The sequence below is a fragment of the Benincasa hispida genome, chromosome 5, assembly GCF_027475165.1.
Source record: "Benincasa hispida cultivar pf3 chromosome 5, pf3_genome.v1.1, whole genome shotgun sequence".
Taxonomy (NCBI): Eukaryota; Viridiplantae; Streptophyta; class Magnoliopsida; order Cucurbitales; family Cucurbitaceae; genus Benincasa; species Benincasa hispida.
In genome coordinates, this window is record NC_143482.1 from 61762976 (window position 1) to 61835064 (window position 72089).

The window sequence follows — 72089 nt, forward strand, 5'->3', positions numbered from 1 at the left end:
TTTGACTGTGAACGGTCAGTGGATGACCATCACGTGGCGCCGCCTAACTCGCTATCACATTACGCTTTTAATAAATACACCATCATTAGGTTGACGTCAGGTTTAAAACACATACCCACATCACTTCTATATAAACCCATTCCTCCTTTCATCTTCTCACGCTCTTAAGAACCCTGAACCCTGTGATTTTTGGTAAACTTTCTAGTAACCTTCAAGCTCCCTACCGACCCATTATTTCAACCTCCATTTTCTTTCCAGAATTTCGCTAATGGCCCACTAACCCAACCCCTCTTCATCTAACCCTGCAACTGTATCTTCATCTTTGTATGAAGTAGTAATTCCATTTGTCTGAATCAACCCCATCGAGATACCATTCGTTGTTGCACCTTTGTACGCACCACCACCAATGATAGGAGCCAAATTTTCGTTTAACCTTACCTTTCTTGTGTCGATCACTGAAACTCGCTAGAGTCGACACTATCACAATCTCATCGTCGTAAGAAAGAGTGCAGCATAACCATCATGCACCAGCAAAATGGAAGGTGCTAGCAAAGCAAGAAGACGAGATGAGTGCAAGGTTTATGGGGAAATTTTGGAAATTTTTTGAAGTCGTTTGAATCCTTTGATGATGAAAGAGTGATAAACTAGCCTAGCAAGACGGCGGCTGGAAATGGCCCTGAAATGTTGGCTTTTGATGCGCCAAGCCCAGTAAGTGTCAAGAAAAGGCCCTTAGAAAAATGTTCACCATGTTCGAACAAAAGAAGGTGATCAAGAGAATAAGAGGAGGCATTGAAGAAAGGACTGTGCCGCCATCCATAGTGTTCCCAGGTTAAGGTACTCAGCCTTATCTCTATACTATTGACCGTTTTGACTTTTACTCGAACTTGATCTATTTTTATGTCTCCACATAAAGTTCAAGTATTCATGCTATAGTCAAGGGTTATTAGTTTATTGGATTTAGGATAAAAAAAAGTGCAATTAACACATTCAATAACATCTTTATTGAATAAACCTCAATAACAACTTTATTGTAAAATATAATATGTTTAATGTTTACGAACCACGAGTTTTAGGATATACAATCCAATAGTGGAGACATGTGAGCGGGGGTATTCTTGAAGGAGTCAATTTTTCGCAGAAGCGTGTGAAAGCCTTGCATTTAGACATTCGAATTTTATGGAAACAAAAACAGTAAAATGAAACATGCATTTGTAGGATAAACATTAAAACAAAACTATAAACATGCTAGAAAAGAGGAAGAAGAGAAGAAATCAAAACTCACCTTTGTTGATTATTCTAGCTTTCCTCTTCCACCATTATCAACGACCTCAAACTTCTCCAATGGAGAAGGACACCACCAACAAAGTTACCTTGCTATTCTCTAGGATTCCAAAGAACTGGGAAGAGTGGTCTTCAAGAACTTTTGGGGAGGAAAAGGGTACAAAATTTTTAGAGAGAAGTTAGAGAGAGGTGGAAGCTAGGTTTTGTGTAATAAAAAACCCTTGCCCTAAATGGGCTATAAGGATATATTATACCCTTCTCCAAGAATTTCCCTTTATACCCTTGGTGCTATTAATTAAATAATTGTTATTTAATTAATTGGTACATTAATTAAATAACTATATAATAATCCTATTTAATATACATTTAATTAATTATCATAAATACCATATATTTATACTAAAACTCCAATCTCCGTTATTTCTTAATCAATTAATTCACCATTAATTAATCACTTAAATAATTATATTAAATCATATTTACTATGGAGTTAATTAACATATAAATATCACATATCATCTCTTTATGAATTAATTAATATGAATCTAACATTTGAATCTTTTTCAAATATATCTCTCTTACATAATTTAGATTTTAGATTATATCTATAATTAACCATTATATATTAATCTCATTAATATAAAATTTCTCATTTGATTTGAAAAATTTAAATCATTCCTCATTACTATCCTTTGGTGAGCTAACAAGGGAGTCTTATGGACCTACAGATTAGAAGCTCCAATGACATGAGATTAACCGATTAAACTTATTTAATTCAATTAATTGATATTCATTAACTACCGATCACTTCATTAAAGACCCATAAGTGCACTTTTCGCACTGTAAATATATTTATGTGTCCATAGATATAACCAATCAATAGAGCAATGGCCCTTCATAAATGCTCATAACTACAGTCGAGTCAAAATACCGTTTTATTCCTACAGTTATATCTAACTCCTTAAGTATCACTGATTCCTCTAATGAACAAACAATTTATAGCCCAACTATAAACTAACACCTCTCGGGCCAGTGACAGGTTGAGGCCTTATTGTTCAAGACCCAAAACCAGCTATTGAGAGAGCAATTTATCTACTTTCCTAAGGAATAGGAATGAGTGAATTCCATCTTGTATAGCTGTGTTCCCAACTCTCTAATCAAACAAATCCCTAAAATGGTAGGCTTATTGAGTCGGCTATCATGGCCACTCTCACCCATACAGATCAAAGGATTGTCGTCATAAACAAGAGCTCACAACTCATGCAGGATTAAGGTCAAGTCTTCTATGGTCATCCTAGTGAAATATTATTTTCTTCGAGTAACGGTTTTATAAAGAGAGGCTAATTATTTCGTAGTCTGGTCTATGTATAAACTCCTTTATACAGGATACCTCCACTCACATATCTTTACATGAACAATATGGTTCATATTGTTTGTAACACTTACATCTCATGTAACAATTACAAAGTGGATCGTATCCGTAGTGTTACTAGGATAAGACACCCAACCTTCATCCATTTACTGCGGACCTTTTAGGTTATTACTTGAACGTGAACCACCTGTATGTCAACCACATACTGTTCAATTGACATCATATAACCTTGGGCCTTAGTTTATTGGATTGAATTAACGTTGTCTAAATGTCAGATAAAATACCTCTAATTTTATTAGATATTGTGTTAACAAAACTAAAAACCACGAGATACACTAAATTTAGGACATCAATCTCAACAATTCTATACAAAGAGTTTGTATAAGATCGGACCACAAAATGAATAGTCTCTCTATATAACACCATTACTAGAAGAGACTTACATATCACTAGGATGACCATAGGTGACTTGATCTTAATCCTGAGTGAGTTGTGAACTCTTGTTTATGAGGGTAATCATTTGATCTATATGGGTGAGAGTTGTTATATTAGCCGACTCAATAAGCCTACCATTTTGGAGATTTATCCGAATAAGGAGCTGGGCACACAACTGCACAAGATGGAATTCACTCATTCCCGAACTTAGAGAAAATAGACAAATTGTTCCCTCAATAGCTGACTTCGGGTTTTGAAGAATGAGGCATCAACATCTCATTGACTCGAGAGGTGTTAGTTTATAGTTGGACTATCAATTGTTTTTTCATTAGAGGAATCAATGGTACTTAAGGAGTTAGATGTAACTACATGGGTAAAATAGTAATTTGACCCGTTGTAATTATGAGCTATTTGTGAACAGGGTTAACTCACTGTTGATTAGTTATATCCATGGACACAGAAATATATCTACAGTGCAAAGAGTGTAGCTATGTCTTTAGTGGAGTGACCGGTAGTTGTTAGCCAAAATAAATCGCTATTGCCTACAATTTCTAACTAAGAAAATGATGTGTGTTCACCCAGTCTAAAACTATACTAAAAGGGCAGTACAAGTAGTACTATAGGGTTGAGTCTACTGGGAAATTATGAACTAGCAAGGCCAATTGAAGAATTTCATACATGAAGGAGGGGGAAGGGGAGGGGGGTGTTTGTTGTGAAAAAAAAAATTAAAAATAGCATGAAAAATATGTAAAATTTTAGACAAAAACAAAGCTCAAAATTGGGTTGAATTTATTGATAAAAAGGCTCTTGGGAATAGTTCATTAGATCCTATTCTATCATTGGATACGAAAAGTAATGCAAACTCTTGAACTCCACAACCTTTTAGTAAAACCTAATAGCCCAATTAGCCAATTCTGAGTCTTAATCCAATTGTCCCTAAACTAGTCTTAAACACTTCCTTCTAAGCGAGATTCATGTTTAATACCAATTCGCATTAAGAATTAGGTTACTTTGTTGTGACACCCTATGAATTGGAAAGCCTAAGTTCATAGCATGATTCAATTAGGTGAAATTAAATTAGAGCAAACAAGTGCAAGTTAAGAAAAAGTCTTAGCTAACACAAGGATTCCTAATTTTCGTAACCTATTCTACAATTATGCAAAGACATCGTGTAAATTTTGCATACAAGAATCTAATAAACTTGATTTATCAGTTCAACTTTATCAAATTCCATTCAAGAAAAACTCAAATTACATCTAAGAGTTTAATATAAATAAATTGACATCTTCAAGAATTAAACTAAATTACTATTACCCAAGATAGAGGGGGCCTTCCATCATCTTCAATCAACACACAATGTTTGAGAAATTGAAAGTAATAATGAAAGGAATTTAGGGATGGAAGAAAGCATGATGAGAAATAGATGAGAAACTCTCAAAATCGCTCCCAATTGCAACTCCAAGTCATCACCCTTTCAATTGGAATTGAAAATTTCTTTCTATAACACGATCACAGCGTCGCAACGCTGCCAAGAGCGTTGTGACGCCTTTGTCGAAGCAGGCCTCAAACATTGGGGGAGAGGTACGACACTGGTGCAACACTGCGTTGCGCATGCGCAGATGCTGCATGTTTGTCGATTCTCGTAGCATTACGATGCGTTGTCCAATGCTGCAATACTGCCCTGTATCTAATACTACTGTTTTATAACATCATGCTGGAGTGTTGCAGAGGCGTTGCAACGCTATGTGCCTATCCCAAAAGAAATGGCTACTGTCTTTCAACATCATGCAAGAGTCGAGGAAGGGTTGCAACGCTGCCTTTAATGGCTAACTCATAATTTTTCTGACTTCTTCCAACATGCATCCAACTCCCAATTTTTCTCCTTTTTGGCCTGTTTTGCTTCTGAATGAATTCTTTGCTCCTCGAGACTGACTTGCCTATAAAATAGACATATTATGCATAAGAAATTCTCAATAATGGCGGAATTAAAGATAGAATATTAGCTCTTTTTTAGAGCTAACAAACACCCCAGCTTAGCTCTTGATTGTCCCTAGCAAGGTTACAATCATGCACTAAACAAGTTACTGTTCACTATATTAAATGATTCCAAACTCATGTCTTAACAGTATTTTGAGTTATGCAAAGAATTACCTAATAAACCAAATTCAAGCACTCATTTGAAACTCATTGTAAAAGATTCTTTTGCAATCAAGACCATGTATAAATGAAATATAAGGCCTTAGAATTTTTAAAATCAAAGAAAGCCCAAAAAAGTTTTATCTAACTCCCATTTCATATTCCATCTGCTCTAGCTCGGTTATCAGCTTGAGAAATACCAATCTTGCAAACAGAGAGCAACACCTAGCCAAGAGAAACACATGGAAGCTGTTAGGATTCAAAAAACTCTAACTACATCAATTTTAGTCGATTGGCATGCATGTTCATGGAAAAATCAGAAATAGGGTTTCAAGAATACAACCTTTGATGAATTCACTTGATTACTCCAAATCTCCTTGAATTTTTTCCTCAATTACTCCAAATCTCCTTGAATTTCTTCCTCAATCTCTAAAGTAGATCACCACAAGAGTTTTCTCTACTAATCTCATGCCTTAAATTGGATTGTGGGGTCCAAATTGAGATAGATTTGAGGTGAAAATTGGAAAGTTGGAGAGAATTTTTTTAGAGAATTTTTCTCAAAAATTCATTTTTACATGTCTTTTTTAATCAAATTAAAACTTTCTATATATAATACAAAATATGCAAGTTGGATTAAACTAAGTAATGACACTTAATTCTCCACTAATAACTTGGATTAGGTGTTGCAAAAAGTGGGAAAATCTCACTTTTATTTTTAAATCAAGATCTTTTTAAATCAATTTTAATAAAATCAAATTAAATATTGAAAAAGAAATTGAATTCTGATTTTGAAATATTCAAATTCAAATTAGTTTAAAATAATTCATTTTAAATAGTTAATTAAACAAATTTAATTTATTTATTTAATAAATAATTTAATATCAATATTAAATTAATAAAACACCCAATCCGAACATGAATCCTTATTCATATAATTAATATTTAAATCTCTTTACATATTTCCAACTCCCAAAAATTTTTTAATTTGTTAATTAGACATTTGATTATATCAAATATAATAATCCAAACCCTAAATTAAATTTGAACATTTCAAATCCACTCAACACGATATTCTAAGGTTTAATCCTTTAACGAGCTTGTAAAGGAACCGTACCTACAGATCATGAGCTCCAACGATCTGAGATAATCAACCGAATTAATCAATATTCGTTAACTATCAAGACACACCACTATAGCTCAGTAGTTGCACTCTCCTCACTGTAGATATATTTCTGTCCACTTGATTTAACCATAATCAGTAAGTCGATCTTTTACAAGTTGTTCATATTTATAGCTAGGTCAAAAATACCGTTTTATCCCTATACTACATCTTGCTCCTTAAGTTTACACTAATCCTCTAATGAAAATTTGGTTTATGGTCCTACTAATAAACTGAGTCCCTCTCAACCATAGAGAGGGTAAGGCCCCTTTATTCAAGACCAGGAGTCAGTACTTAAGGGAACAACCTATCTACTAACCCTAAAACAAGTAGGAGTGAACTTCGTCTTGCAGGACTATGTCCCCAGCTATCTATCCGGTCTTACCCCGAAAATGGGAGACTTATTGAGCGACGATATTTAGTCACTCTCACCCATGCAGATTAAAGGATAAACTCAAATAAACAGGAGTTCATATTTAGCTAAATGACTGAGATCGAGTTACCTTGAAATAGTCAATTTTAACAGTAAATGGTTGTTATAAAGAAAAGGGACTTTCGTGGATTGGTCTTATGCAAACATCTTTTGCATAGGATGCTTCCACTCGCATGTCTCCACATGAATGACCTTGGGATCACATCGTTTGTATCAAGATACAAAGTGGGCCGCATCCATAGTGTCTCCAAGATAAGGTACCTAACTCTATCCATATAGTTATAGACCGTTTTGACTATATAAATGTAATTTATATATTCAATAATAACTTTATTGGAAAAAAAACTCAATTACATCTTTATTGTGGATAGAATATGTTTAAAGTTTACAATCTATGAGTTTTAGGACATATAACCCAACAAATGGTGCCTAAACTCACACACATAAAACTTAGAAGGCATCGATTTTACCTAGAGGGCTAGTTTTCACACTTAATCGTCGATAACCTAACCACTCTTTTCTTGCGGAATTAACTCATTTCGCCTCTATCCATGCGCGCGTGCCCACACACACGCGCTATATATATATATATATATATATATATATATATATATATATATATATATATATATATCAATTGCCTCATTATTTTATTTTTTTTTCAATCACACACTAGGCCCTTTTTTTTTCCCCTCATTGTCTAGCTTTGATCTAAGGCACTAAAGGTTATTCCTAAGCTAAAAGTGAGCTTTTTGAGGTGACAACGAAAATCTGAGAAGGATAATCCATTTGTAAGAGAGATTTTGAAAATTTTTTCAGCCTAGTTTCATTATGCATGGGTTTTCAAGAAAAGATTTTTAGAATGAGCTAAGAATCATGAAAAAAATTCCCTTTTTTGAAGGCATAAAACTCAGTGAGTGTATTATTTACGTTTATTGAAAGGAAATGAAAAATAGAGAAAACAAATCTATGCAATACACATCAAGCATTCAGTCATTCATTCATTCAGATATCCTTATTCTCATTCACAGCAATCAATAATTTAGAACCACAAAACCTGAGCTTAGATGCTCAAGGGTTATTCAGAGATACGCAAAAATTAAAGAATCAATGAGTCTATCATTATCAACAAAAAAGAATTTTGCAATTTAATCTCAATCAATACCAAGTTTTCAGCAATATAAAAAATTGAGCATATATGCAAAAGTTAAATACGCATGCATCCCACCCACCCCCAATTTTAAAAACATATATTGTCCTCAATGTATTGCAAAGCCAAAAATCATGCATAAGAAAAAATAGAGGGAGGAGAACAGATAACTCCCTCAGATTTAGACGCAAGCATAGATTAGAGCATGTAGATCTTCAAACCAATAACAGAAATTTCGTGTAAAAAAAAAAAGAGTAGTTTCAAAAAAATTTCAGATATTGCTTACATATATATATATATCTATATATGAAAGGACAAAAATAAGAAAGGGAAAACAAAGTCGAAAAATAAAGAAAAAGGAAAAGAAAACTGATAAATTTTTTGCTTGGGTGCCTCCAGAAAGCGCAAATTTTTATCGTCATTTGCTCGACATTGGATGAGGATAGGCTCAAGTGTATGAAGGGGAAGTCAAAACCAAGCCCAAGTGTTTGTGACTCGAAAATCAATGTCGTTAATTCAACTCCAGACTGAAACAAAAACAAAATATTTATAATTCACTGAAACTTACTTCTTATACTAACAAATAGCATAAGTGACAAATACGAGGCCAAACCACAGAGAAGCCAGAATTTAATCATCTCTTAAACTAAATTCGACTACGAAAAGCATTAAAAACGGGATTTCGGTTTTGGATAAAATGAAAACATGCAAGGAATTAAAATGCAAGGGACAAATGTAAACTAGGATTGATCTATCTAGTTTCTAGATTCATTCAATGCAATTTCTATCCTCAATTTTCTAACTTAAACATGCAACTGATTCATGTATGCACAACTACTCGCTCGATACGATCTAATTAGCCTCTACAAAGGTGGACAACTAGCAAAAACCTAATCAAGAAAGCATCCTAATTATTAATTAAGGTTGGAAAGGTCATACCCCAACTAATCTACATGTTTTTAATCTTATTGGTTTCGATAGCGTCCTTATAGAATTAAAAACACATGCATTACGATTTAGGATTCAATTGTGTCGATTAATTGTCAGGAAAGCCAGGTTCAATTAACCAATTTTATCTTTGAACCTAGAAATTCACGCATCCTAGGAATAGTCATCAAATGCGCAATTAACTAATGCTACTTAATTGATTTTTAGCTAGATATTCAGGTAAGAACGTGATGTAAATAAAAACCGATTAGCCATGCACGATTATGCGTGAACATTGAACCTCACAAGCATGCTTTTGGAAATTATAATGGGTTCGAAGATGACACAAACTCAGTATGCAATTTATTCAAGAACATAGAATTCTCAAGAAATTAGCAAAGAATTAAAACTCCAAAGATAGATAGAAAGTTGTTACCTCGAACAATCCATAGACAAATCGAAGAGGAAAATCCAATCCATCATTTACAATACAAAAGAAAATAAAAATCCTCATCGGCCTAAAGATACAAAAAAGATAAAGGAAGAGGAAGAACTAGCAACCACTCCTCGGCCTCCATCATATTTTTGCATCCTCCCTTTACCCAATTAAGAATGAACACATTTATACCATAAGTGCAGCATTGCAATGCTATTGTCGATCCAACCCTCAAGCGTTGGCGTAGAGGCGCAATGCTGCGTGCGACGCTTGCTTGTGACTAGCAAGCATGTGTGATTATGCTAGCATTTTGTTAATCATCGCAGCATTGCAACGATGCCCTGTATACAAACCTATTGTCTTACAGTTTGCCTTAGAGCATTGAGTGACGGTTGCAATGCCCCGGTCAGGGGCATTTTGGTCATTTCTCTTCCTTTGAAGTTTGTATGCTAAAATCACCTCCAAATTGCTTCATATTAACCTCGTTTGTCTCCAATTACTCGGTTCTACGTCTTCAATGCTCAATACCTACAAAATAGGATAATTAACATTAAAAATTCATTAATGAGCCTAAATTAAGCTAGGCATTATAACTCTTTTTTAGAGCTATCACCAAGCGAGGAAAGTTCACTTCCCTTTCATTGAAGATTTTGAGACAGTGTTGTTAGGGATATAGTTTGTTTGCGTTAATTAATATGCTTTGATGGTCATGTGATGATCTTGCGATGGTCTGAAGAGTATATGTTAATTGTATATGCAATGATCATGCGTTCCTGTCAAAAGTTTTCTTGCTCTCTCGCCAAGTGTTACGAGTCACAAGTTTCTCGGGATGATTCGAGGTCGAACACGGGGACTTGCAACTAAAAATTATTGTAAAGTAATGTGTTTGAGGCGAAAAATAAAAATAAAAAGAAAGAAGTTGATTAACTATGTGTTACTCCTACTCCTAGCTAAATAGACTGAACAATTGAAGTTTGACTATGAGAATCGATAGAGAGTCTAGTCATCTCGTGGTCCACGTCTTATACAAACTCTTTGTATAGGACATCCTCATTCGCACGTTTCCATATGAATGGTTAGGATCTACCATCTGTAGTGGTTTACAACACTTGCAAACTTCTACAAAGCGGGTCGTATTCGTAGTGTCACCAGGATTAGGTATCCCACCTTAATCCTTATACTACAGACCTATTTAGGTTATCACTTAAGGCATGATCCACTTGTATATCACATATACATGCTTCAGTTCACATAAGATAACCAAAGAGCTTTGTTTATTGGATATAAGTAAATGTCATAATTAAATAACACTTATTTTATTCATTAAACAATGTGTATCTTTACAAAATAACGAGACTCCGGGAGAATTAGGACATCAATCTTAACAATCTCCCACTTGTCCTAATGACTCAGGAGACTAATACATAATACAATATAAAAATGTACAATATACAATAAACTAGGGCATACTCCAGTATCACTCACGAACTTGGTATCAAGGAAGACACCACCACTTGGAACCCTCGGTATTCTCGATGTGAGAATCCATGAGGTGTGGGCTCTGTTTGATTTGGTAGAGGGAAGGAGGAAGACACAATCACATTCCACAACCAAGCAAGTGGGAGAAGTCGGGTGGCTATCGTATAGACAATGCTTGATCGTTTAGGTAGAGATACACGGTCGTTTACTAAAGGGGCGTGATCGTATAGACGATCGTTTAGTAGACGATCGTTTAGTAAACGCTCGGACGCGAAATCGTTTAGAAAGATCTACATGATCGTTTAGCAAATTCTATGTGATCGTTTAGTAAACTGCGCGTGTATACGATCGTTTAGAAACTTTGACTTGTCGTGTATGCTCCCGGTTTGCTATGCGATAGGCAGTATACAACACTCGTGAGCGAATGTCTAATTATTTGCAAAATGAAAGCAATTTTAATTTTATTCTTCAGTTACGAAAACTAAATGCAACCTCCCACTTTCTTTCGGTTACGAAGAAAAAGCCGGCACAATTATCCCATAATTGTTAAACTAAAAAATAAATATAATCTTATTATATTTATAACCTATGGTTTAATATTACATCATATGCAATATGAACCATAGTCCTTTTCTCCTCCACTAGATATAAATTATATTTATATCATTTTCTTCCTATTAATGTATCTCATACATCATATTAACCATATCATATATAATTAACCTGTTTAATTATATCATATATAATCAAAACTCCCTCTTATCAATTTGAACACTTCAAACTGACCCAAAAACTGATTCTCAACTTGAATCCATTGAGCTACCAAGGGGACCTTATGGACCTATGGCTCGAAGCTCCAATGGTACATGAATAGCTCACTAAACTCTTTAGCCATGAGATTCACGATCCATTAACTGTCAGGCATTACATTAAAGACCGACAGTTGCACTCTTCTCACCACAGATATATTTCTGTGTCTATCAAATATAACCAATCAACAGTAAGATAACCCTTCACAGACATTTGTAAATACAGCTGGGCCAATTTACCGTTTTCCCTTGTAGATACATCGAACTCTTTAAGTATCACTAATCCCTCTAATGAACAATACAACATAGCCCTACTATGTGTGGACACCTCTCGGGCCATGAGAAGGTGTGCGACGCCACATCGTTTAAGCCCTAGAATCAGCCTTTAAGGGAGAAATCTATCTATTTACTTTTACTTTGGGGAAGGAGTGAATTCCATCTTGTGTGGTTGAGTTCCTAGTTCCCAAATCAGATGAATACCCAAAGTGGTAGGTTTGAGTCGGCAATCTGGCCACTCACACTCGTGCAAATCAAAGGATCGCCCTCAAAGGTAGAAGTTTCTAACTCACTCAAGATTGAGGTCAGTTATCTATGGTCATCCTAGTGAAGTGAAGTCTCTGTCATGAACGGCGTTATATAACGAGACTATAACACTTCGTAGTCCAGTCTTATACAAACTTCTTTGTATAGGACGCCTCCGCTCACATGTCTCCACATGAATGATTAGGATCAGACCATTTGTAGCAAGTCACAACACTTGTGACTATTTTACAAAGCGAGTCGTATCCGTAGTGTTACCAAGATAAGATTTCCCTCTTTTATTGATATACTACAGACCATTTTGGTTATCACTTAAGACTTGATCCACCTGTATGTCACCACATACATGCTTAAGTTACAAACAACAACCAGTGATCTTAGTTTATTGGTTTATGGTGAAGCAATTAAAACATCCAATGTTTCATAGACAAAAGTGAAGAAAATATCATATATTATTATATCAAAGCATTTTTTCAAAACCGTGTTTACAAACTACAGGACCCAACGAGAGTTTAGGGCATCATCCCCAACAATCTCTTAATTGTCCTAAAGTGAGTAGGGTGTACAAACAACTAGTACAAAACAATAAACTAGGGCACTAAGGCCCAGTACAAAAAAATCTCCCACTTGCCTTAGTCTAGCCGTGGGCGGTCCCATAGACCCATGCTCTGAAGGTGACCCTGAAAAACTATACCCATGAGAGCCTTCGTAAACGAGTCAGCAATGTTGTGCTTTAAAGCGATCTTCGTGACTATCACGTTCCCTCGATACACTATCTCGCGGATGAGATGATACTTCTGCTCTATATGTTTTCCGCACTTGTGACTCCTAGGCTCCCTGGAGTTCACCATAGCATCCCTATTGACACAATAAAGGGTGATGGGCCTAGACATTTCTGGAACAACTTCCAAATCTGTCAGAAACTTCCTGAACCAAACGGTCTCCTTAACAGCTTCACAAGCCGCTACGTACTCGGCCTCCATCGTGGAGTCAACGATGCACCCCTGCTTAGTGCTTCGCCATGCTACTGCTCCTCCGTTAAGAGTAAATATTGACCCTGAAAGAACTTTCTAGAGTCCTTATTAGTTTAAAAGTTAGAATACGTGTATCCAGTAAGGATCAAATCCTTAGCTCCATACACGGCATGTAGTTCCTCGTTCTCCGAAGATACTTGAGAATGTTCTTAACTGCGGTCTAGTGACCCTGGCCTGGGTTAGACTGATACCTACTGACTATTCCCACAGCATAGCAGATGTCTGGTCTAGTACAGAGCATTGCATATATCAAACTGCCAACGACAGATGCATATGGGACCCATCTCATTTGCTCAACCTCTTGAGGTGTCTTAGGACACATTTTCTTAGACAAAGTAACTCCATGCCTGAACGACAGTAGGCCCCTTTTGGAGTTTTCTATCGAGTACTTAAGCAATATCTTATCAATGTACGATGTTTGAGATAGCGCTAGCACTTTGTTCTTACGATCCTAAATGATCTGTATACCAATAACAAACTGAGGCTCATCCAAATCTTTCATTTGGAATTAGGTCGCTAACCAGTTCTTAACTGTAGTCAATAGTCCTACATCATTCTCAATGAGTAGGATATCGTCTACATACAATACTAGAAAAACTACTGAATTGTTGATGATTTTCTTATAGACACAAAGCTCATCAACGTTTTGGTCAAAGTTGTACGACTTGATCGTAGTATCAAACCGAATATTCCAAGATCGAGACGTCTGTTTCAACCCATAAATGGACCTATTCAATTTGCAAACTTTTTGCTCTTGACCTTGGGCAATGAATCCCTCGTATTGCACCATATAAATGGTCTCTTCAAGATCGCCATTCAGAAAGGCAGTATTGACGTCCATTTGCTAAATCTCATAATCACAATAAGCGGCAATGGATAGCAGGATGCAGATCGACTTCAACATGGCTACAGGCGAGAAAGTCTCCTCATAGTCGACTCCCTCCATCGGGTATAACCCTTTGCCACAAGTCGAGCCTTGAAGGTTTGCACCTTCCCATCGGCACCCCGTTTCCTCTTGTAGATCCATTTACAACCTATAGGTCTTACCTCATCAGGCTAATCTACAAGATCCTACACTGAGTCGAAATACATTGACTCCATCTCGAGATCTATGGCTTTGACCACGTTTTGGCATTGGTGTGAAAACGTAAACTATCGCATAAGTCGAGAGCGTATACGATAGTCGCTCAACACCTAAACGATCACATACCTCGCGCCTAAACGATCACACGCTAATTCCTAAACGATCGGATAACTTTCCTAAACGATCGTATAGTGTGTTGTGTTTGCTAAACCATCGTCTACCTTTTCCTTAAATGATCGTTCAGTAAAACCTACATGATCGTGTAGCTTCTTCTAAACAATAAGCATCTAACTATACAATAGCTTTCTATTCTCTCCCACTTGCTTATCGTCTACACGATTAGTTCTTCCTCCCACCTCTACCAAACTCACCAAAGACCACACTTTGGGTTCTCACTCCAAGAATACCAAGGGCTTCTTTCTGGTAGTCTCGTCTCCACTGCTTCATTTGTTTGTGGTTTTTTGTGCTGCTACAGCCAACGCATTTGCTGGGCGTTTATTGATCGAGTAGAGGTCTTCCACTACATTGAGTTCCAAAACTTGAAGAGCGTCTTCAACTGGTATGAGAACTCTTTCCCTTACTTTTTAGTGTTCAAAGTATACCGTTAATTATTTTATATTTGCATAATTGTACATTCGAATGTATATAGTGTATTTCGGTCACGGTGAAATTGGAAAGATCCGACGGCGCTCATGGATGCTCTTTGTTAAGAGATCCTTCACTTACTACATGGACTATGCTCCCTAATATGATCCTCTTCCAGGAAGGTAGCATTCGTAGAAACAAATACTCTGTTTTCTGTCAGATCATAAAAGTAACCCCCTCATGTACTTTGGGGTAGCCTACAAAGAGGAACAACCTCGACTGTGGTTCCAATTTCTTTGGATTTGCCTCAAGCACATGTGTTGGGCAACCTCATATGCGGAAGTGACGTAAACTAGCTTTATGCCTGATCCACAACTCTAGAGGTGTTCTCACAACACTCTTGGAAGGAACACAATTGAGTATATACACTGCAGTCTCCACTACAAAAATCCAAAACGAGTCTGTTAAGGAAATGTAACTCATCATTGATTGAACCATGTCCAACAAGATTCTATTTCTCCTCTCCGCTACACCATTCTACTGAGGTGTACCCGGCACTGAGAGTTGAGAAACGATTCCATATTCTATCAAATAGTTATGGAACTCAGAATCCAAAAACTCTCCACCTCGATTCGATCAATGTGTTTTAATCCGTCTATCCAATGCATTTTCAACTTTAGCCTTGAACTCTCTGAACTTTTCAAAGGATTCATACTTCTATTGCATCAAATAAACATACTCATACCTAAAGTAATCATCAGTAAAGGTGATGAAATACTCATAGCCTCCATTAGCTCGCACATTTGTCTGACCGCAAAGATCATAATGTACTAACTCTAGAGGCTCTTTGGCTTGATAACCTTTTCCAGTAAAATGTTTTTTAGTCATCTTACCCTCAAGGCAAGATTCATATACCGATAAAGAATTTTCCTCTAACTCGTTTAGAAGTCCATTCTTCACCAATCTCTCAATCCTATTGAGATTGATGTGCCTTAATCGAAGGTGCCAAAGTTGGGCATTTTCTTATGGAGAAACTCGTTGACGTTTATTTTGAGTTATGACAATTTTAAACATCTCTATGTTATGGAGGGAACTAGTTGTTAACGATCTTAGCACATACGAGTTATTTTCCAGATTTGCTGTACAGATTTCAACTACATCTTTATGAATAAACACTTTATTCAAATTAAATTCAAGAGTATATTTACACTGTAACAAGCATTTTACAGAAATTAAGTTCCTTTTCAACTCAGAAACTACAAATACATCATGTAAAACAAGAAATTTCTTCTTTTAAGTCAACTGGACTCCTCCCACTGCCACAATTGAGATGACATACCCGGTGCCTACTCGCATCGTCATCTCACCAGCCTCCAGCTGCCACCAGGGTCTAATCCCCTAAAAAGAAGAACAAACATGATTGGTGGCGCCCGAATCAATAATCTAGACAAAATCATCATTCTCCACTAAACAAGTTTCCAAAACTGGTAAATCATATTTACCTTGTTTTGATTAAGACTTGGCCTTAGCCTTGGCCATAGCATTGGTTGCCTTCTTCTCCTTAAGCCAGCAAGAACAATTACTCTTCCAGTGTCCATCTTGGTTGCAGTGGAAACACTTTCCCTGTCAACCGGCATCGGACGCCTCCCCACTGGGCGACAGACTATAGGTTAGCAGGTGCCTTTCCCTTCCCCTTACCACTCTTCTTCTTCTTCCACTTTCCAGTGAAAGGAGTAGAAAGTGCAGACTTCGTTCCTAAGGTCAAACCTCAATGGAACGTCTTTGAAGACGAGGCAATGTTTGCCTCACCTCCCCTCTTCTCTTTACTGAAGTAAGGATTGGAATGTCTGCAACTCGTTGAGGAGAGTTGTAAGGGTACAGTCCACTTTGTTAAGAATCGCATTACTAACAAAGTGCAGAAAGCTATCTGGCAATGAATGCAAGATAATACTAACCTGGCTACCCTCATCGATCCTAGACCCATTCGTCTCCGCCACATTGAAGTGGACCATCATATTAAGCATGTGTTCACGAACAGAGGTGCCTTCCTCCATTTTGGAGTTGAAGATGCATTTCAGAGCCTCGTGCTTGAGCTGTTCAGACGGTTGTCTGAACATCCCTCACAAGGACTCCATGATATCACACGCTGAGACCATGGGCTCATGCTTCTTGGCCAAAACATCGTTAAAACTGGCTAAGATATAGGCTCGGGTCTTCTCATTCGCCCGTGTCCAGCACTCATAAGCTTCCTGAACATTTCGAGCAGCGTTAGAAGGTGAAATAGGAGGACACTCCTTCGTAAGGACGAAACTAAGATCATCAATGATCAAAATTGTTGCGATCGTGTGTTTCCAACTAGCGTAATTCTCGCCAGTCAGTTTGTCGGCGCTAAGTAGAGCTAAAGTGGTAGTGGGCATTTAAAACATTGCTAAAAAAACGAAAAAACTTAATAAGATTATGCTTTAACCACATTATAACAGCAATTTTAGTTTTAGCAAAATAGTTTCCAAGTACCCTAACTGAAAAGACTTCTATTTCACAATGATGCCCCAGCAAGGTAGGACAAACGTTATTGGTGGGTGATCAGATGTCCCTTCATTGGGATGAGACATTCTTAACTATTAGGCAAAACCAACTCTTGGAGCTACACCTAATAGTCACCATTTGTTCGGTCTAGAACTATTAATCCTTAACAATTTCATATTAGTGTAACCTCTCGTTTTCGGCCTCAGAGTCCCGCCCTAATGTGCCCACCGTAGGGAAAAAACAGATTAGGATAAGAGACCAAACGACCTTATCCTATATAGGAGAACAAATAAAGAAATGTGCAAAACTATCATCCTATAGGGGGACACTCCCACGGTGCCTTATGGCAATGCATAGAAACTTTATCTAACCTAACAATAGAGACTGTGGGATATGTTGTCGCGAGTCTCGCTCCCACTTACTATGAACATTCTCTCCATCCACCTTGATATTGACCTACCTAAACAACATCTTTTAGAGGGACACTCCCAGGGTGCCACGAGACCGAGAATAGATCTCACGGTGTGGACAATAAAGGGAGAAATGTGAGAGGTTTAAATGAAGCATCAAATACCCCAACTACCTCCCACTGAATGTTCTACCTAGGGGTTCATTAACTAAGACAATCCGGCTACTGATTTTAATCTAATGTCAGTTTAATCTACTAAAAACAACTTTTGTATTTGAAATTTAACAAGTTCAAGTAGTCACATTAAACTCTTTAATGGACTGTCCTCAAATTTGCATGCATGCATCAAATCTATCTAATTCACCTTTCCAGGTAGGCTCACAGGTAAGGGTGTTCCGTTTCCGTCACCTTAAATATCCGAGCCTAGGCAGAACCTGCCTTAGACAAAATGTCCCTTATAGATAGATTTGCTACACTTTAACCTTTTATTAGTCAATTTAATCCTATTAAATTGATTAAAAGATTAAAGCCTAGGTTGCTAATCATATTAAAACCGTGATCTTAGATCTACCTTTACCAAGTTTTAAAACACTTTTAAAACCATGATTCAAGCCTAAGTTTGCATGCATGTCTTGCTTATAGATTTTAGTTCTAATTTCTTTATAACCTTTAGAAACAACTAAAACCATACACATTACCACACAACTAGGTATTTATAACACTTATAAATTTAACCTATGTGTCATGCTCCATGCATTGTTCATTCATTACTATACATAAATTTTATATACAAGTAATGAACCAAGCAAACATGCTTCAATACAACCTTATTCTATAACACTATAATATAAAGATGATGCATGTCTATGCTTTATGCATTTATAAATATAACTCTTATATTATATGATGCATGAGTATGCTATTATATAATTTAAATCATGCTTCTCTAAATCATAACACTTATAATAAAGAGATGATACATGACCAGCATAATCTAAGGTGGGATTTCTTCTATATGGCATACCATATGACATATAACTAAACATACATCCTATGTACATTCACAAAGATTAAAGGACCGAGATGAACTGCCTCAAAACCAAAAATAACATTCTATCTATTACATTTTCCATTGAGCAAACCAGTTCACAGGCGAACCGGGTCTTGAACAGCTTGAGCGAAGCTCCCATCATTTAGTAAATGTGATCGGGTATACACGATCGTTTAGCTATAATCGAGTACCGATAACTACGCGATGAAGCATAAGGTACCCGGTCGTTTAGTGCACAAGAGTTTAACCCCGCGAGTCTAAACAATCGTTTAGACGACGACGTTATTGTAAAGCATGATCGTCTAGACGTATATCTGAATCATATTCAAATATTCATAGAAAATATATCTGAATCATATTCAAATATTTATTCCTCTAATTAAACAATAATGTATCAAATACATTATGTCCATTATATCATATATAATTGAATTGAATAAATTATATCATATATAATTAAACTCCCTCTTATTAATTTGAACATTTCAAATTAACCCAAAAATTGATTCTCAACTAAATCCATTAAACTACCAATGGAGCCTTATGAACCTGTAGCTTGAAGCTTCAATGGTACGTGAATAACCGATTAAACTCTTTAATCACATTATCTACCATCCGTTAACTGTCGGACACTTCACTAAAGATGGACAACTGAACTCTTCTCACTACAGATATATTTCTGTGTCTATTGGATATAACCAATCAACAGTACGATGGCCTTTTACAAATTGTTCGTAAGTACAGTAGGCCAAATTGCCGTTTTGCCCCTGTAGTTACATCTAATTCCTTAAGTACCACTGATCCCTCTAATGAACAATAGAACATAGTCCCACTATGATTAAACTCCTCTCGAGCTAGAAGAAAGTGTGACGCCACATTGTTCAAGACCTGGAATCAGTCCTTAAAGGAGAAATTTATCTATTTACCCTTGTTTCGGGGAATGAATGAATTCCATTTTGTATAGCTGAGTTCCCAGCTCCCCAATCTGATGGATTCCCAAAATGGTAGGCTTGTTGAGTCGGCGATCTGGCCATTCTCACCCATACAAATCAAAAAACTGCTCTCATAGGGAGGAGTTCACAACTCACTCAGGATTAAAATCATGTTATCTATGGTTATCCTAGTGAAATGAAAGTCGATATTATGAACGACATTATATAACAAGACTAAACATTTCGTGGTCTGTTCTTATACAAACTCCTTTGTATAGAATATCCTCACTCGAATGTCTAATACATGATGGATCAGGATAAGATCCTTTGTAGCACTTTACAACATTTTTAACACCTACAAAGCGGGCCATATTCGTAGTGTCAACAAGATAAGGTACCCAGCCTTATCTATATACTATAGACCATTTAGGTTATCATTTAAACATGATCCACTTGTATGTCTCCACATACATGTTTAAGTTTCAATGATAACCTTGGATGTTAGATTATTGATTTGTGGTTAATGCAACTAAAATATCATATATTTCATAGACAGAAGTGAATAAAATATCATATATTATTAATCATAGAAATGTTTGTTCATACAAGTGTTTACAAACTATAGGACCCTACGAGATTTAGGACATCAACCCCAACAGTAAGTTGATGAATGTTCCCTTAAGTAGTGTCTCCGGGACTTGAACAAAAGGTCGTACCCTCTCACTGGCCCAAGAGGGATTTTTTGTTTAATGATTGGACTATAAACAGGTTGTTCATTAGAAGAGCACTGGTACATAAGGATATAAAGGTAACCTAAGGGTAAAATGGTGACTTGACTCAGTTCGTGTACGAACACTCATGAAGGACTAACTTGTTGTTACTGGTCTATACCCGTGGACACATAAATATATCTAAAGTGAGAAGAGTGTAGTTGTGGGTCTGCAGTGGAGCGTACCCATAGTTAACGAATATTAATTAATTTGGTTAATGAGTTTAGACAATTAATCTCACTTCGTTGGAGCTTCTGAATGTAGGTTCATAAGGTTCCTTTATTAGCTCACTCATGGATATTAATAAGGAATTATTTGAATAATTCAAACCAATTGAGGAAATTGTATATTGATGTGATTAATATATACTTAATTATAGATGTGGTCTATAATACAAATTATGTAAGAGAGATATATTTGAATGAGATTCAAATATTAGATTTATATGAGTTAGATTTTTATAGTGACGTGTACATATAAATATGTGATATTTATATGTTAATTAACTCTATATTAAATATGATTTAATATAGTTACTTAATTGATCGATTAATGGTTAATTAATTGATTAAGAAATGATAGAGAGGTGGAAGTATATAAACATGTGATGTTTATATATTGATTAATTAACTATATATTAAATTAGATTTATTGTGTGGTTATTTAATTAATGTGTCAATTAATTAAATAAGGCATTGTTTAATTAATCGACATCAAGGGTAAAAAGGGAATTACTTGGAGAATGGGTCAACTCTTCTCTTTGTATAATCTTATTAGCCTATTAGGGAAAGAATTGATTTGGTGAAATCAGAAAACCTAGCCTCCACAAAAATTTTCCTTTCTACAATTCTTCTCTACATTCTCTCTACCTCTTCCTCTTCTAAGGGTTGGAGACCACTCATCCAACTCTTGGAATTCCTAGAGAATAACAAGATATTCTTGTAGTAGCATTTATGAACATTGAGGAGACGTTCGTTTGAAGAACAAGAGGAATTTTGAGGAGCTCGAGAGTCTATAACGGTAAGAATTGTTCTTTTCTTTGTTACTCCATAAAACATGCTGAAAAATTTAATGTTTGGTGTTTATCCTATTTAGTTATGTTTAGTTTACTGTTTTTGTTTTATATAAAATGAAAAAACTGAATGGATTTGATGATATAAGCAAAACGAGAGGAATTTTCATTCATGGAATCATAAACATAACCAGTATTTAAAACAAATAAACCATCAGCCAGATATCCCTTACCAACAAAATCACCATTTTTAGTGATGATAACTTTGTCAGCCTCAAACACAATCCTAAGTCCAATTTTGTTCAATAGGCTCCCAGACACCAAGTTCCTTCGCAATGAAGGAACATACAATACATCACTAAGAGACAAAGTTTTTCCAAAAGTAAGTTTTTAGCAAAATACAGGTTCAAAAATAAAGGGAAACAAACAATAAAGTCATCACAAAAAAGGGGTCAATTTAAGGTCGTTGGTGGAAAAATTGAGAAGTCCAAAGTGATCTATTATGTATGTAGAAAACTAGGACACAAATCTTACCAATGCAATCAGAGAAAGGGAAGACCAAACCAAAATCTTGTGCAGTTAAACCAGGTTTACAATTGTTATTATCGTCAGATCTGAAGCTAATTTGTTGTGTTGTCCAAACTAGTGCCTTGAAAGCAAATTTGATATGACCTAGGTGCTTAAAAATAAAACAAAAAAGAAATAAACTATTTTTTTTAGCATGAGCATGATTGCCTGAGCCTACCCAACGCCCGACCAAGCGACAGTGGCGACAACACACGTGTGGAAAAAGGCCTTTACTCCCACTCTCTCTACTTTTGCAAGTCATTAAGAATCTTTCGTATTCATTTCTTCTAGTCACTTCCTAATTCTTAAATGTGGGATAATGGAAAGTGAAAACTCTCCATGTGACTAGACTATCTTCTGGGTCATGCACGCTAATGTATGTGTGAGTCATTCCCAACATTTTCTCGCAAAAATTTCAAATGATTAGTGAACATACAATGGATCATTGATACTGAAGTGATTGAATACTACAGCGAAAACGAGTGATCACTTTGCTTCAATTTTGTTTTAAAATTGCAACACGAAAAAGAAGAAACATACATTAATATGTAGTAAGTTAAGCATAAAATTAGAGGGAAGGAATCCATACCTTTGAAGGCATTCTTCAAATCTTCTTCCCGTCTTAAAAAAAACTATGCAACGCATCTCCCTCGACCAAACTCTAGACAATATTATAAGCGGCCGGTTTGTGAGATCGTATTTTGAAAGGGAGGAAAATTGAATTATGGAGATCTCAGAGAACTCATTTCTCTGTAAAGAACATCGATAGAGTTAAAGAAGGAGATGGGAGAAGATTGGAGAAAATGAAAGAAGTTTTTTTCTTCAATAACCAAATCTCTATATTGAAAAACTTCATCTCCCTTCCTTTATTTGAAAATTTAAGTTGGGAGTTAATGAAAATTAACTTCCCACTTAATTAAAATAAACAGTTTATTTTGATCATTATTATTTACAATAATTAATAATTTAATTAATTAATTAATCTAAAAAAATATTAATTATTTGAATCCTTCTCATATTAATTATTTGAATCATATTCAAATAATAAATCTTCTATTATTATAAATTTTAATCTTAAATCTCATTCAAAATTAACTTTATGTTATAATGTATCTATATACATTATATTGATTGTATCAAATACAATTAATGTTATTCCCTTTAATAATTTGAACACTTCAAATTATTCTAAAACTATTGCTCCTTGTTTACCTATTGAAGCTAGCAAAGGAATCTAATGCTTACATATTAGAAACTCCAATGATACAACGTTAACTAATTAAACTTTTAATTATGTTAATGAACATTCATTAACTATGAGTCACTCTACTAAAGACCCATAACTGCACTCCTCGCACTATATAATATTTCTGCATCCATAGATTCAACCATTACAGTAAGTCGATCCTTCAAGCAGTCTGAAATTACACCTGGGTCAAATTATTGTTTTACTCTTGTAATTACCTCTTATTCCTTAAATACCACATATCCCTCTAATGAACATCTGTTTTATAGTCCTACCACAAACTAAGTCCTTCTTGGGCCAATGAGAGAGTGGATACCCTTTGTTCAAGACCCGAAATTAATACTTAAGAGAACTACTCATCTACTTACCCTAAAGGTGAGAATGAATGATTTCCATCTTATGTAATTATTTTTCTAGTAGCTCTCTACTCGGACAAGTCCCCAAAATGGTTGGCTTATTGAGTCTGTGACTCGAGCTACTCTCGTCAATACAAATCAAAGGATTCTCCTCATAGTCAAGAGTCCATAACTCATTCAGGATTGAGATCGAGTTACATGATTATCCTAGGAAATATTAATCTCTTCAGTCAAGGGTGTTATAAAGAGATTAAATATATTGTGATCCAGTCTTATACAAAATCACTATATAGGATACCTTTACTTGTATGTCTTTATATGAACGATTTAGATAAAATCGTTTGTAACACTTACAACATTTGTAACAATTACAAAGTAGACCATATTCATAGTGATACCAGGTTGTTACTTGAAACATACTCCACATGTATGTCCAATACATACTATTTCAAGTCTCATAAAATAACCTTGGATTTTTTCAACCGTGGATAACTAATTATTGCATTTATAAAATAATCAATTATTGTATCAAATAACTAATTAACTTTGGCTTTAGGGCATAAATCCCAACAGAGACATCATCAACAATAATAATACATTCTAATAAATTACTTTTTTTTTTAATAAATAATTTAGCAATAACATGTCAAAAGTATCTTTTGAATGACTAGATATATCAAAATGGGTCAAACCAAGCATAGCCCTAGCAATACATGTGTATAACCACGAAGTTTGTGGTTCAAATCTTCTTACCCCAAATTATACTAAGAAAAGCTACACCAAAGTGAACTTGTAGTGGAAAGGAAAGCTAAACAATAAGGTGAATAGGGTGGACTATTGAGAAATGTTTAGATATTGAAAAGATGAATAAGATCTCTCAATATTTAGATCTATGAACTAATTCTTTTGTTGTTAATTAATTTTGAGATGAAACCTGATATTTATCTAACATTGTTTCAAAATCTATGAAACCCGAATGGATATTCAGTTTAAAAATATTAAATCCAACCTAATAATGGTAGATTCAAAGAGACAATTGTTTGAGATTTATAATCTTTCATTGGTAGTGACTTTTTAAAAAAATACATATATAATCGTCTTTGTAAAAAACGAATTTGAATTAAATTAAAGAAAAAACATTTGCCTCCATTTTTATTTGTCTATTATATTGCATTTTTAAAAGAAATAATAAATGTAGATATTGCATATAAATTGAAACCACCAAATTTGAAAACTTCCAATTTTTTTTCCTGATGGGAGATATAGGTTGAAATTAATGTGTGTGTATATATATATATTATATATATATAGATATTGCATATAAATTGAAACCACCAAATTTGAAAACTTCCAATTTTTTTTCCTGATGGGAGATATAGGTTGAAATTAATGTGTGTGTATATATATATATATAAATTTACTATTTCAAAATTAATTTTTTTGAAATAAAAAATAAAAAAACAAACAAAAGGAAAAAATATATATGATTAAATTATAAGTTTAGCTTTTAAACTTTCAAGTTTGTATTTATTTAGTCAATGCATTTTCAAAAATATCTAATAGATCTCTAAACTTTCAAGTTTTTGTTTAGTAGATCCCTATACCTTGCAGCTTTCAAATTTATATTCAATATATCATTGAATTTTTATTTTGTGTTTAATAAGTCATTACCTATTTGATACTTTCTAAAATAGACGAAATTATTAGACACAAATTGAAAGTTTAAGACATATTTGATCAAGCTTTTGTTTTTTTGTTTCTTTTTCTTTTTTAGTTTTTGAAAATGTAAGCAATTTTGAACTTTCTTGTTTCGGTAAATTACAGATGTCAGAAAGTAGCTGCATCGTGGAAGAACCACTGTCCTAAAGGCAAATACGACGCAACCTCGATAATAATCGCTAGTGCCAATTGCTCTCTAAGGTTAACACGACTTCTAATTTCAAGCATGCACTCGCTGGAAATGGATTAGAATTAAGGAAAAGAATGCTCAGAACATATGAAGAGAGGATCCGAATAGGATGCAGATTACAGATTGAATTGGAAGCTAGGTTAACCTTGGGGAGCAACCGACACTAGCAATATATTAATATCAATGTCGCACCATATTTGCTTTCAGGACAGTGGTTCTTTCATGACGCAGCTACTTTCTGACATTTGTAATTTACAATCTAAAAGCAAATGTGGGATGACCTTTGGTGCTTAATCATCAGTGTCGATTGTTCCCAAAGGTTAACACAGCTTCCAATTTTAAACTGTTGGGATTGGTGTCCTAATTCTTCCGGAGTCTCGTTGTTTTGTAAAGATATACATTGTTCAATGAATAAAATAAGTGTTATTTAATTATGGCATTTACTCATATCTAATAAACAAAGCTCCTTGATTATCTTATGTGATCTTAAGCATGTATATGTGATATACAAGTGGATCATGTCTTAAATGATAACCTAAATCGGTTTGTAGTATAAGGATTAAGGTGGGATACCTGATCCTGGTGACACTATGGATACGGCCCACTTTGTAGAGGTTTGCAAGTGTTGTAAACTACTACAAATGGTAGATCGTGACTGTTCGTGTGGAGACGTGGAGCAGGGGTGTCCTATACAAAGAGATTGTATAAGACCTAGACCACGAGATGACTAGACTCTGTATATAACGCCGTTGATACTAGAAACTTGCATCTCACCTAAATGACCATAGGTGACACGACCTCAATCCTGAGTGTTTTGTGAACTCCTGCCTTTGAGGGCGGTCCTTTGATTAGTATGGGTGAGAGTGGTCAGATTGTCAACTCAACATGCCTACCTTTTTGGGGACTTGTCTGATATGGGAGCTGGGAACTCAATCCATAAGATGAAATTCACTCATTTCCCGAAGCAGGGATAAGTAGAGAGATTGCTCCCTTAAGGGTTGATTCCGGGGCTTGAACATAATGGCCACAACTTCTCTTTGGAAGAGAAGACTCAATCATAGTAGGACTATGATTTATGTTTATTAGAGGGATCAGTGGTACTTAAGAAGACAAATGTAACTACAGAGGTATAACGGTTATTGGTCCAGCTGTACTTACGAGTGATCTGTGAAGGGTTGTCACACTGTTGATTGGTTAAGATGGACACATAATATATCTATAGTGAGGAGAGTTCAACTATCGGTCTTTAGTGGAGTGTCTGGCAATTAATGGATGGTGGATTCTGTGACTAAAGAGTTTAGTCAGTTATTCACGTACTGTTGGAGCTTCGGATCTACAGGTCCATGAGGTCCTTTTAGTAGCTTGGATTCTATTGAGGATCAGTTCTTGATATTGATCTGAAATGTTCAAATTGACAAGAGGTATTTTGATTATATATGATATAATCGGTATGATATATAAGATACATCTAGTGGAGGATTGATGTACATGAGATTTACATTAAGTACCATGGAATAGAAAAAGAACTATGGTATATATGTTTCATGAGATGAAATATTAAAACTATAGGTTATAAATATAGTATGATAAGTTGGTTATCATTTATATTTATAATAACATTAATTATTGGATAATTAATACTTTTTCTTTTAAATAACCAAAGTAGTGGGTGGTTATTGGATCATGGTAACCGTGAGTTTAAAAGGAAAGTGGTTTCCTATTTTGAAAAAGAAGTTTTTTACAAAAGTTTGAAAAGGAATTTGAGTTTTCTCTTCAGCGAAAAGAAACTCACGAAAGTCATCAAGTAAATACAGATTTACTAAACGACGGTTGGGCGAGCTAAACGATCATGCAGGTGCGAGTTAAACAATTGTGCAATATTTACTAAACGATCACATAGCTTTGCTAGACGATCGTTGGCCCAAGGTAAACGATCGTGTAGAGTCTGTATGCGACAGACAGAGCTAAACGATCGCATAGTTTTTGCTAGACGATCGCATAATTTTATCTAAACAATTGGGCATCGACCTATACGATAGGTCCCTGACTTCTCCCACTTGCCCAGTCGTGTACACAATCGTTGTTTCCTCAGTTCATCTGCCTCATACCAAGTCGGAACAGAGTCCACCCTCTAGATTCTCACACCGAGAATACCAAGGTTGCCTTGTTGGTGGTGTTAGACTCAACTCGACACCGTCGAGGTTTTCTGGAGGTCGTTCGTGGTGCTTTGGAGGAGTCCGTTCGTGTTGCGGAGGAGTTCGTGACCGAGGAGATCGCTGAGGACAAGCGCGAAGTGTTTGTGCGTTGTTGTGGTTGTGTAGATCGAGCGCTCGTGGTTGCTGTTGTTCGATCAGAGTTGCGCATCGGAGTGTGGAGACGCTTTTGCCGATGTTCGTATAGAGTTTGATCTTTATTCTTCTGTATTGTTCATGCTGTAATTTTTCTGTATAATTGTATAACCATTTGTTTTGAAGTCGACTGTAAATATATTGTTGATTCATGATTGTAATTTGGAATAGTCTTGTTTTGCTGCTCATGGAAATCTCGATTCCGATTTCCTTCACAAATGTATACTCACCGAAAAATGGATTGGAATCAAGGAATAGAATGCTCTGAACATATGAAGAGAAGATCTGAATTGGATGCAGATTACAAATTGATCCTATAAATCTTTTGGTCGAGGTTTATCAATAAGATGAATACAAAATGGCTATGGTTGAATTAGAAGAAAAAGGGGCATAAAACAAGTAGAAAACTGTAAAAAAAAAAAAAAAAAAAATCTCATTTAACATTCAAACCGTCTATTTTTTAAAAATAAAATTGGGTTAAAAAATTAAACGGATATGTGGTGAAAAGTTATTTTTCAACCACCACTACACTTTAGAACCATCTCTAGACCTTTGAGGTATTGCTTAATTCTCCAATATGGGACAACTTTCACCCATTTCCTTTTAACATTTGCAATGGACCTAAGTCCAAAAGTCATTTCCAACCATTTTTTTGTTTCTCGTTTTCCAAATATAAAATTCAAATTTATTTAATGTTAGATCAATTAATTGTTAAAAAATTTTAAGATGTTCGGCTTGTCAAACACAAATTTTATGTTTAGCAGATCAATCATACATAAAATTGAAAATTTAGAGATTTATTGAACATTTGTTAAAATTAAATAACCTATCAGAAACTTTTGACGTTTAGAAATCAAATAACATAAACAAAAAAAAAAAAGTCGGAGAAGAAACATATAATTAATAGTATATGATATAGGTATTAGACAATACTTTTTCAAAAGTTATATGTCCAATTGACCTGGTACTTTAAAATTATTTTATAAAATGTGAAAAATCATTAGAATTCTAAAAGAATTTCCCACCCATACGTAAAGTTTGTCCTCACATGAGCACTCCTAATTATTAAATCCCAGCTTTAGTCTATCACATTCATTAAATAGAATTGATGGATCATAATGGTGCTTGGACAAGGGACTTTGGAAATGCATTGTTAATGTTTTGCTGGTTTGAAACATTCATTTTTATTTAAATATTTTTGAAAAATTATTGAAAATACACTTTAAAAATTATTTTAAATGATTAACCAACGTTCCAATTCTTTTTCAAAATAATGTATTTTTTAAATTGAACACTTGAAAATGCATTCCAAACACATCATAATCAATCATTTTATCTTGTTTTTCAATATTTATGGACTACATTAATTTACATTTCATTTTCTTTTCATATCCAACATTAAAGTTGTCAAGGACCATTCAATAACAATTAAATGTGTTAAATTTATAAATTTAATCTTTAAACTTTAATGGCGATTAAATGATTCACAAGGTAATACATAAATTAAGGCAAATAGAACAAATATATTTTGAACTAATTTCTTTAACATTTTCTTATGCAATATGAATTATGAATTGTAACGGACAACTTGATTGAGAGTAATTTCGAAATTATTGAAATTGATTTTATCATTTTTAAAATCATTCCTTAACGTGTTTTTAATGATTCAAAATTGAAATTTGATTGTTCAAAATTCATGATTATGAACATTAAATTACCATTAAATTAATTTTTAAATGATTAAAGGAGTTATTTTAAACAACACATATATATAGCTTTTTCTAAATTCCTCCAAACCTAACCTACAAAATGAAGATTATAGATTTAAAAGTATACAACATATGTAATTAAACAAACATAATAATTTTATTTATTTGAATATGATAAGAGATAGAAATTCACATTTTGGTAGACCATAAATAATTCAGCTTTAGAGTCTAAATTTTTCCCACCCCTTGAAAAACTTTAATTAAATAATAATATCACTTGAATTTGAATTTGAATTTGAAATTGAAAGAAAAAACAATCCTTCCATATCATTTGATTTGATTTTTGCCTCCTAAGGTTTGGCAAAAACTGATTGGTCCACGGTTGCCATTTGAGTGGATATTATTATTTATTCCTAATATTGTCTTTTCTCCGATTAGAATTTAATCTCGTAGTTTATAACTAAAATTTAGATTTTATGATTTAATAAAATGTCTAAAATAGTCTATGAAATTATTTTTAAAAGTTTATTAAACTATAAAGATTAAATATTAACTGTTAAAACTATAGGTATTAAATTTTAACTTTATCCTAATTACAGGGACCAATTTTATAATTCAAGCAATTCCTTATTAGTATTTGATTTTCTAAGTGACTACATAGATCTCAATATTACCCAAAAATTAAATCGAGGTTCGTTCAATTGTAATTTATGGGGGTTTTTTTTTCCATTCTTTGAGTCGAATGTTAAATTTCACATTACCACTGTCGTTATGCTAAAATTACCTTCGAACAAAATTCAAAGTTTGATGATAACTTTGGGTTATAAAGTACAAGTTAGCCCTTCTAAGGTTTGTCCAAAATAATAATAATAATAATACTCTTTTAAGCAATCAAATCTTTACCCTGATCAACGGTCAGATTTTAAGGTCAACTTTCTCTTTTTTTTCCCTAATCTTCCGGATACTTTAACTTATTAAAATCCCCTATTTCTTTTATTTATATTTTCAATCAATTGACTTTCCTCACTTTTTTTTCCTTTTCTTTTCTCATCTTTTGAAAAATTGAGGCAAATCCAAGGAAAAAAGAAATTAAAAAAAAAAAACATAAATTTCACTTCTTCTAAAATGATATTAAATTGTTATTTCAATACCATAAAAACTCTAAAAATATGTTTTTTTCAATAGTATTATCTTCATTATTCTGAATGAGAACGTAATTACAAGTAATATAATTACTTTGAATCTCACGCTACCCTAATACACTTCAAGTTAATAGTTATATATAGATTAGGAATATATTTAGTTGTAGTTCGAGCAATATCCAATATTACCAGGTGGTGATAATTTTGTTTTTTAAGTAATTTTTTTCTAACTTTTTTTTGTGATGAAAAAGTGAAGAGTACAAAGATTAAGTACAGCTTAATCACTAAAAATGTTTAAAGTTAAAAGATGTTTACTAAGTCTCCAAGTTTTATATTTGCATCTATTTAATCTCTAATCACTAAAAATGTATAAGTTGATTTTATGTGTCTGATAGATTTATTTTGCATCCATATTATTTATTTTTTTTAGTTTATGAACACTCAATTAAAATCTCCATCCCAATGTAATATATATATATAAATATATATATATATATATATCTCTTTTGACATTAAATTTTGAAGGAAACAAAGCAGCTATGGTGGAGAAAACAAGTCATCTGTAACTTCAAAGTAATGCACAAATTACAAAAATAAATAAATAAATAATAAAAATAAAAGTCTACAGTTACACAGAGTATTTATATTTATTTGATAAACAAGAACAAGTTCATCTTCATTGATCATTCAAGCCTTAAAATCAAAACAAACTAATAAGATTTGCTTCAAATAATACATCAGAGACATTCACTATATATAAACAACACTGACTTCCTTTTTCAAAAACAAAAAATCAACAGAAATTATACCTCTATCGCTCTCCAACTACCGAGTTCGCCATATCTATACACCTTCGGAACCTCCATCAAATGGACCAGCTCTCACGGAACGAGGACTGGAACTGCACGAGAACGAGCAGCAGCACGATCAACGCAGCTACGCCCCACGGTGAGCTTCCTTCAGCCGGGAGATGATGCGTGCGGCGGCGACGGTCCCAAGGCGAGGAAGAAAAGAAGCTCGGATCGACAGAGGAGAGGACTCGAACGAGAACGATGAGGAGAACCGGTGTAGCGAAGAGAATCCAGTTGATCTGATCCTCGGCGGCTTCAACGGCGGACTCGTAGGAGAGCCACCAGGAAGCGCCGAGGAAGATGGAGACGACGGCGAGGAGGAGGAGGACGGGATACGGCGGAGGATTGAGGGAAAGAGAATCGAGAATTGAATCTGCGGTGGTTCTGTTTCGGTAAGGATTCATTGATTTTGATTTTTGGGGATTTTTTTTTTTCTTTTCAAATGTTGAAGATGGAGAAAAATGGGAAGTTCAGTTCAGTGCATTTATAGCGGGAGGGAGACTGGAGGGAGTGGTCCAGTGTGTGCCGATGTATGGGGAGCCATGTGGTGGTCGGTGATTGGATCAATCTTGACCGTTCATTTTTTTTCTCCTTTTTTAAATTTGGGCTTTATCTTTTTAAATTCATTGCCTGTCTCCTTAGTTCAGTTTTCATTACTTTTAAATTGTAATGTTTATTTAGTCTATAGTTAAAAATATTTTTAATAGGTCATTAAAAATAGGTTAAATTATAAAAAATGCCCATTATGACTTTACATTTTGTGTAAAAAAATGTCTCTAAAATTTCAAAAGTTTAAAAAACATCCTTAAATTTTCAAAAAAGAATTCAAACAATACTCTTATTGTTAATTTTGGATGTAAATCATTAAAGTTTTGTTTAAAAAATATTTTTAAACTTTCAAAAATATTCTTAAACTTTCAAAAGGTTTAAAAAATACTCTTAACTTAATAAAAGTTCAAAACTATTTTCACGGTAAAGATTGAACAAAAATTGTTAATTCTTCGTGACAAAAATGACTTTAAAAATTAAAAAATAAAATACTCATACTGAAAAAATTTGTTTGAAGTTTTCCAAGTTCGAAAAAACCAATTTTAAAATAAATTATATAGATATTCTCATTTTTTTCATATAGATAATCTTTTATTTCTCTTAATTTTCCAATTCTTAGCTTACATCAATGTTCTCAACAACCAAAATAAAACAAGATTTTTAAGTTAAAACATAAAATACCACAAAATTTCACAAAATTCTAAAATCAATCTTCTCTTGAAACATTTGATAAATTGTCGAATAAAAAAAGTATTGAACTATTTTTCGTATATATAGGTACTCTCATATTTCTCTTAATTTTTCAATTATAAGCTTACACCAATTTTCTCGACAATCAAAACATACCCAAAATGATGTGACGTTGAACACCCCCTCATGAAGTGCCTTGGAGAGCAAATTGGAAGGGGTACCTATTCATGCACAAGTATCAAATGGAGAATGATGTGACGCTGCAGGACTACAACGCTTGCCTATAGACTATCTTTATGAATGGCGTGGGGCACAAGTGTCATAACACTTATGCAACGTCGTACCTCCCCTTGCTCGATTCCACTGTTCTACCTCCCATTGCTTGTTAATTACTTAATTTAAGTTCGGATTGCATCCGAAACGTTCCGACGACTTATTTTGCTCGATAACCTATCTAAAAACTAAAATAAATATTAAATTCCTAACGACCAACATGATTTAAGTTGATGCATTTTTTTATTCGGCTATTTATCATTTTTGTATGTTTCAAGAGAATATTTTGATTTTGGAATTTTGTAAAATTTTGTGGTATTTTATGTTCTAACTTAAAATTTTGGTTTTTATTTTGGTTGTTGAAAAAATTAGTACAAGATAAGAATTAGAAATTTAAGAGAAATATGAGAGTAGCTATGTGAAAAAAATGAGGATATCTGTATAATTTATTTTAAAATGGTTCTTTTCAAACCTAAAAAAATTCAAACAAATTGATTAGTAGGAGAATTTTTTAATATATATATATTTAAAATTTTAAAGTTATTTTTGTCACGAGGGATTAACGGTTTTTGTTCAAATACTAGCGGTAGAGCTATTTTTTATATTTTTATTAATGTAGGGATATTTTTGAAATATTTTGAAAGTTGGATATTTTTGAAACAAAACTTTAACGGTTTATATCCAAAACTAGCGGCAAGGGTATCTTTTTGATTTTTTTTTTTTTAAATTTAAGGGTATTTTTGAAACTTTTGAAACTCCAGAAGCATTTTTTACACAAAGTATAAAGTTCAGGGACATTGTTTTATAATTTAACTTAAAAAATACTTAAATTCTCACCTCGTTTTTTTTTTTTTTTTAAATATATATGTGTGCATGAATTGGAACTCTAACTTTGATGTCAAAGTTGAAATAGTAAATGTTATATTTTAGTTGAGCAAGGATAATTTTGGCACTTCAGAATATTTTTTAACTTAATTTTCCGTCATACTAAAAAAAACATAATTTTCTTTTTGTCTTTTCTATGAATTTTTTATTTTCTAAGTTTGTACCGATTCATCATGTCATTTAAATTTATTATTAGTAAATTTTAACATTCACAAATAGGAAGAGAAATTATAATATAATGAACTTAATTAAAAACCTTATTTTTTAAGTTCAGAAATGTTTAAATATTATTTTGATTCTTTTATTCTAAATTTTGGTTCATATATTTTCAAAGTATCTATTTTGATCCATATACTTTTAAAAGTCGTTTAAGTCCTTTCATTTTTATTTTTAATGAATTAAAATAATCACTTTTAAAAATTACAAGAAAATGATCTTTTAAAGTATAATAACTAAAATAATCGAAATTAAAACTATAGGAACAAAAATAAATCAAAGTAGGGTGAAAATGAACCTTTTTAAAAAAAAAAGAGACAAAAAGAATTTCCCCCTTTTTTTTTGTTAATAATATATTTTCCCCTGAATTTAGTAAGTAGACGGAAAATGCACATATCACGTCGAGTATGTTTTGAAGTTAACCATTCCATTATTTATCCCAAAAAAGAAAAAGTCTAACCATTCCAATAAAAAATAAACAATTAACAAAAAATTCAGGCCGTACGCCAAGTGTCTAAGCCCTAATTAAATAGCATATGATAACATTCAAACGACTATTAAAATAAAAATCTCTAGATGTGTTGTTGGCTACTAACAACAATTATATGCTTAAAAAGAAAAAAAAAAAAAAACAAACAAAAACAAAAACACGTTAAGTTAGCTCTATTTGCCAAATATTTGATTTTTTAAAAATCAACTTTATATTCTTTGCTTTGTTATTTAATTTTTTAATCAATATTTTAAAAAACGAAACCATATTTTAAAAACTAATAAAAGAGCTTTTAAAAATTTATTTTGTTATCGAAATTTAGCTATTTCAATTTTTGTTATTTATAAATATGCAAGTCATTGTAAGAAAGTGAGAGGAATTATAATTAATTTTAAAATATCAAAAATTAAAAACAAAGGTCATATTTAGTAACCATTTCATTCTTTATTTTTGTTTCTGTTTTTTTGAAAATTAAGCCTACTTCTCTCAATTTCTTATCATGATTCGTATATTTGTTAAGTAGAATGGTTAAATCCTTAACTAATCCATGAAAAAAAAAAACTTTTTAAAAGCTATTTTTTAGTTTTCCAAATTTTTACTTGTTTTTTAAACTACTAGCAAAAGGTAGATAACAAATGAAGAAATTTAGGGGTAAAAGTAGTGTTTATATGCTTAATTTTTAAAAACAAAAAAAAAAAAACAAAATAAATACTAAATGGGTCGAAATAATTACCGAACAAAATTTTAGACATATTACTTTGAGTGATTACCGAACACAGTTTTGGGACCTATAGATTTAAAAGCTTTGTAATGATGAAACTTTCCTATTTCAACCTTGAGTTTTTTTAGTGGTTTTTCTTACTTTTACCATTCATCAAATTAACGTGAACTTCCTAATTCATTAGAACTGACATCATCACTCATGTATGATGTCAGAATGGATTATATGAACTAAAAATTCTTAATAAAAAGTAACACACGAATAACATTTTTTTTTGTTAGCTTGACAATAGGTAGGGACGAAGATTTTTAGTGCTTGTTTGAATTGACTAGAAAAAAATTTATTTTTTAAAAAAGTCATTTTTATCGAACCTCTTTTGATAAAAAGAGGTATAAGCTTTGAAGTGTTTCAGACACTATTTTAAGTGGTTATTAGACATTCATTTATTTTTTTCAAAATGACTTATTTATAAAATTAAATACTGAAAAAGTTAAACCAAACACACAATTATAATATTTTGTTTAATGAATTATGTTTGTTCCGATATGGAAGTGAAATTCAGAATTTTTATTTGGATAAAACTTATGATTTACCGGTATATATATTATAGGGGAACAAAGAGAAGTATTCAATGAAGATATGATTAAGATTTTAAATTTTAGTGTCGATGTTTTAACTTTACGAAAATGTTGATGAAAATATAGATAAAACATCGATATCGATAGATATTTCTAAAAATATACAGAAATAAAACATTTATGAAAAGAATATTTAAATTAATAAACAGAAACTATGTTTAAATAATTAAATTTTTTTAATGATATTGTATTGATGTTTTAAATATTCCAACAAACTTCTTCAATGTAGTGAAAATGCTAATGCCAATCAAGTAGAAAAATGCCAATCAAGTAGAAATTAGTTAGAATATCAAACGTAAATTAAGACTGCTACTATATATATATATATATATATATACTCACTGTGACTTAGGAAAAAAACTCGACATCCAAATATCACCACAATTCATTTGATGTCTCAATTTTTATTTAAATGTTGACTCATTTATACTTCATTGGTAGTACTGAAACATTTATGAAAAGTCAATGATAATATTGCAAAATTTAAAAGAATAAAAGTATATGTCACAGCGAATTTAGCTCAATTGGGATAAAGTATGAAACATCAAAATCCAACTGTAATTGATTCGAGTGGTTACATGACAAAATAGATATCCTTTCGTGTATAGAGGTGAATATAAACCATAAATATTGAAACATCACGATATGAAATTAGAGGTATATTTGAACGGATATTCACCTTAATTATCCTAATTTTCATAAATTATAATTAATATATTTAAATTTGTACGCATATTTTAATTAATCTCGCAGGTTTATGTGTGTGGTCACTGAGATTGAACTTGTTTGCATTATGTCTTTTAATAAATTCATGATCTTGTGTGACCACTAGCAGGACCGACCTATATAGCAAAAAATTTATTGCCTCGATATAATACTTGGAGCATTTATTACACTTAGACTTCATTAAACTAGGATTACAGATCCAATCAAAATGGACGGTTCACAAACTCCTAAATGTAAGTAGAAACCCAACAAATAAAACTCCCAATAAACAAAATGAACAGGAAAGCAACACATTTTTTTTTGAAATAATTGAAATGGATAAATATCAGTTTAAACTATACATGTATTCCTTAAATATTGATTTTACAAGATAAACTATTAAAATTGATATTTGATGATTCTTAAAGAAGATTCTAATTAAGGGATTATTTAGTCTCAACTTAAAGTTACAGTATATTAATATTCGAATTTTCGAATATAATAATGATATTTATAATTATTTATAATCTATAATTATATACTGTAATATTATTTTGAAATTATTATTAAGATAACCAACTTAGCTCTACAGACGTCAGCCACTTGTAATAGAGGGTGTAAGTTTTGATATTTTGAGGTGAAAATTGATATTTAAAAAAAAAAAAAAATTGAAGAAGAGAAGCTAAAAGCAAATCAGTGCCCACCTTGGATGTTTCAACCGTACACGTGTCCTAACAAACGCCCCCTTTGGCCCTTTTCCTCTGCCTCCTCAAAACCGACTCCTCCATTATTGCAGCACTTCACAGACCCTTCACCTTCTCCTTCCCCATCACCCCTTTTCACCATTTTCTCCGTTTCTCCACCCGCCATTGCAACCCCAATGCCCTTTTACCTTCTGGGTCTCTCTCCTTTTCCTTCTTCATGAATCCCATGTCCCTGTTTATCGGTCAGTTTCCATTTCCAGGTGGGAAGCTTCTTACTGAGCTCTTCACTATCACCACCCCCATTACGGCGGTTTCTCTTTCTACATTCTCAAATTGAAGCATATTAGCTTCTCCCGTGGAGTTTGCCTCTTCCCGTTTTGTATTTTTTGACCTTGCATGGAGCTTGTGTTTTCCATGGGAATCTGAGAAATTCGCTGGTAAGTTGTTGGGTTTGTTAGTGAAATGTAACAGTTTTTGTCATGGGGATTTTCCTTAATTTTTTTTTTTTGCATTATGATTGTGTTTTCATTTGGGGTTTTGATTTTGATGCTCTGTTTTTAATCCATTCTCTGTTATCTGAGAAATCATTTTGAGATTAATTGCAGAGAGTTAAGATTCTTTGAAAATGTCGAATTCCTCTTCGAACTTGACCCAGAATGGGAATGCTAAAAACAACGATACGTTATTCACAGTGGATGAGATTGAAGAAAGTGAGCTTTCGAAGCTATTGGATAGGCCAAGGCCATTGAACATGGAGAGACAGAGGTCATTCGATGAAAGATCGCTTGGGGATATGGCGATTGGTTATTCCCCACGGTTATCGACGAGAGTTTCTTCAGAGAACTTTGGTCGGTTGACTGATAATTATGATCAAACGCCATCGCCGGGCAGAAGATCGGATTTCAATACTCCAAGATCACAGACTGGATTCGAGCAGCATCCTATGGTGGCCGAAGCTTGGGAAGCGTTGAGGCGTTCGTTGGTCTATTTCCGTGGCCAACCAGTTGGTACTATTGCTGCGTTGGACAGTACTGAAGAAAATCTTAATTATGATCAAGTAAGAAAGAACCCTTTATGAATAATTAATGACTTACATTCATTGTTCAATCCCTGTTTGGTTGTGTTTATAATAATGCAGGGTTAATGTCTATGTCATTGCTTGTATTTTATTGTATAGAGATTTAGTTTGTAGTGATTGATAACACATTTCACCTGTTTATTAAGCTCTGAAACTCCCAACTAATTATGCATTTTTAGAAATAAGTAATCTCTATAGATGCTCATAAGGATAATGTTGTCCATGGGAGTACTTCAGTTAATAGGATTTGCAATGTTCACTTTTCGTTTAATCTTCGAAACTTAGTGAGTGTATGTCAAACACTTGCCAACATTTTGAGTGTAAACGCTTAAGCATTTACATATAAATGCTTAATGTGTGAAATCATTAAGCATTATTGACTTGATATTTCCTTTGCATTAATGTGTGAAACCACTTACAAAGTTGATGAGTTGGTTTGAATCATAAATGTATAAACGTTGTATGTGAGATGAAACATTGTATCATAGGCATAAATATCATTAACTAAAACAACATTTTAGCATGAAAACCATTGAAATGTATAAATATTTAGAAATGAACTAATGTATATCTTGTCATGTTCTTAATTGTTAGTTATGGGATTTGTGTTGATTTGAACCGAGAGCAAAAGCTAACATATGGATACTTTCTTTATTCGCATAGGTGTTTGTGAGAGACTTTGTCCCGAGCGCCTTTGCTTTTCTAATGAATGGGGAGCCTGAAATAGTAAAGAACTTTATCTTAAAAACTCTTCGGCTTCAATCATGGGAGAAAAAGATTGACAGATTCCAGCTTGGAGAAGGAGTGATGCCTGCTAGTTTCAAAGTGCTTCATGATCCAGTGAGGAACACTGAAACTTTAATTGCAGATTTTGGGGAGAGTGCAATAGGAAGAGTTGCTCCGGTTGACTCTGGATTTTGGTGGATCATATTGCTTAGAGCATACACAAAGTCCACTGGTGACACTGCCTTGGCTGAACTGCCAGAATGCCAAAAGGGAATGCGCCTTATTTTGAGTCTGTGTCTTTCGGAAGGGTTTGACACATTCCCAACCCTTCTCTGTGCCGATGGATGCTGCATGATTGATAGACGAATGGTGCGGTTCTTTCAACCTTTGCCTTTAAAGATATAATAATGAAACTAACATGAAGCTTGACTTCTGAAATTCGGTGGGAATGGTTTAAAATATTGAAATCTATTAATGGAATGATTTGATATTGTCAAAAATCATAGTTCAAATCCTATTTTGGTCCATGAACTTTCATGTTTGTATCATTCTGCATAATTCATTTTAGTCGAGGAACTTTCGAAAGGTCTATTTTAGTCTCTAGATTTTAAAAAGAGTAGTATTTTAGTCTTTGAACTTGTAAAATGTAAATATTTTGGTTACTGCTATTATTTTAGTCCCCATTTGTATAAAAAACTACTTTTTAAAATTAAGGGAAATAGACAATGTTAGAAGTTTAGGGACCAAAATGGAATAACTTTGAATGTTTAAAAATCAAAATAAGATTTGAACCAAGGTTATCTACATTGGCATTTGATGTACGTTTTCTTATTCTTTTTCTTACTTTTTGGGAGACAAAAGGCATCGTTACAATATTAAAAGTACCATGTATCAACTATGAATATCTTGCCTTTTTCTGTTTCTTACTTCATTTGATGTACGTTTTCTTTTTCTGTTTCTTACTTTTTGGGAGACAAAGCATCGTTACAATATTAAAAGTACCATGTATCGACTATGAATATCTTGCCTTCTTGTGTCCTATTAAGTTTGCTTAACAAAGTGAGCTGTATGCACTATGCAGTCTGGAAATCATGATGATTATCCATTCATTTCTTATTTCTTACTGCTTTTATTATTGGTTTCAGGGTGTATATGGCTACCCAATTGAAATTCAAGCTCTTTTCTTTATGGCTTTAAGGTGTGCTTTGCTTTTACTTAAGCAAGACCACGAGGGGAAGGACTTTGTAGAAAGAATAACAAAACGGCTTCATGCCATGAGCTATCACATGAGAACTTACTTTTGGCTCGACCTAAAGCAACTAAATGATATATATCGATATAAAACTGAAGAATACTCTCACACCGCTTTGAACAAGTTCAATGTAATACCCGATTCTCTTCCTGAATGGATTTTTGACTTTATGCCAACTCGTGGTGGTTACTTTATCGGAAATGTCAGCCCTGCAAGAATGGACTTCCGTTGGTTTTGCTTGGGAAACTGCATTGCAATTCTTTCAGCCTTGGCAACACCAGAACAGTCCACTGCTATTATGGATCTTATTGAATCGCGTTGGGAAGAGCTGGTCGGAGAAATGCCTCTAAAGGTTTGTTACCCTGCCATTGAAAGTCACGAGTGGCGGATTGTAACTGGATGTGATCCAAAAAATACAAGATGGAGTTACCATAATGGTGGTTCTTGGCCTGGTAAGCATCTTTATTCCCTCTAATTGATTGCAAGTTCAAATCCCAAAATCTTGTAATTATGACCTGATATTTTATTGACAAGGTAGTTTATTGGTTCATAGTTCCCATTTGTTCCCATTTATGACTTGAGAATGTAAACTAGGAGACTTTTTGAGATCATTGTTATAATTTTGAATCCCCTATCCTCCGAAGTTGCACTAGAACAGAAATATTGACATTGCTGCAATTCTTGCAGTTCTCCTATGGCTTCTAACAGCTGCATGTATCAAGACGGGGCGACCCCAGATTGCAAGACGTGCACTCGAACTAGCTGAAACCAGGCTACTGAAAGATAACTGGCCAGAATATTACGATGGGACAGTTGGGCGGTACATTGGGAAACAGGCACGAAAGTTTCAGACGTGGTCGGTTGCAGGTTATTTAGTGGCAAAGATGATGCTGGAAGACCCCTCTCATTCAGGCATGGTGTCACTGGAGGAAGACAAGCAGATGAAGCCTGTAATGAAAAGGTCACATTCATGGACTTGCTAATGTGCTTCAAAATTTTAGTTTGCTTAGGAGTTGAACTTGTGCCTTCACAGGCTTCCCATCAGTAATTTTCATATAATGTTTAGTTTTGTTCTGTTTTCTAGAGGGATATTTCTTTGTGTTTTTTTCTGGATAACAGATAAATATGAAGGACATAAGTACATTACTAATCCAGGTTACTTTTAGGAGATAAAATGTTCTATGTTAGTATGTTGGCCTATGGCCTATAATATACATGTTTTTTCAATGAAGGTTCGAATCCTCGTACTCTTGCATTTGCCTGGTTATACCTGAAAATAATATGGAAGTACCTACTACACGCGAAAAGATGTTACGAACTATGTCATGATAATTCAAAGAACATTCAACAAAACAAAAATACCAAACAGAAATAACACCAGAGATTGTGTCAACCTAGTTCCGTGATTAATACCTACGTCTGAGGGGTAGTGTGCTCGTGGAAAGATAACTTTACTAATATAAATGGTAAGTGATTACAACATAGTCTTTATCTTTATTGACAACTCTGACCTCTGCAGAGCTTAACAACTCAATCGTTCACCTAGGTTTCTTCTAGATGTGAGACTCCTTCTCTAGGATACTTAGGCTTCACCTAAGTAATGATATTAGTGAAGAATGTCTTAGACTCCCCCTAAGACAGACTCCCGGCTACACTCAAGCTCCCTTGATTGTGAGACTCATTCTCACTAACACTATCTTTCCCTTTCGAGCAAAGATCACTTCACTCATTTAGCTTAGGCTCCCCTTAAGCTTGAGAATCCATTCTCAAGTAGTATACCGATGAAGCACGTAAATAGCTTAGAATAAATCTCCAATCTTACAGCAACACAATCTTCTCCGCCATCAAAGATTGACATTGAAAACACCTGTGACTAGAAAGTGTCACAAGACAAATGACATTTTAAATCTTTTTGTTGAAAACGATCAACCCTAAACTAAAGACTAAGTGTCTTTATATATACACAACAACTACCAAAAAGACCAACCCTAACTTCCAGAAATACTTATGCATGGAGAAGGAAAAGATCTATAAGAATACTACCGAAAAATCCACATAAGGAAAGTATTTTGCAGTGACAACATTTCCATATAATAACCGTAACCCAACAAGATCAAATGCAAATGCATTCTTTATGATAACAACCAGACTTAAACAAATATTGCTAACACACAAAGTGTAACAAGCTTCCCAATTGCAATATTATTATGCAATGAAAAATATAGCAGTAGCCAAAAAATAGCAGAGAAAAAAAATAAGCAACACATCAACCAAACTATCAAGTATAAAGCAGAAAAAAGTCGATCGGCAAAGACTTTACACCTTACTCCCCCTTTTGACATGCTTAAAAAAATAAGAGACCACCAAACAACAGAAAAACATCATTGATCTTCACTAGCAACATCAACATCCTGTGCACTAGAGCTAGTCCCCTGATCAGGATCAACAGAAGACCCATGAAGAAAAATCAACAGATCATCAACTTCAGACTTTCTAGCAAAAACTCTTTGAAGCAAAATTCCAAACTCCCTGGACTCATTTGCCAACACATTTATTATATTCTTTCCACAAGGAGTTTGAAGAAACTCCTTAACATAACCACTCTCAGTAACAAGAATCTCGGTGTGAATTAGGTCAGACATATGTTTGTCTTGATATAATCAGTAGCTAAAGGAGATGGTAGAAGGCACAGGACTAAGAATATTTAAATCAGTTAAGATATTAGGTTTTTGGGCTAAAATAATTCCACAAATAAAGCGTGGAAAGAATAAAGGGACCTCGGTGGCATGAGAAAAGATATGTCTCTTGATTTGATTAACCACATAAGTAACGTAGTTGAATTTAGCACCCATTTCAATATGATAAAGCTAACCGGCAAAGCTAGTAGAAAGACCAAATTTGTGGGTGGAGGGACATCAGTTTTCAATGCCAATTTTGTGAAGCAACACATACTTTACACTCAAATCAGCATATGGTAATTAACCTTTTAAAATCCAAGATTTTTTCACTCCTTCCATAAGCTCAAACACTGGATTAGACATAGAAGGTCTCAGTTCAGTAACATAGCTAAGTACATAACGATTAAGATACTTATTTATCAAAGTAACAGTAAAAATGAAGCAATGACCTCTCATATGAACTTTGCAAAACTTAAACTATCAGCCTCCCCAAATTGATTGAGTAAATTTACATAAAACTCTTGAACCAAGTGTAGATAGTAACTACCAAGATTGAGAACGGTTCTCATCAAGTCAACCTTTACCAATAGATCCATAATCTCAAGGCAATCTTAAGCTTGTTTAAACAAATCTTTTTCCCCTGTTATTCCCTTGTTCTCGGCATGAAACGAGATTCCATCTAGGGGAACATCAGAAATAGATCTTGAAGCTGATCTTTTCTTGGTCTGCTTAGCTGGTTGCTTCTCTTGAGTTTTAGGAGGACTATCAGGAAGATTCTCAGATTCAAGATGTTCATCTTTCTCATTAACCCATTCAGAGTCAGAACTTTTTTCATCATCCCTTGGTTTAGAGGAGCTTGGATGAACATCACTCATTTTCTTCTTTCCTTTCTGACGTAACTAGTCAATTGGGATGTTGTCATCTGATATGTCCCCAGTAGAAAATGAGACATCTTCACTTTCATGTTCTTCATCTGAATCATCTGGGGTTTTCCCCCCAATCTCATCAACGGTCACATTAGTAGACTCATCAGGATGAGTATTCTCAGCCTCATTCTCAGCTTCAACACGCTCAGAGGGCAACATAATCTCTAGGGCTAGACTCATTTTGAGCAATATCATCCTCATTTAAAATCCCAGATGTAACAACATTTGATAAAACTGAGGGAAAATCGATGAAGGTCCCTGCGCGGAAGCGGGGATCGTTCCCAATTTTAATTTTTTTACAGAACTTTAAATTACAGGCATAAAACAATTATGCATTATCAAACATAAATTACAACATGCTTTTTGGAAAAAAATTAGGGAAGAAAACGACGTACCCTTGAAGCCATTATATTCCCTCCTGATCCTAGTTTCCAATTCGAAATTCCCAATTGGGCACCACCACTTGAGAACCCTCTAGTATTCTCTTTAGGGATTAAGAATTCAAGCAAAAGTTGTGGGTTTTGCTCGAATTCTTGGAAGAGGGAAAAAAGGAAGGAGAGGGATTTTCCCAAAGAACTTTTCTCTGTTATCCACAGGAAGAAGATGTAGAGTACTCACTAATTCCAAAAAAACCTTCTATCCACTCCACATAATGTTTAGAGAAAATTAGGAGAAGTGGTTGTAACTACCTCCCTTTAATTAAATTAAAATAAAATATAATTTAATTTAAATAATACACACAATATAATAATAATAATAATAATAATTATTATTATTATTATTATAATAATAATTATAATAATTATAATAATTAGCTTATTATATACACACACTATATGTTATATCAAATATAACATATAACTTATAGTTTTATGTTATATCAAATACAACATAATCTATAGTTTTATTTTTTCTCAACAATACATGACATTTGATATAAATCATATTTATATTAAATTCAATTATATGAATCTCATCCATACAATTATTATTTGAATCATATTCAAATATTTAATTCCTCTCAACTATTTATGGTATTTAATATAAATATGTTAAATTTAATTATATAAATCTCATTCATATAATTATTATTTGAATCATATTCAAATTCCTATCAAAATACTTTATATTATAATGTATAAATACATTATATTAATTATATCACATATAATTAATTTAGTTAATTATATCACATATAATTAATTAAATTAATTATATTATATATATAATTAATTTCCTCAATTAATTTGAACAACTCAAATTAATCTAAAAAATTAATTCTCAATTAAAATCTTGTTGAGCTACAAATGAGACCTTATGGACCTGTACATTGAAGCTCCAATGGTACTTGGATAATTAATTAAACTATTTAATTAAATTGCTCAAATTCCATTAACTGCCGGTCATTCCACTAAAGACCGATAGCTACACTATTCGTACTACAAATATATTTCTGTGTCCATTGGATATAACCAATCAATAATACGATGACCACAAATTGCTTGAAGTACAGGTAGACCAAAATTACCGTTTTCTCTATAGTTATATCTACCAAAATTACCGTTTTCTCTATAGTTATAACTAACTCCTTAAGTACCACCAGAGATGTCCACGGGGCGGGGATGGGGAAGGCTTCCTCATCCCCATCCCCGCCCCCCTTTTTCATTCCCTGTCCCCGTGAAATTCTCCGGGGGATCGGGATGGGGATTCCCCATGGGAAAAAATTTTCTGTTTGTTTTTTTTTAATATATTCATTTTTAGCAATTTTGTTTATTCTCAACCAAATAAAATTATATATATTAAATGATTTATTTCTAATAAATTTTTCATTCATAGAAAATAGTATAAAAATTCATTATAAAAATAATACTATTATATGTGTAAAAATATAATTTAATTCTATAATTTCTAAAAGTTAAAATTTAAATATTACAATATTATAATCAAACTTTCCATTTAAATACTACAATATTTATGGCTTAAGATAAAAAGTCTTAAATGTTAAAACAATTTAGAAATGTATTAAATTGTGAAAAGGTTGAAATGAAAATTAGAAAATAACTAACTTTTTATACAACAATTTTTGTAAAAAGTATGTAGATAAAATAATAATGATGATGAATTATTATTATATAAATATAATTATATAATATATTCATCGGGGTGGGGCGAGGACGGGGTCGGGGAATATAATCCTCGTCCCCATCCCCGTTTAACCAATGGGGAAAAAATTATTCCCGCTCCCCCCCCTATTCTCTATCTAATTGAGGATTCCAACTTTTAGGGTTTGTCATTAGCCATGGGTTGGACATCCACAAATTTTGAAGTGGCGTAAACTACCTTTACGACCTCTCCATAACACAAAAGGTGTTTCAGAAACACTCTTTGAGGGAACGATGTTCAAAATATAAACTGCAGTCTCTACTACATATTCCCAAAATGAGTCAGGAAGTTGAGCATAGCTCATCATCGACCGAACCATGTCCAACAAGGTTCTGTTTCTCCTTTCCGATACACCATTCTGTTGAAGTGTACCAGGGGCTCAGAGTTAGGATGTAATTCCATATTTTATCATATAGTTTCGGAATCTTAAGTCTATATACTCTCTACCACGATCGGATTGTAGTGTTTTTATCTGTTTACTTAACAAGTTTTCAACCTCTGTCTTGTACTCCTTGAACTTTTCAAGTGCTTCAGACTTATGTTGCATTAGGTATAGATACCTATATTTAAAATAATCATTTATAAAAGAGATGAAATATTCATACCCTTCTCATGCTCTTACATTCATCGGACCACAAGGGTCTGAATGTATAAGCTCCAAGGTCTCTTTGGCTTATAACCTTTTCTAGTAAAAGGTCGTTTCGCCACTTTGCCTTCAAGGCATGACTCACATATAGGTAAAGAGTTTTCTTCTAAAGCATTTAGAAGTCCATTTTTTACTAATCTCTCAATCCTATTGAGATTGATGTGACTTAATCTTAAGTGCCAAAGATGGACATTTTCTTTTGGAGAAACTCTCGGTCTTTTAATAGTTATTGCTGTTTTGAACATTTCAGTATTTAGCACGAATTTTGTAACTAACAGCCTTAGTACATATAAGTTATTTTCCATTGAACCAAACCCTAATTCCATTCTATTCTTAAAAATAAACACTTTATTTCAGAGAAGGATAAGTAATACTTTTTGTTCAATCAGACAAGAAATTGAAATAAAGTTTCTTTTGATTTGAGGTACTACATATACGTCATCCAATAACATATATCGTTTATTATCCCAACAAAAATGACCTCACTAGTACCGACTTTAAGAGTCATTTTTCCGGCTACCAAATGTCTCTAGGAATTAAATCCTTGATAAGAAGAACATACGTGATTAGTAGCTCTTGAATCAACTATCCAAACAGAATCATCATTCTTTACTAAGCACGTCTCCAAGACAAATAAATTAGATTTATTTTCTTCGGAGTTATTCCTTTTCTAGACAGTAGTGGGATCAGCTACACAACTCATATAATGAATTCCAAGTTTCATCTTAGAAGACAATCCTCTTGATTAACTTCATCAGATTTAGCAACAATTGCTTTCTCTGTTTGTCCTTTGATATTCTATATGGACTAGAGTTTATCTAAGGAGCCAACATTACTGGTTTCATTGTCATCAACCCCATTTTGCTTGAATTGTGAGAACTTTCGCTCGAACAATTTTTGCATTGATTGCATGATCTGATGTGTAGTGACTATGCTCTTAAATCTTTAAGTTAATGCATCAGGTATGCTTGCCAAAATGTGAACTCGGGCCTTAGAATTAGTCTTTGTCCACATCTCGTATGTATCACGAACATTTCGTGTCACATCAGGGGTTGAGACTTGAGGACAATCCTAAATCAAGATAATGTTGAGGTCGTTAACTACGAAAAAGTTTTTAATTGAATCTTTCCACGTTGTATAATTAAAATCGGTTAGATTAGAGGCACCTAATAGAAAAATATTGTTTGATATTTTTGTTAAAAAATAAACGAATTTTACATTAGATTTTAGCACAACTCTAAAACATCCAATTAGTTTTAGCAAAATCTAAATGTACCCCATTTAATATCTAATTTTGCAATGATGCTTCAGTGATTTAAGACAAAAGCCATCGAAGAGTAGTCAGTTGGCTCTTCACTAAACTGAGACACTCTCAACTAATTATTACACCAAAATAACTCTTATTCCTATAACAATCAATCATAATTTATTTGGTCAAGAAATCATCAACTAGCATAACAATTCCTTGTAAGTATGATCCTTCATTTTAAACTCTAGAGTTTCGTCCCAATAAGTCAATCGAAGGGAAAAACTTATTGGGAAAAAAACCAAAGCGATCCTATCTATTTCTGGAGGTCGCCTTGATATTGACCTATACAAACCATCTGAAGGGGGACACTCCCAGGGTGCCTCGAGGTCGTGCAAGAAGATCTCACGGTGCAAACCAATGAAAGAGACTATAGGACATGTTGGCATATGGAGTTGGCAATCTGGCCACTCTTGCCCATGCAAATCAAAGGACCGCCTTCTTGAGCAGGAGTTCACAACTTACTTAGGTTTCAAGTCATGTCACCTATGGTCATCCAGGTGAAATGTAAGTCTCTATTATTAACGGTGTGTCATATAATAAGACTAAGCATTTCATGGTCCGGTCTTATACAAATTCTTTGTATAGGATGCCCTTATTCACATATCTCTACATGAATGATCAGGATCAGATCATTTGTAACACTTTACAACACTTGTAACACCTACAAAGTGGACCGCATCTGTAGTGCCACCAGGATAAGGTACCCAATCTTATCCATCTACTATAGACCGTTTAGGTGATTATCTAAACAAGATCCATCTATATGTCTTTACATACTTGTTTAAATTACATAAAATAGCCTAGGATATTAGTTTATTGGATTGAGTGTATGCTCATAAAATAATTAGTGTATGCTCATAAAATAACAATTATTTTATTAATAATAATTTGTTTATACAATGTTTACAAACTACAAGAATACAAGAGATTTAGGACACCAATCCCAACACGACCCGCATGAGCAAGAGTTCATAACTCATTCAGGACTGAAATCGAGTTACATGGTAATCGTTTGAAATATTAATCTCTTTAGCTAACGGCGTTACAAAGAGAGATTATATATTTTGTAGTTTGGTCTTATGCAAACTTATTGTATAGAATGCCCCCATTCACATGTCTCCACATGAACGATCTGAATCAAATAGTTTGTAATACTTACAACATTTGTAACACTTACAAAGTTGGCCATAACCATATTGTTACAAGGATAAGGTACCCAAACTTATCTATAGGCTATAGACTTTTTAGGTTATTATCTGAACACGATCCACTTATACGTTAACCACATGTTGTTCAAGTTACATTAAATAACCATAAATCTTAGTTTATTGGATTTGAGTTATGCAAGAAAATAAATAACACTTTATTTATTAGAAATAGATAACATTGTATTTATTCAATAATTTATTTACAATTTATAGACCATAAGATTTTGGCATAAACCCCAACATTGTGCAACTGAAAAAAAAAAAAATACAGCAGAGAACGAAAAACTCAAAAAGAGGAAGGGAACACAAAATATTAGGGGTATTTTGGTATTTTTGGCTGACAAAGACATAAGTAAATGAACAAAATTCTTAAATTTCAAAGAGTAGGGCAAAATCGACTTGGAGCTTCTTTGTTGAAGACTTCTATACAAATACTTGTTAAGTTTTTGAAGAAGGGTTTATGAGACTAAACTTGAGAAACATGTACTCTGGAGGTCAAGTTTAAGAAATTTGAATTTAGAAAATAAGTACGAGGTATGGTTAAAATCCTAGGATGTGCTTTAACATGCCATTTTTTTAAACAATATATGGGATGTTGGGGGAAATGGTATATAAGAACTGAATACACTAGAAAACTGATTACACCTAAACTAGAAACAATACACTTAATGTATAATATTTAAACTCAAATGTAAATTAGATGATGTAATAAAACCTAGATATAAAAATAATAAAAAACTTGAAAGAACCTCAAAACCTCTGTAAATTCAAAACCTAGTCAAGACACGCTTCTGACAAGTGTTGTCTTGAAGGTAATTATTCATTCTACACGGGCTGCATGTTGCTACAGTGACCGTCTCAGTAGGATGCAACGATTAACTCTGGTAGAGTTGCAATCTTGAACTACTCGGATTTTAAATAACTCTTGGATACTTGCTCTCAACTGAACTCAAGTACAAAAGAAAGAAAGAAAGAAGGGAGAGAACTCTTTAATTCTGAAATGGGATGCTACAAATGAAGAAACTAGTTGCTATTTATAGGCTAACAACTTAGTAACTCCAAAATACAAAATAAATCAAATAAATACAAAAATTGAAACATTTGTCAAATTAACTCAATTAAGTTGTTGCTTGACAAAAATCAAACATAACTCATTCAAATTGAAGAAAATACAACATTGAAGGAACCCTATTAAAGGTTCTTGAGCGAAAGTGGGGATCGTCTCAATTTTCCAATTTTTACAAAATTTAGATTTTACAGAAAAACATACAGAAGATCATGCATTTAATTCATAAAACATATAGCATGCTCATAAAGGAAAAAACACAAAAAAATAAAATTAGGATTCAGAACCCATATCTTTTAAGAACAATTCTTCAATTGAACACCTCGAATCGACAAACACCACCACGAAGGCTACCTCCATATTCTCTAGATGGGAACCCAGGAGTTTGTGGGCTCTGGTATTTTGATGAGGGAATTAGAGAGAAGAAAAGGAGAAAGATGATAAGAATGTCAGGTTTATCAAACTTACTATGTTTTTTCATTACAGTAATTATATCATATATAATTAAAACTGAATTAATTATATCAAATATAATTAATTCCCTCAATTAATTTGAACAATTCAATTTAATTCAAAAACTGATTCTCATTTTTCTTTGAGCTACAGAGGGGACCGTATGGATCTGTAGTTTGAAACTTCAACGATACGTGAATAATTAATTAAACTTCTTTAATTAAATTATTCACCATTAGTTAACTAATGGACACTTCACTAAAAATCGTCAGCTGCACTCTTCGCACTACAAATATATTTCCATGTCCATTGGATATAACCAATCAACGATGACCCTTCACAAATTGCTTGTAAGTACAATTGGGCCAAAATTATCGTTGTGTCCCTATAGTTACTTCTATCTTCTTAAGTACCATTGATCCCTCTAATGAACAATAAATCATAGTCCAACTATGATCAACCGTTAAGGGAGCAATTTATCTACTTACCCCAACGTTGGGGAATGAGTGAATTCCTTCTTGTATAACTATGTTCCCAACTCCCTAATTAGACAAATCCCCAAAATAGTAGCCTTATTGAGTCAGCGATTTTACCACTCTCACCCATACAAATCAAAGGACCGCCTTCATAGGCAGGAGTTCACAACTCACTCAGGATTTAAGTCATGTTACTTATGATCATCCTGGTAAAATGTAAGTCTCTATTATGAACGACATTATATAATGAGACTAAACATTTCGTTGTCCGGTCTTATACAAATTCCTTTGTATAGAATATCTCCACTCACATGTCTCCACAAGAATGATCGGGATCAGATCATTTGTAGCACTTTACAACAATTGTAATATTTATAAAGCGGGTCATACTTGTAGTGTCACCAGGATAAGGTATCCAGCCTTATCCATCTACTACAGATCATTTAGGTTATCACTTAAACATGATCAACCCGTATGACTCTACATACATGCTTAAGCTATAAGATAACCTTCGATGTTAGTTTATTGGTTTGTGGTTAATGCAACTCAAATTGAAATAAAACGTTACATATTTTATTAAATAAATATGATGTTTGTATTATACAATTACAAGCTATAATCTTTAAAAGGAAGAGTTCAATGAATTTTAATACTCTAGGCCAAAGTGGATTTTTATGAGATTATTTGATAATCTCATAATTATTTTCTCTTAAAGACTTAACATTTTTCTCTCCAAATTAGTCACTCACCGGATCCCACCATCCTATTCGAAGCCCGGAGAATAGTCGGGAAGACTCTCATGGTGGTCTACGAACCGTTCGTGAGGAAATTGGAGCTAATTTGGAGAAGATTCAAATCTACAAAGGTAGTATTTCTTCTATCCGTATTTACTTGTTTTAATTGCATGCTTATTCTTTGAAATGAACATAATTTGAGTACTTTAGATCCGTTATTTCTTCCACTACGCATGGCTCGTTCCATCAATGAATATTAGAGCATGCTTAAAATACTCAATTTTGGTTAATTTTTTTTTCATATGGTGAGTATTGATTCATGTGATGAATATTTGTGTGCTAAAGTGGATAATTTCGGTTTTGGCATCCAAATTCCTTCTTGGGTTGTAATAATTATTGTAATTGCCCTGTGTTTTATGAGCTTTAATGAGTCGTGAAGGGTCAGTAAACTTGTTAGTCATTAGAGTTGTTTTTAGACTGTAATTGCTCGGTTTCAGAAAGAGGACAACTCCAAATAGATCACAGACCTAATTGCACCTCCCAAACTCGGTTTCGACCCGTCGACCCGACTCAGAGTGGCGATCCAACCTAAGTGACACTGACGCGTGTAGGCACTCCAGACCCAATCCAGATCCGTTCGACCCGTTCGACGATCTAGGCCCAAGTTCGTGTTGTGGCCCAAGCGAGCATTCAGCGTCCAGCCCAACTCCATCCGCGCTAGCCCAACCTGTCAATCCACTTCAGTGCCTCGCTCTGCTTAGCCGACCTGTCCAATCCATTCCAGCCGACTCGTCAAACCACGCGCCCATCTGACCCGTTGACCTGCATGCGCTTGGTTGGTGGCTCAGCCTGTCTATATGGTCTGGACCGGTCCGGTTCGATTGGTTTGACCAGTTTTGGGCAGTTTTTGCTTTTTTTGGGGTTTTGAAGCCGGTTCAAGCGTTTTTCAAGTGGTTTGGACTGGTTCAAAGTGTTCGGAGGCGGTTCAAGGCTAGTTTCTGTTTGTTGTTGTAATAAGTTTAACTTTTAGCTAACTTAGGATATCAAAACCGGTCCATTTTAAGTGTTTATTTAATTATGCATTGTGAATATATGAATTAAATAATTTATCTATAGCATGCATATTGTATGCCATGTAGATTTAAAATCCTACCATAGGATAAGCATATAGCATACACTGCAAGTATATTATAAGTATTATAATGTATAGTATGCATGTGTAGGATTCCATAGTTTTTTTTTTTTTGTTTATATAAGTTGTTATATTAATGCATGGAGTGAATGTTTATATAATTGTTATATAAAGTATATTAGATGTTTGTTATAGGTTTGTTGTCTTTTTATAAGTGTTATAAAAAGAGATAGACTCTAAAATCTATAACGAAGATAAGTTGCATGCTCACGTAGGTTAACCACATGTTTTAATAGTTAAAATAGGTCGATATCTTATAAAACTTGGGTTACAAACTCAACTGGTATATAATCCTGTCTAAGGCTGGGGATACTTAAGTTGACGGTCTACGGAACACCTTCTACCTGGGGATTATGGCCGAATAATTGAGCGTTGTTAACTGGTTTTATAATCAACATGAGCGTTGTGAGGTGTTAAAGTGGGTTTATCACCTAAACATCGTAGGTTAAATTCAATTATAAATGTTATACTTGGATAAACCACATAGACTTAGGTTGTTTAATTAGCCGAAATATACCTAAATAAATAGAGCATTTCAGTAGAAGATTAATAACATATACGATATGTTGTTCTTAGCTCTCACGTCCTTAAGAGTTCACACTGTGAGATCCATGCAACGCTTCGTGTCAATTATACCTCGATTGCTTCATTAGGAAAATGTTTGCATGGTTCAATAGCAAGGTGAATAAAGAAAGTAGTTCATAGTAAGTGGATAAATAGGGAAAAGATGTGTGTCAACATTCGGAAAGTGTTAGGTTTTATGTCCTAAAACTAGTGATTTATAAACACTAAACTTATTCTGTTATCAACAAAGATGTTATTGAGGTTTTATTCGATAAAATTATTATTGAATGTATAAATTGCTCATTTCATTTTAGAAAGAAGAATAAATCCAATAAATTAAAGATCCATGACTATTATATGAATACTTGAATTTTATGTGGAGACATAAGAGTGGATCAAGTTCAGTAAATAGTCAAAACGGTCTATAGTATATGAATAAGGTTGGGTACCTTATTCTGGTAACACTATCGGATGTGGCCCACTCTATAGTTATTACAATTTGGATCCTGATTTGTTCATGTATTGACATGAGGAGCGATGACATCCTATACAATGAGTTTGCATAAGACCAGACCAAGAAATAAATCCTTCTTACTTTATAACGTTGTTTACTATTTAAGACTGACTATTTCAAAGCGATGACCTAGGTAACTTGACCTTAATCCTGAGCTAACTATGGACTCCTGTTTATTCGGGATTATCCTTAGATTTTCATGTGTGAGGGTTGGCTCAATAACGCTAGCTCAATAAGCCTTCCATTTTAGGGGTAAGATTGAGTAGATAGCTGGGGACATAGAGTGCAAGACGAAATTCACTCCTACTCGCTTTTAAGGATAGCAGAAAGGTTGTTCCCTCGAGTGCTGACTCTGGGTCTTGAACAAGGGGTCCCACCCTCTCATTGTCTCGAGAGGGACTCGTTTTAGTGATTGGATCACAACTCAATTTTTCATTAGAGGATCAATGGGACTTAAGGAGCAAGATGTAATCTCAAGGGTAAACAGTTTTTAACCCAACTATTATTAAGAACAACCTATGAATGGTTGACTTACTAATCATGGTTATATCCAGTGGACATAATATATCTACAGTGAGGGGAGTGAAACTACTGGACTTTAGTGGAGTGACCCGATAGTTAATGAATGGTGGTTAATTAAGTTAAAGAGTCTAGCCAGTTAATCACAGATCATTGGAGTCCATGATCTGTAGGTCCATGAGGTCCCTTACTAGTTCATATCGAACTGAACCTTAGAATAATGTGACGAACGATTTTAAAGTGTTCAAATTTGGTTTTTGGAGCAAAGCATTAAATATATACGATATATTTAACCTAATGTTTAATTGTGAATTAAACATAAAGAGAGAGAAAATATGAGATATTTAAATAAGATTTAAATATCAAGATTATGAATATGGATTCATATTAATTGAGATTAGTGTTGGATTTAATATTAAATTAAATTAATTAAATTATTTAATATTAATTTAATTTTTTTTATTACAATTAATGTTGAAGTTAAATGGAGTTGGTCAAAATTGCATTAAAAGTCAAAATTGTTAACTAGGTTAAAAATGCAATGAAAATCAAAAGGTTGACTTTTGACTTTGAAAGTCAAAAAGTCAAATTTGTTGATTTTGGACTTTGAGAATCAAACTTTGACCTTTGATTAAGTTAATAGAAAGATCCAACAATTGTGAGTGAGAAATGCCAACTTTTACATTGCTAAGTGTTATCTTCAATTTAAAGACACTTGCCCGCCAAATCCCACTTTGAGTTAGTGGCTTTTTTAGTGCCAAATTCTCATCAAACTCAAAGTTGCATGTTACTTCCACTCTATGTGCTTCCCGCGCTTGTGACTTCTAGGCTCTCAGGAATTAGCCACAACACCACTATTATCACAATAAAGTGTGATGGGCTTTGACATGTCTGGAACGACTTCCAAATCGGTCAAGAATTTTCTGAGCCAACAACTTCCTTAACAGCTTCACAAGCCGCTACATACTCAGCCTCCATGGTAAAGTCAACAATGCACCCTTGCTTGGTGCTCCTCCAGACTACTGCCACTTCATTATGAGTGAACACTGATTTTGATGTGGATTTCCTAGAATCTTTATCAGTTTGGAAATCATAGTTCGTGTATCCTGTAAGGATCAGATCCTTAAAACTATACAAGAGCATGTAGCCCCTCGTTCTCCGTAGATACTTGAGGATATTCTTAACAGCGATCTAGTGATGATATCCTGTATTAGACTGATATCTACTGACTATCCTCACTGCACAACAGATGTCAGGTTTAATACATAACATTGCATACCTTAGGTTGCCAATAGCCGATGCATATGGAATCCGTCTAATTTCCTTAACCTCTTGAGGTGTCTTAGGACTCTATTCATTAGACAATATAACTCCATGCCTGAAAGGTAGTAAGCCTCTCTTGGAGTTCTGCATCGAATACTTGACAAGCATTTTATCAATATATGACGCTTAAGACAAAGCTAGTGTTTTATTCTTTCGATCTCTAAAGATCTGAACTCCCAGAACAAACTTAGCCTCTCCCAAATCTTTCATTTGGAATTAGGTCGCTAGCCAGTTCTTAACTTCAGTCAGTAGACCTACATCATTCCCAATGAGTAGGATATTGTCTACATACAACACTAGAAAAGCTATTGAATTGTTGGTGATCCTCTTGTATACACAAGGCTCATCAACGTTCTGATCAAAGCCATAAAATTTGATTGCAATGTCAAACCTTATATTCCAAGATGGAGAAGCCTGCTTCAGTCCATAAATGTACCGATTCAGCTTGCAAACCTTTTGCTCTTGACCTTGGGTTATGAATCCCTCGCGTTGTTCCATATAAAAGGCAGTCTTGACGTCCATTTGCCAAATTTCATAGTCATAATATGAGACAATGGACGGGAGGATTCGGATAGACTTTAACATGACAACAGGTGAGAAAGTCTTCTCATAGTCGACTTCATCAACTTGGGTATAACCCTTTATCACTAGTCTAGCCTTGAAGGTTTTCACCTTCTCATCAGTATCCCATTTTCTCTTGTAGATCCATTTGTGACCTATAGGTTTAATCCCATCAGGGGATCTACAAGATCCTAAATCAAGTTGAAGTACATCGACTCCATTTCGAGATCCATAGCTTTGATCCACTCGTCTTCGTCAACATCTTCCATTGCCTTCTTATAAGATAATAGATCCTTAATATCTTTATCAACTGCCATAGCTAGGATTTCTGTTAAATCCATGTAACGGACATGTGGGTTCGCAATCCTCCCACTGCATCGAGGCTCTCTTAACACTTGAGGTGGATTTGACCTACTAAATGATCCAACTTCAACAACTCTTATTGATGTATTGGGTTCTTCAAAAACTCTTGTTGAATGTTCAATAGATTCCTCGGAAAGTTCATTCAACACAACCTTACTGCGGGGCTTGTGCTTCCTTATGTGGTATTCTTCTAGAAAAGTAGCACTTGTCGACACAGACACTTTATTTTCTTTAGGGTCGAAGAAGTAACCATCTCTCGTTCCTTTAGCTTTCCTTTCATACATATTAAATTTGTAGATGAAATATATTTTTAATTTGAAGTTTCAATCTAATTTGAAAGTTTCCAACTTTGAATTTAATCTACATAACTAAATTCATTTGTTTATTTTCAATATTCAAATGTTTCACTTTTTTTCACTATAAAAAGCCAACAATCCCCCATATGAAAGAAAGTGAGGAAAATCAAACAAAACCGTTGAGAGCAAACATACCAAGTTATGCATCAAGAGAGGTTTCTTTTGAACTTGAACATTCCTTAGTGAATATCCATTGAATTTACCGAAGCAATAGTGAGAGTAAGCTCTGGAACTATCCTTCTTATCAGTGAATTGAGACAATCGATATCACACACAACTCATCTTGTATCTTTGAGTTCTATATATTTGTGTCCATTTTGGTCCTGAACAAAATCTTGAATTCATGAGAGCTTTAAAGAACATAAGCCATTTGAAAAGTTCTCATAGAAGCGACTCAATTTCTACTCTCACATACGTAATATTGATCAAGCATATTTTGTCATTACTCTTCTTATAATACAAGATATCAATGTATCCTTTGTTAGTGTTGACATTCAACATACGAAACCAATTTAGATCCTAAGCACTCTAACTACATTAATTTTAGAAAAAAATAGCATGCATGTTCATTTTTCCAGAATTTAGGGTTAATATATACAACTTTTGAAGAATTCTCTAAATGACTTCAATCCACTGTGAATTTCTTCTTGGAATCTTGGTGTAGACAACCACAAAAACTTCTCTACTATCCTCTTGGCCTTAGATTGGGTGGTGGAACCCAAATTAAGATGAAGTTAGGATGAACTTCTTGATTTGGAGAGAAGTGAAGAAACTTCAAAAACTCAGAAAATTGCTTTCAATTTGTGGTTTTGCATGAAATTTAATCTAAATTAGAGTTTCTATTTTATAGAAACATATCATGCAAGTGTAAAAAACCACAAATTGACACTTAAATTTGCACCCATTGAGTGGTGTGGGATAATCCCACTTTTTCTCTCTCTCTTTTTTTTACTATAAAAATCCAACATGGGAAGAATCGAAAACTTGAGACATGCTCATTGTTAAGAATGTGATCAAAATCGCACATTGATTAGATGGGATGATCATAGTAACATCTTTAGAAACTGTTTCAGGACTGAAACAAGTCCATGTTTGTTCTTTTTTTCTTAAGATGATTATATCAAAGTTTGTTCCTACTTTTTAGCAATTGGCTAGTTCATTCCTACATTTTAAGAATTAGTTGTTATTCATGCTCTTTAATTAAGGAGCAAGTTTAGGAGAACTTTGTTAGTGAGTTGTTATATTTTGATCATTTAATGAATGAATATTTCCACCTTTCTACCTTAGTGCTTTAGTAAACTTCAGCCTTGCAATAGCAGAATATTCTTAAAGGATTTGTGAATGAGTGTTTGAGGCTGCTGTGTCATGGAATTTTATGCAAGTTCCAATTTCTCTTCAATTTCTGCACCAGTGTTTGGTGGAGACGACTACCATGTATGGGTCGTTCATATAGAGGCTTATATGGAAGCTTTGGATATTTAGAAAGTTGTAGAAGTGGATATGAAATTCCTGGTCTCCCAAACAATCCTACCATGGTGCAAATCGAATTGCAGAAGAAGAAAAAGGCAAAGAAATCCAAGGTAAAGGCTTGTTTGTTTGCTACTACTTCATCTACTATATTCACTCGACTTATGACTCTGAAGTCGAGCATATGAGATATGGAATTATCTCAAGTCAGAGTATGAGGGAGATGGAAGAATCAAAGGAATGTGTGTGCTAAATTTGATTCGAGAATTCGAGTTGCAAAGGATACAAAATCAATCAAAGAGTATTCTGTTAGGTTATTGGACATTGTAAGTTGAACCATATTACTTGGTTCTGAATTTAAGGACTCAAGAATTGTTGAAACAAATTCTTGTAATAATGCTTGAAAAATTTGAGGCATCTATTTCAGCCCTGGAAAGTACCAAGGATCTAACTCAAATTACTCTTGTAGAGATTTCAATGCCTTACAAGCTCAAAATCAAAGAATAGCTATAAGGTAAGAATGTGCTATTGAAAGAGCCTTGGCAGTCAAGCATCGCAAGAATGCAAGAAACAACAACAAGAAGATATTTTTAAAGAAGAATCAAAATTCTAATGGAGAATCTTCAGCCAACAACCAAGCAGGAGTTAAGAAGGAATCCTACCCTCCATATCAACATTTCAATAGAAAGGGTCGTCCTCCTTTCAAATGTTGGAGAAGACCAAATGCCAAGCTCACCCAATGTAACCAAATGGAGCATGAAGCTGTAATTTGCAAGAGCAAGAATCAACAGGAAGATGAAAAGGCTAAGATTGTTGATTAGAAGGAAGAGGATAAACTATTTATGGTTACATACTTCATGGGTAGTGAATCAAATGAAAGTTGGCTTATTGACAATGGTTGCACCAACCATATGACTCATGATAATGAGTTTTTTAAATATTTGAAGCCAACTAACATCTCCAAAGTAAGAATTGACAGTGGTGATCTCATCTCTATCAAAGGAAAAGGGACTGTTGCAATTGCAAGCTGTACAGATACAAAACATATACAAGATGTTCTCTTTGTTCCTGATATTAACCAAAATTTGTTGGGTGTGAGTCAACTTATTGAAAAAGACTTTAAATTACTTTTGAAGATAAATATTGTTTGATTAAAGATGTAGCTAATCAAGATATTTTCAAAGTAAAAATGAAAGGAAAGAGTTTTTCATTCAATCCTTTAAAGTAGGGTTGGCAACAGGGTCGGAGTGGGGCGGAGGGCATCCCCCGTCCCCGGCCACATGGGGAAAATTCACACCCATCCTCGCCCCCGTCCCCGCCTTAAAAGGTGGGGACAGGGGTGAGGATTCCCCTACTAAATCCCCGTGGGGAATCCCCTACCATATTCAATTTAGGATTTTTTTTAAAAGTTTTTTAAGTTTGGGCTTGGCTTCTTGGGCTTAGAGTTAGAAATTGGATATTTAATATTGAGCTCTAGTCCAACACTATACATTATAAACATATATATAAATAAATTATTTTATATATTATAAATATATATTTATAAAAATATAAATATATCAAAACGGGGTTGGGGATTGATCGGGATTGGGGACGGGGCGGGGCCCCAAAAATTTTCTCTGGTTTGACCCCATCCCTAGTCAAACTGGGGATTTCCCGCCCCGATCAGGACGGGTCCCCACTGGGACCTGACCCCCCGAGGAATTTTGCCAACTCTACTTTAAAGGAAGAACAATAAACTTTTCTTCTCAGAGAAAACGTCACAAAGATTTAGGATAAGGGAGTAGGACACTATCATCATCAAGGTTTGCTGCAACAAAAAGAAAATGAGCTAGCACTTGGTGTTCCCAAACTCAATGATACAATCTTAAGCGGCAAAGCATGTTGTTTGGAAAGCAAAAAAGAAAACTGTTCTCGAAGTCAACTTGGAGAGCCACTCATAAATTGCAGCTCGTCCACAAAGATGTTTCAGGCACTATATTGCCTTTATTGATGACTTTACTAGAATGTGCTGTTTTTTTTCCTTCTTTTTTTTAGTTTAAGTTAGAAGTAGCCCAAGTTTTTTGGAAGTTCATGGCAAGAGTTGAGAATGAAAATGGCTAAAAAATTCAGATTATAAGATCTGACAATGGGAAGGAGTACACGTTGGAAGAATTTGACAAGTTTTATGAAAATTCAGGTATAAAGCCTCAAATTACAACCCCTTGTACACCTTAACAAAATGGACTTGGTGAAAGAAGAAATAGATACATCATGAAGATGACAAGATGCATGTTGCATGAAAAAATTTGCCAAAGAAGTTTTAGGCAGAAGCTACAAATACGGCTGCGTTTCTTCAAAACAGGCTTCCCACAAAAGTAATGAAGGAACAAACTATTGGATTTTATGTCCTAAAACTCATAGATAGTAAATGTAAATGATTGACTGTCATCAATAAAGAGTTATCAATGTTATTTCAATAAGCGTTATTGTGAAGGAAATCAGATTCTGAGATTTCCACGAGCAGGGGAAGAACGATAATTCCAAATTACAATCATGAATGAACATATATTTACAGTTGACTTCAATACAAATGGTTATACAATTCATACAGAGAAATTACAGCATGAACAAACTCAAATGAAGAAAGATCAAACTCTACACATATATGAGGATGCGTCTCCACGCTTCATTGCGCGACTCTGATCGAACAACAATAACTACGAGCGCTCGATCTACACGACTGCAACACCGCACGCTTCGCGCTCGTCTTCAACGATCTCCTTGGCACGAACTCTTCACACTTGTCCTCAATGATCACCTCAGCCACGAACTCCTCAGCAACACGAACGACCTCTACAGCACCACGAACGACCTCTAGAAAACCTTGACGGTGTGGAATTGAGTCTGACACCACCAATAAGGCGACCTTAGTATTCTCAGTGTGAGAATCCAGAGGGTGGGCTCTGTTCGGACTTGGTATGAGGCAGATGAATGGAGGAAACAACGATCGCGTACACGACTGGGCAAGTGGGAGATGGCGGAGACCTATCATATAGATCGATGCCCATTCGTTTAGATAAAGCTATGCAATCGTCTAACAAAAGCTATGCGATCGTTTAGCAAAAGCTATGCGATCGTTTAGTCTATCGTTTAGCTCGGTCTGTCGCTTACAGACACTACATGATCACTTACCTTGGGCCAGCGATCGTCTAGCAAAACTATGTGATCGTTTAGTAAATACTGCACGATCGTTTAGCTCTACTCTGCACAATCGTTTAGCTCGTCCATCCATCGTTTAGTAAATTTGTATTTACTTAACGACTTCGTGAGTTTTTTTTTTCGTCGAGAGAAAACTCAAAACTTTTTTCAATCTTTTGTAAAAAAAAAGAAAAAACTTTTTTTGAAAATAGGAAACCACTTTCCTTTTAAACTCACGGTTACCATGATCCAATAACCACTCACTACTTTGGTTATTTAAAAGAAAAAGAATTAATTATCTAATAATTAATATTATTATAAACATAAATGATAACCAACTTATCATACTATATTTATAACCTATAGTTTTAATATTTCATCACATGAAACATATAAACCATAGTTCTTTTTCCATGGTACTTAATGTAAATCTCATTTATATTAATCCTCCACTAGATGTATCTTATACATCATACCGATTATATCATATATAATCAAAATACCTCTTGTCAATTTAAACATTTCAAATCATCACCAAGAACTGATTCTCAATTGAATCCAAGCTACCAAGGGGACCTTATGGACTTGTAGCTTGAAGCTCCAACGGTACGTGAATAACTGACTAAACTCTTTAGTCACGCAATCCACTATTCATTAACTGCCAGGCACTCCACTAAAGACCAACAGCTGAACTCTCCTTACCATAGATATATTATATGTCCATCTTAATCAATCAGCAGTGTGACAATCCTTCATAGATCGCTCGTAAGTACAACTGGGCCAATAACCATTATGCCTCTGTAGTTACATTTGTCTCCTTAAGTACCACTGATCCCTCTAATGAACATAAGTCATAGTCCTACTATGACTGAGTATTCTCTTCCAAAGAGAAACTATGGCCACTATGTTCAAGCCCCAGAATCAGTCCTTAAGGGAGCAATCTCTCTACTTATCCCTGCTTTGGGAAATGAGTGAATTTCATATTGTGGACTGAGTTCCTAGCTCCTAGATTAGACAAGTCCCAAAAAGACAGGCATGTTGAGTTGACAATCTAGCCACTCTCACCCATACTAATCAAAGAACCACCCTCAAAGGCAAGAGTTCCCAAAACACTCAGGATTGAGGTCGTGTCACCTATGGTCGTTTAGGTGAGATGCAAGTCTCTAGTATCAACGGCGTTATATACAGAGTCTAATCATCTCGTGGTTCAGGTCTTATACAAACTCTTTGTATAGGACACCCTCGCTCCACGTCTCCACATGAATGGTCAGGATCAACCATCTGTAGTAGTTTACAACACTTGCAAACCTCTACAAGCGGGCCGTATCCGTAGTGTTACCAGGATCAGGTATCTTACCTTAATCCTTATACTACAGACCTATTTAGGTTATCACTTAAGGCATGATCCACTTGTATATCACATATACATGCTTAAGTTCACATAAGATAACCAAGGAGTTTTGTTTATTGGATATGAGTAAATGCCAGAATTAAATAACACTTATTTTATCCATTGAACAATTTGTATTTTTACAAAACAACCAGACTCCGGGAGAATTAGGACACTAATCCCAACATATTGATTGTGTTGTATGCGTTTTATCTTAATAATCCTGAATCCAATAAACTAACATCTTAGATTATGTTACGAGTCTTGAACTGTATGTGGAGACATACAGGGATCAATGTTCAAGATATAACCTAAAGAGTATATAATATAGGGATAAGCCTAGGTACCTTATCCTGATGATACTATGGATACGACCCACTTTATATTTGATACAAGCGCAATGATCCAACACGTTCATGTAGGTGACATGCGAGTGAAAGTATCATATGCAATGAGTTTGCGTAAGACCGGATCACAAAATAGTAATCACTAGATGTAACACCATTGATTAGTTAAATTTCTATTTCAATAGGATGACCTAGGTAACTTAGTTTTAATCCTGAGTCTATTATGAATTCCTATTCATGGGGGATTGTCTTTTGATTTGTATGGGTGAGAGTGGCTAGTTTTTCGACTCAATAAGCCCACCATTTTAGGGATAGTACCGAATGGAGAGCTGGAAACATAATAATACAAGATGGATTTAATTCCTTCTCGACTTTAGGGTAAGTAGATGAGTGTTCCCTTAAGTGGTGTCTCCAAGACTTGGACAAAGAGCCCTACTCTCTCATTGGTTCGAGAGGATTTCTATTTAATGATTAGACCATAAACAAGTTGTTTATTAGAGGAGCACTGGTGCTTAAGGACATAGAGGTAACTTAGGGGTAAAACAGTAATTTGACCCAAGTGGTGTTACGAACACTCGTGAAGGACTAACTTGCTGTTATTGGTCTATATCTATGGACACAAAAATATATCTGCAATCAGAAGAGTCTAGCTGTGGGTCTTTAGTCGAGTGTATCCACAATTAACGAATATTGATTAATTTAGTTAATGAGTTTAGCCAATTAATCTCATATCATTAGAGCTTTTGATCTATAGGTCCATGAGGTCCCCTTCCTAACTCGTAAAGGGAATTGAGGTAACTATGTCTTGAATAGAGTTTGAAATGTTCAAATTCACTTAGGGAAATAATATCATGTATAATGATACATTATAATATAAAGTTTATATTTTAATTAAACTTTATAATATAAATTTAATTTTAGATATGATTCAATATTAATTTATGGGAGAATTAAATATTTGGAAGAATTCAAATAATAATTTAATATGAATTGAATTCATATTAAATTATAGGTTAAAATTAATGTGTAATTGATGCACATTAAAACTATAGGTTATGAGAGAAATACAACTAAATAGGATTCATTTGTAGGTTATGTGAGAGATGTTTTATTTAAATATGACTTAAATGAAATCATTAATTAAATAAAATTTAATCAAATATAAATTTAATTAATTACTAAATTAATTTATTTAATTCAAATTAAAAGCTAACTCCCACATAGGGAGTTAACAGAAACTCCCACGTTTTTCTCTCTCCTTTGATCAAAACCTGCAAAACATGTGATCGATAGAATGATATAGAATTGTTTTGTAATCAATTCTCTAAAAAACTTTCCCATCCTTTCCCCAATTAATACATGGTTCCTACAAACCACACCTAAAAAATTCTCAGAGAATAGAGAAGTAGCCTTGTTGGTAGTGTTCTTGATTTCAATCCAGTTGGAGAATTGGTGATTTCATTCGATTATACAAAAGTAAGTATTCTTTCCCTTTTCTCTATAGAATAATTCAATAGCATGCTTAACCTAGATTAATTTTTGTTTTTTGGTCTCTACAATTTCTCTAGCTTTTCACAGTGTATTGGTATTTCATGTTTCCTAGATTAATTTCGAGCATGGTCCTATAATCTTTCCCTGACTTAGGACTTTCATCCCTACAATTGGTACCAGACTATCTGGTAGAATTAATTTAGGTTTCTGTAATTTACACTGGGTTTTGGTGGGATCAATTGCACTGTGAAAGCATCGAGATTCTTATTGGCAACCAAGCTGTTATAGTTATTTCTCATAATCCTGTGTTTCATGGAAAGACTAATCACTTTAACATCAAGGTATTCTTTTAAAGGAAAAATGGAGATGTGATTCTTATCTACTACAAAACAAAAAATTAGGAGGAGTATTAAGAAAATGCTTCAAAACTCAAACATGTCCATGTTTGTTTGTTTTTTTTTTCTCCTCAAGATGATTATGTCAAAGTTTGTTCCTACTTTCTAACAATTGTTAGTTCATTCCTACATTTTAGGAATTAGTTGTTATTCATACTCTTTAATTGAGAAGCAAGTTTAGGAGCACTTTGTTAGTGGATTGTTATTTTTAAAGCTTTAGTCAAAGAAGCTGTACCATCTCTTTTAGTAGTGGCATCCTTCTGGATGGATAGAAAAAAGAAAATGTTCATCCTCTTCATCCTCAAATGTATTCTCTTATCTAAGCTTCTTCCCTGTGTATTCGCTCCCCCCATCGATAGACAATCCCAACCAAAATAGAAGCGAGTCACTTTGATCTCTTGTTTCGGAGAAATAAGTGGCTCACGAGGTCTCGAAAGAAATATATTCTATTTGATCCCATTGGGTTTTCCGATGTCAGTCTTGCTTATATTTTGATCATTTAGTGAATGAAGATTTTCATCTTCCTACTTCAATAGTGTTAGTAAATAATACCTTGCTTCAACCTTGCAATAACAGAATATTGTTATTTTCTCATATTGAGAAACAACACAACGGAGGATAACTATTTTCACGAGGGTTTATCCCAAAGATAACTAGTATTGTATCGTGAAAACCATTTTCTTGAAAGCAAATTCGACACGATCTCGAAAAGCTCTTATATTTATATCCACTTCTCAATTCAAACTTCCAATGTTTCCAATATTGTTTATTGTTTTTAGTTCAACAACATATAATGCAAAGGTCACGTATTCAAATATCCTCAAAATCCTCTTGCCTTTGTTAACGAGTTGATGTGGCATTTTTTTTTTTTTTTGCCCCTTTTCATTGAAATGGCTGTATGTTTTCATCAGCCAAGCATACAAGCGAAGGATAATCATCATGCGTAGAAGTTTATAACAAAGCAACATCGGAGTCTGAGACATAATGGCTTTATCTCGCTTCCAATCAGAAGAAGCCATTCATTTCATGAATCCCATCGAGCACACAGCGATGATAAACAAAACCCACCATTTGTTTTCCCCCCATCAATTCATCTTCCTTCATATCCCCCATCAAAATTCAAACCCCATTTTCCATTTCTCCTAAATTTTTTATGACTTTTTGTATATTCAAAATACCCAATCCCAACCGGCATCTGCAGCTGAAACACGACAAGCATTACCTTTCAAACATCTTCTGTCGCCTCCTGCAATGGAGTTCCGACCACGACACTTGGCCTCTCCCAAGGTTAGACCAATCGATGTTTCCTAGAATTTCTTGTTTGAATATAAGATGGATAAGATGGGGATGGAGTTTTCTAGAATCTGAATCCCTTTTGGGTTAGGGTAAGGTCTCTTCTTCTTCAAACAAACAAAATCTCAATCGGGTTAGCCTTTGATTTGTCTCCAGTTGTTTAGTTTAATGTGGCTGAGGGAAATGGAACCAAACCATTCTCCTGCATTTCTTTCTTTGTTTTTGGTAGCTTCTATGTGGTGTTATTTGGCAGGCATCATTCTTGCCTTCTTTGGATTTCAATTTTTGGGAATAATATGCCTTTCTTTTTGCTGTTTGTTTCATAACTTAAGTCTTTCAACCATGTGTTTCTTCTGCAGATTGTTATGATCCCTTGGATCCTAATGGAAACATTACCATTACTTATGATATTCAAACTTGGACCACTCGTGGATATGTGGTGAGTTTAATGTTGTGCTTAGCCAAAATGTAAAATCATCCTTGCAAAGATTATAGAGTCTGTTGATTTTGTACGTTTGAGCTTCTAACTTGAGCAATTGTCCACCAAATTTATACCATTAATCTACAACATTATTACTCCATTAGAAACAACACATAAGAATACGAACTCCAAGTTAGACCTTAAATCCGAAACTGGCAAGGGATTTATCTTTCTTTGATAAAAAGAATTCGCGCTAAGATTGGTAAACTGTAATCCGACTGTTTCGTGTGCTTTTAAGTCTTTTAGATAGGCGACTTCCCCATGGAAGTGACTAGCAATTGTGTCAACTATCTAAAAGTCGACCCATCACTCTTGCACTCGGCACGAAACAGACAACTTGATTGGATTTCACTCCCACTGATGGGACAAGTTTTCACGTCTCTTTCTTCTTTACTATTCATGTAGAGATCTCTTCTTTTGTTCTTTCATAACATTCTTCTGCAGAGTTATTGAAACTACTTAACCCAACATAGTTATAAGTTCAAATTATGGAGTGTGATTGCAACAATACCTATCATTCAAAGTTGGTTTTTGCAATTTTGATTGTTTTTATTCATTTGGGATTTTTTGGAAGATAGGAAAGCTATGAACTTTATGGCCAACTTGTCATTCTCAGGGTAGGGTCACTGTCCAAAACTACTATCAGTTCCGGCATGTGGAGGAGCCTGGTTGGAAGCTAGGGTGGACATGGACGAGGGGTGAAGTCATCTGGTCAATGAGTGGAGCTTTTGCAACCGAGCAGGGGAATTGCTCGCTGTTCAAGTTTGACACTCCACATTCCTGTGAGGAGAGCCCTGTCATTCTTGATTTCATGTCAGAGGCATCAATGGAAAACAAGTCAGAGGGTTGCTGCCGCAGTGGGGTTCTTTCTGCTTGGGCTGTGGACCCCTCCAAGTCTTTCTCTTCATTTGAAATCTCAGTGGGGAGCATAGACGAAGATGGCAATGAGCAACCACCCACCAATATTACTCTTATGGCTCCTGGTCCTGGTTACACTTGCAGCCCATTTTTGGTCGCTCATCCAACCGTTTCTTCTCTGATTGATGGCAAAAGACAAGTTCAGGTTTTCAGTAAGTACCCTAAATGTCAATTGCAATGCTAGAGAAAATATTGCTTTTTGCTCTGGAAATTGCCCGAGTGCCAAAAGTATAGCATGGTCTGCTAATTCGTTTTCTGTATCCAATTCTCATATGCTACATGCTTGCTTTTATGATATCAAATATATAGTTACACAAAATATAGTTAAACAAACTCAGGCTTAATATAAACACAAGACGACAGATATTTGACTCAAGGATTTTATTGAGCCTGTGTTTGTGTTCCTAGACTATGGAAGTTTTGACTTATGTAACTATGGTTAGATTGTGTAGGAGAATGAATAACAAACTTTTGAATTTATTTATTTGTAGTGTGTTTTGTTCATTGGTTTTTGATTAGTAAAAGTTAGTATGTAGTGTAAAAGACATTTTTCACAAATCAGAGTTTATATAGTTTGTGGGATCAACAAACCCATAACTTATAATATACGAACTTACAGACAAAATATAGATTCAAATTCTCATATATAAACTTACATACCAAATATTGATTCAAGTTCTAGTAACTTCAGATGAAGAAACCCACATACTAATCATAGATTTAAAAATTAGTAGCTTTAGCTACACAATCCTAACCTATGAAACAAATACAATAAAGTGATGTCTTGTGGCTAGGGCCATTTCTTGTGGTTTGCCAAGAGTGTTCTTTACTGTGGGATCTTGATAGAGGAACAATATAGTGTGTAGATGCTTGGAAGGGGACCCGAGTGACATGTGGTCTCTTACGAGATTTCATGTGTCTCTTTGGGCTTCGATTATAGTGGTCTTCTCTTTTGTGGGGTTTTTTGGGATGTCCTTACTCCTTTTATTCTTCCAATTTTTTTCTCAATGAAAGATTGTTTCTCATAATTTTTATTTTTATTTTTTTTAAAATCCATCTCTTTTTTTTAGGGAAAACTTCACCCAAAATCTTAAAGTAGAAACTCGACTACTGTTATTTGCAGGAACATGGAAATCAACATGTACTTACTCCATATTTGTGGATAATAAGACACCACTCTGTTGTGTCTCACTGTCAGCATTTTACAATCCCTCCATCACACCTTGCCCTACATGTAGTTGTGGATGCAGAAAAGCAAACAAAAGCTCTGTTCAGTGTTCAAGGTGTTTGCTAGCTTGTGTTTTACTGTCATGCTTTAGCCAAGGGATTTTTGGTAAACTTGTGACATTCATTAATCAGTAGCATACTTCTGTTACCATATGATCAACACCTGTGGTATGAATGAACAATTTTTAAAGAGAATAATTGGAAATATATGGTCACAGCGAGCGCCAAGGGCGAACGTTGGGGCAGCATGGTATATCGATATTATGTTACAGTTTTTACAAGTGTTGTGCAGATGCCACAGCAAACCGCCCTATCTTTTATTGATTTTTTTTTTCTATGAAGTAAATTTCATCTTCTCTATTCGTATGCTTTCCTCTTTTTCACTCTATTTTCTTGTAACTTGACACCAGAGACGAATACCAGTTGTCGACCACGGATTCTGCTACTAATCTTTCCTTGGTACGGTGCTCGGATCACATGTGCCCGGTTCGAGTGCATTGGCATGTTAAGACAAACTATATCAACCATTGGAGGGTGAAACTCACAGTTTCCAACTACAACTATGGCAGAAACTACTCAAACTGGAACATCCTAGTGCAGCATCCAGCTTTTAGCCAATCAACAGAAGCATTTAGTTTCAATAGCTCACAACTTCCATCCTTCAGATTTGGAGGTACATTACATAATTATTCTTCTGCAATTTCATTTCGACGAAACGTCTTGACCCGGTGGAACAACGCCTTTATCAAACTGGGTCGAACTGGCTTTACGTGAAAATAAAAGTTCGAGTAAATTGCAGCAGATTTGTTGCGTGTTTGCAGATGAGTTGGCTCTCTTTTGGGGCATTGAGTTTTACAACACAGAGCTTGTGCAATCCACTGAGAGTAATGTAGGGTATGTGACAACAGAGATTCTTCTTGAGAAAGATTTAGAATCATTCACATTAAGCAATGGTTGGGCTCTTCCAAGAAGAGTTTATTTCAATGGAGATGACTGTCAGATGCCTTTACCAGACACTTTCCCAATGCTACCAAATGGAAGTTATAAGCAAAGACTCTCACTTTTCCTCCCCATTCTTCCCCTCTTTTTTAACCTTTTGTTTTGGTGAAAGTATAGTTGGGGTTGTTTGGCAGCTTGGTTTTGCATTGTAATGGTTAAAAGGTACCGTTTGGTAATCATTTGATTTTTTTATTTGGGCTTCTTGTAGATTTGACTAATGATAAAAAACAAGTTCAATCCACTAAATATTAAAAAAGTATGGATACACTCGGTAGACTTGATACACATTTGATATGCACTTAATACAACATTGATATACATTTGATATCCTTGATATACTTATACATGCTTGATGGACTATTAATAGACATTTAGGGTGTGTTTGGGAGTGATTGTTGAAATAGTGATTTTAGAAAAATAGATTTTGGAACAATTAATTATGTAAAATTGATTGTTAGACAATCAAATTTATGTTTGGTTCCAAATTTTTTTAAGTGATTTTTAAATATATAAAAGTGATTTTGAATTATTATGTTTGGTCCTAAAAGTGGTTTTAAAATTATCAAATTACTAAAAAGGGTATTTTATAGTGAAATTTTTATAAATAGAAAAATCTAAAAAATATTCAAAAAGTTCTAAGAGTGCTTGTACTTTTGAAACTTTTTGTTATAAAGTGTAAATATTTTTAAATATTTTTTTTTATATTTAAAAGGCCCTTATTTTATATTTGGATGTTTATTTTATAATAAATATTTAATTTTATAAATTTATTTTCATTTGTTTTATTATTAAATTATTATTTGTATGATTGGTATGTGAGGTAAGAAAAAAAACACATAATAAAAACAAAAGAAAATTTAGAACATATATCTCATCCAATCTAGAAATGTATCATTATAAAATACTTAAACTAGATATTATCTATTAAAATACAAATTGTATAATAAAAACATTAATGAGATAAGAAGTCTTGCAATTTTCTCCTTCTCCTCTTCCATCTCCCTTCCATTACAAGAAATTTCACTTTCTTCAACAACACTCAACTCGTTTTGGTCTATCACTTGAGGGGAGTAAATCTTTATCATCGTCAAAAGGCTTGAACTCAAAGTTAGTTGTAGAATGAGTTCTTATAAAATTATGAAGTGCCATTGATGCAACAACAATCTTCACTTGTTTATCAAAAGGAAAACTATGCATATGACATAACATTCACCATCTGTTTTTTCAAACACCAA

General features: G+C 34.1%; 3 protein-coding genes and 1 pseudogene across 7 annotated transcripts; 2 read left to right on the forward strand and 2 right to left on the reverse strand.

Moving 5' to 3' along the window:
• Positions 1-31465: 31465 nt before the first annotated feature.
• On the reverse strand, positions 31466-32174 carry LOC120078163 (uncharacterized). Its single transcript, XM_039032388.2, has one exon. It carries the CDS (start codon positions 32090-32092, stop codon positions 31703-31705), a length of 390 nt encoding a protein of 129 aa, XP_038888316.1. The 5' UTR covers positions 32093-32174; the 3' UTR covers positions 31466-31702.
• A 5467-nt stretch (positions 32175-37641) lies between these two features.
• On the forward strand, positions 37642-41862 carry LOC120078650 (putative alkaline/neutral invertase B). 2 transcript variants are annotated; one of them, XM_039032943.2, is made up of 5 exons: positions 37642-37996; positions 38165-38616; positions 39301-39732; positions 40509-41067; positions 41303-41862. In XM_039032943.2, exons 2-5 carry the CDS (start codon positions 38185-38187, stop codon positions 41596-41598), a joined length of 1719 nt encoding a protein of 572 aa, XP_038888871.1. In that variant the 5' UTR covers positions 37642-37996; positions 38165-38184; the 3' UTR covers positions 41599-41862. The 2 variants fall into 2 exon arrangements, with proteins under 2 accessions (XP_038888871.1, XP_038888872.1); XM_039032944.2 differs by having other exon boundaries at positions 38252-38616.
• Positions 41863-66853: 24991 nt separating this feature from the next.
• LOC120078798 (COBRA-like protein 2) lies at positions 66854-71046 on the forward strand. Of its 4 annotated transcripts, none has more exons than XM_039033118.2 (6): positions 66854-67223; positions 67589-67668; positions 68327-68780; positions 69752-69911; positions 70266-70528; positions 70677-71046. In XM_039033118.2, the coding sequence occupies exons 3-6, from the start codon at positions 68426-68428 to the stop codon at positions 70961-70963; spliced, it is 1065 nt and encodes a 354-aa protein (XP_038889046.1). In that variant the 5' UTR covers positions 66854-67223; positions 67589-67668; positions 68327-68425; the 3' UTR covers positions 70964-71046. The 4 variants fall into 4 exon arrangements, with proteins under 4 accessions (XP_038889046.1, XP_038889045.1, XP_090169563.1 ...); XM_039033119.2 differs by lacking the exon at positions 66854-67223 and adding an exon at positions 67258-67321; XM_039033117.2 differs by lacking the exon at positions 67589-67668 and having other exon boundaries at positions 66918-67223.
• Positions 71047-71771: 725 nt separating this feature from the next.
• LOC150036312 (uncharacterized) overlaps positions 71772-72089 on the reverse strand; it is a 692-nt pseudogene continuing 374 nt past the window's right edge.

Coding starts and splice junctions, on each gene's coding strand:
- LOC120078163 (XM_039032388.2), bottom strand. CDS start 32,092: ATGAATCCTTACCGAAACAGAACCACCGCAGATTCAATTCTCGATTCT.
- LOC120078650 (XM_039032943.2), top strand. CDS start 38,185: ATGTCGAATTCCTCTTCGAACTTGACCCAGAATGGGAATGCTAAAAAC. Junction 39,733..40,508: donor GCATGATTGATAGACGAATG/GTGCGGTTCTTT, acceptor TATTGGTTTCAG/GGTGTATATGGCTACCCAAT. Junction 41,068..41,302: donor TAATGGTGGTTCTTGGCCTG/GTAAGCATCTTT, acceptor CAATTCTTGCAG/TTCTCCTATGGCTTCTAACA.
- LOC120078798 (XM_039033117.2), top strand. CDS start 67,188: ATGGAGTTCCGACCACGACACTTGGCCTCTCCCAAG. Junction 67,224..68,326: donor GACACTTGGCCTCTCCCAAG/GTTAGACCAATC, acceptor TGTCATTCTCAG/GGTAGGGTCACTGTCCAAAA. Junction 68,781..69,751: donor AAGACAAGTTCAGGTTTTCA/GTAAGTACCCTA, acceptor TGTTATTTGCAG/GAACATGGAAATCAACATGT.